This window comes from Ctenopharyngodon idella, chromosome 2 (assembly GCF_019924925.1).
Source record: "Ctenopharyngodon idella isolate HZGC_01 chromosome 2, HZGC01, whole genome shotgun sequence".
In the NCBI taxonomy this organism is placed as follows: Eukaryota; Metazoa; Chordata; class Actinopteri; order Cypriniformes; family Xenocyprididae; genus Ctenopharyngodon; species Ctenopharyngodon idella.
The window spans coordinates 16,311,424-16,382,914 of NC_067221.1; the positions used below are offsets into that span (position 1 = coordinate 16,311,424).

Below are 71,491 nucleotides of genomic sequence, written 5' to 3' on the forward strand. Positions count from 1 at the left end.
CCAAATTATACATTGCAGTCTCTTAAATTAAAATGAAAACTCCTTGATTATGATTGTCCATTATTTCAATGCCCTTACAGTGTGACGTGTCAGAGACTATCCAGTTTTCTAGACCATGGTGAACAGCTCTACAATTCGGTCAACGTCTCCTATCAACACTCCATCTACAACAAGACTCACTGTGATTCTACTTGCACTAACATTTACTATGATCAATGTTTGGTCAGTATAAACAATTTTATAGAAAAACACTCTGTTTTATATTAAATGTAATAAAACTTGATGATAAAAGTTTTTAGTATTTATAGAATATAACCATGCAGTAAAAAGTACTTTAAACATGTAATAAAATAAATAGCTGACAACAAAAATGTCTGAGCTTTCTGAATTAAAAACAGTTATAAAGTTATAAAAAATAATATTTTCCAGATACTCAGTCTTTAAACCTTTTTATTTCACATTTATCCCTGTTTTTAGTTTTCCTAATTATTCAGTCATTTCGAACATGCAAACAAAAACATTTTGTGAGTGCATCCTAACCTTACAGCAGTGTGAAAGATGTTTGTGTGCAAAAAAGGACAAACACTAAACATCAACTTACTAACAATGGGTTAATTACAGGATACACTAGACAAGTTCTGAATATTCTGACAGAATAACAACATTTTAACTATGCACCTCAAATCAGTTACACGAAGGGCAAATTCAGTCTCTAGTGGTCTAATAGAAGCTGGATGGACAAGGAAACAAGGGACAAGGAAATATCCTATTAAAAATACTGGAAGTACGGTATGTTGTGTTGTACTTTACACTGTAGCTCAGGGTGTTAACGTGCTCTCAGACCTGTTCAAGTAAAAAGCGCACAAACAAGATTGCACAGGAACACTTGTGAAAGACGAGGAGGCGTGGTCTCTGCTTATAGGTCATGAAGAACTTCAAGCACAGCGGCAAGAGACCAGGCCTGAGTTTCACAGCTAAAAGGGCAGAACTGTCCGTTCTCATTAGTGAGCTCTGGCAGTCCCTTCCAGGATGACCTGAGGAACAAAAGACAGATATATCAGATCCAGATGACATGTTTCTGCAGATTTGATCTCCAAATACAGCATAAGATATAATCATTTATTGTTCCATTCACATTTAAAAACGTTCAGCATAGTTTCTCAGTTGTTGGAGACGCATTCTGATGACTATAGTGGTATTGAAATTACACACTTTAAATTGGATTATTGAACATAAAAAGTGTTGAAAATAGGTGTTTGTTTTTTACAAATTTGTGTACTGTACATTTCATTTGCCAAGTTTCAATTTTTTGAAGCAATATTTGCATTATACCAGCCATTAGTGATGGCATTAGTGATTTAAAGGGGACCTATAATGCCCCTTTTACAAGATGTAATGTAAGTCTCTGGTGTCCTCAGAATGTGTCTGTGAAGTTTTAGTTCAAAATACCCCACAGATCATATATTTTAGCTTGTCAAATTTGCCCCTATTTGGGTGTGAGCAAAAACACGCCGTTTTTGTGTGTGTACTTTTAAATGCAAATGAGCTGCTGTTCCTGGCCTGCTTTCCAAAAGAGGGTGGAGCTTTAACAGCTCGCGCTTTGATTGATTTGATTGATTTGATTTTGATTTGATTTGAACAACAACAAAGCTGGAGAATCTCACACAGTCAAAATGACAATTGTCAGTAATGGTGTTCAGCCTTATATTGTTCAAACACGAGTCGGACACTGATGGAGAGACTTTTAGCATGCATCTGGACATTTCTGAATGGTTAGTGGATAAATTTATGTAGTTGCTGTGGAGTTGATTCAGCTCATCGACTAGCATGTGCCGTCATGTTAATCTTTTGTGCAAATCCAGTGTTGAATTGACCCTTGTTTGTAAAGCAGTCTGGCGTAAAATGACGGCATGGCAACAACACTCTACTACAGCAACTCCTCTTCTCTAAAGCAGCCCAACATGGGCTGGGTTATGTAAATTTTAGGGTTAGTGATGTCACTAACCAAGGAAAAAGCTGGTTGTAGTCCCTACCAGCCGTTTGTTGTAGTTCTTAAACAGAATTCTTTAAAAGAAAAAAATCTCCCTTTGCATTGAGCTTTGAGTGTCAGATGCTATGTTCTAACAGCAACATTACACATTAACTAAAGTTAAAAAAGTGAAATCATAATCAACCACTCCTTTAAAAGTCAATTTTGGTCAACAAAATAATTAAGAGATGAGCATTTACCGTTCCATATGGACATAATGGCGAGAGAGGGCATTCTTCACCAAATACACTGTTTTGTCATAAGTGTCTTTGCCCAACTTCTTAGCAAAGTAGATCTTTGCACGGAGGAAGTAACCGATAGGCCAGAGCCACTCCTGATGAGGGTAAATAAATGGAAAGGTAAGTAATCTCTAAGACTAATAAGCTGAAACTGTGCTGATGAAGCAGTGCGTGTGGATCTTACAGGGCCTTGGTGGTAGTTGAAGCCCCTGGCAAGGTTGTAGTTGTCATTGTCCAGAGAATTGTCATAAACGCCACAGTAAACCATGTCACTATTCAAACAAATGATCTTGAGTCATATACACAGGAAGAGGTAATAAAGTATAATTAATGTAAGGCGTGGACTCTCACTCTGGGTCTAAGGTCTTCATCCCAAGAGGTCCAAGCAGTTTCTCTTCTGTAACATTCAGTGCTTCCCAAGCGCGCTCCACAGTAAACAGCTCTGGAGCCTGGAAAGGGAAACCATTAGAAAAATACAAACTACAAATCTTTTAGTAACTAACTAATAATTTGCTGCATATAACTGATTTTCACTGGCACTTTTGAGTATTTTTTCTTACCCATATAAAAAATCAGCATGTCACCCTTTCAAATCAAATACTTAACTTGAATGATGTAATTTAAATTATAGATCTGAGTATTTATTGATGTCAAATGAACATAAAACACAAAAATAGCTGTAAATAATTCTAAATGCTCTAAAATAATGCTAAAGATCAGGATAAAACATTATGAAATATATCAAATGTTAAAAAAATCTAATAAATAAATAAGAAAACAAGCACATAAATTACAGCACCCCTGCTCATGATAATTGAAGTCTGGAGATCTGATTATCTCTAGTGTGTGCTACTTTTAGAATGAATACTCACCACCACCATGGCAATTGTAAAGTTGGGTCTGAGCTGGTAGTCACACCAGGGGCTGGAGGCTCCATAGCTGTCTTTGTAAATCCCCCGCTTATGGACCAACTCAGGATGCTTCTCGTTGGGGTCATTCGGGTCATGGGACACATAGAACATCTTTTCAAAGTTCCCTTGGATTTTTCTGTCCCACTCTTCATAGGACACAGAGAGCTGTTTGCCTGTAGGTATAACAAACATGGACACTTTTTATGATTTGAAATAGAATCTCACTGAGTTATTTGAAATGTTCACAAACAATATACAAACACAAATGATTGGGGAAAATTATAAATGATTAATTTCATAGATTATTTATACATTTTTTGTACTGAATTACATATATTTTTAGTTGCCATTACTCTCAACTTGTCTGCCATTATGGATTCATTTGTTCACTGAACTTGTTGAAAGGTATCTTAAAAGTAGCATCACTTCACTTTCCACCTTTTGAAACAGTCTGTGCATTGGGAGCGTGCCTGATGATGCCTTAAAATGCTGTCTAGGTAGGCAGCTGACTATGTTTTGGGACAAAGCTAATGTTATGAGCACTGTCAGGGCCATCTGAGCTCACCATCTTTGTGTATGGTCACAGTATTGTAAGGAAACAGCCCTTGCTTATGTAGCTCCACCAGCCAGCGCAACGTAGATTTGCACAGACCCACTATTTCCACCGCTGAGCCATCTCTGCATTAGGAACAAAAGAGTCATATTTAATCATGGGAACAGACATAGAATGTGAGACAGAGAAAAGAGATCCACTTATAAATGGAGTCTTATAAATAGATTATATGAGGCTTTAAAAGATTTCAGTGCATGCCTGGGTGTAGCCGGAATCCCTTTATTGCGGGCCTTCTCGCTCTCTCCCATTTTGTCCATCCAGGTCCCACAGTTAAACCGATTTCCACCATACACAAAGCCAGTGTCGGGGTTCACCTTGGCCACTATATTGAAGCCTGAGAAAGTTCATAAAAAAAAAATGGATTCATCAGTTTTTTCAAAGAAATAAAAAAACAAACAAACAAAAAAACAATTATTTTAAAAGGCTTTACCTTCATCTCTCATGTTGCGGTCAATCTGTGGTCCGGCGTTCCTCTCTCTGAACTCTATACCCTGCATGTGGCGCTCCATGGCTTCATGAATGACCTCATACAACAGCTGATCCTGTGGCATCACCAAAACAAAACAATACTGGTGACATTTGGATAACAGTAAAGCCAAAATTCACAATGCATGAAATAGTCTATTTTCTTAAAAGAAATGAATACTTTTATTCAGCAACCAAACTGTATCGAATTGTAATGGGCAACATTGTGACTATAATGAGGAAAAACGGTTATGCTTGAGCATTCTGTCCTTTTTTAGGGTTGCATCTCGTGACATCATGTCCTGTTTATGGTTCGTTTATATGTCTTTGGTCCGTATTGTGTTCATATTTCATTTGAACTGCATCAGAGTTCATTGGAAGCGGACCGAGATCTATCTTTTCAGCGGCCTCGGTCCGTTTGTTTGGTGCACACCAGGGTTAGGATGGTAGCATTCACACTTATTCAAATGAACCGCACTAACAGAGCAATTGCATCAGGGTTCGATTTAATCAAACCAAACATACCAAGTGTGAACACACTCCTTTCTTAAGCAGCTTTGCATATCTGCAGCAAAAATTTTATTTACCTTGTTTTAAGGATAAATATATACATTTAAAATATATTTTAGTGGAAATCAAAACAAAAATACTGGTAAAAAAAAAAAATGATTTTTTGGTGGTGTGCTCACCACAGTGCCAGGTGTCAGGGGTTTTGAGTCGTCTGTGGGGTACATCCTGGACACGGGACATTGGAGGATGTCATTGCCATTGGGCACCATAGTACAGTAGTCCTGAATGCACTGCAACCACCACCACACTGCATCACGGCAATTAAAACGGGCCCCTACTCCCTCTCCCAGCAGGTTAGGGATCAAGCCATGTCTCAGTGTGCCTGCAAAGGCCAGGATGATGTTCCTGTAAAGCAGGATGAAGACAAACAGAAAGAACTAAGAGGGAGAAATCTCATCTCTACTTGTCACTCAACAATAAAATAATTTTTCTTTTTCTCAGTCTGAGGTCATCAATATTAGCAGAAGGGGAAAATAATCCATTAACAGTTACACAACAAATCTTTCTCAAAGGATTCTGGATGGTTCGATAATTAAAATTTTATAATGAATACATTTAGCATATGCATATGCTGAATTTAAACCTAAACTTGCCAAAAATGTGTACTCCTGCACTGTTGCTGAAAACCTCCCTGAGTCCTTAAATCAATAGTGAGGTGCCTAAAGATTCTTATGCCTATTTTACATTGCTCTCAGTCGACTGCTGTAGAAATTACTGAAGTACCTGGCTTCTAGGTGACGGCCAGTGACCAGCATCAGTCCTCTCAGGGCGATGAACGTGTCCCTTCCCCAGCAACGAAAAATTCCAGCAGAGAAATGTGGCAGACCTATGGAATGTGGAAATCAAGGCCAAGAATAATGACAAAGAGCTTAAACATTGTACCTGGTCATGGTTCAAGGGATAGTTCACCCAAAAATGAAAATTCTGTTATCATTTGCTCACCCTTATGTTGTTCTAAATCTGTATGAGTTTCTTTCTTCTGCTGAACACAGAAGAAGATATTTTAAAGAATGTTGGTAACCAGACAGTTGAGGGTAGCCACTGACTTCCATAGTATTTTTTTTTCCTACTATGAAAGTCAATGGCTATCGTCAACTGTCTGGTTACCAATATTCTTCAAAATATCTTCTTTTGTGTTCAACAGAAGAAAGAAACTCATACAGGTTTGGAACAACATAAGGGTGAGTAAATGATGACAGAATTTTCATTTTTGGGTGAACTATCCCTTTAAGTTTAAATCTACAATCCTAAGTTAGCAGCCCAGACACTTTGGCTATTCAGCTAGCAACACTCAAAAAGTAATATACTCTGGTGATCTGTGCAACTTGTGACATATTTATGATTGTCTATAGAGTCACCTGCAGCCAAGGAGACACAGCACTGCTCCTTTTGCTTAGTGATTTCATTGACACGGTAAGGCACATCGGTCAGGGCTGGTGAGAGAGGTGGAAGAGCTGGAACTCGTCCCACGCCACACATTTGGACCGATCCTAGAGCCAACAGCTTCACAAAAGATGAGCCATTCTGCACAAAACTAACACACACGTACACGATAATAACAATCTTATAACAGCCCAAAGAAAACAACCCCATGACAAAAACAGAAACAGATTTAAAGTGTAGGTAGGATTGATCTTGGTGGACTGGAATTACAGGCATTAGGATACATTCTGTTTCTGCGAAGTAAAGTAAGAACACCATAGCAGATCTAGACAAGTGGTGCAGGGGAGGAAGAGGACGGCTAAAGAAAATTCTCATGTCACACAGTATTAAGCTGGACCAGGATGCGATGGGAATAAATAAGGTTGCTAAATAAGATAGGAGATAGATATCAACTGATTGCCTGTTTGGAAGAATCAATCAGCTACTCAAAAGAGTTTCATGAATGATTTATTTGTTTGTTTAATTAGTGATGAACACACCCTGTAATTCTTTTTTGTAAGTTGTTTTAAAGGTGGAATCATAATAATAATAATCATACAGCCCAAGAAGTTGAGGATGGGCTAACACCAGGATGATCATTCTCATTTTTGTTTAGAGACTGACCTTGACATCTGTTTGAAGGTCGCATCAAGTGCAGTTGTGTAGGCCCCAACCAGGATGGCATCAAAGTAACAGGGGATGAGATAGCGAGGGATGTGCTTCAGGTAAGTAAACATAGCCTGGAACCACTGTCCCACCTAAGCACACATTAGTTACAAATTTACCTACTGGATTTACAAAGTAAGAGCAGCAGTTTTTAACTCTGGCTTATATACAGCATTTATTTTTATCGCTTGACTCATTTACCTCGGCCAGTGTGCCCCCGCGTGACATCAGTCTATTGCTCACGTAGTCGATCATCCAATCCCCTTGCCTTAGGTTGTCACAGAACGGGTGGCCAAGATCGTTTTTGGGTCGAATGTCTGCCATCACCGACAACAGACCTGTGTGGGTGAAATCATAACAGTTATTGCCAGTTACTAGGATTTATTTAAGACATCTGGAAAGCATTTAATCACACAAAATACAAACCTAGAGTATACTGTTCTTTTGAATACAAGTTTAAATACAAGTCCTTTTAAAAACAATCTGTACCTTGCAGACCACCATATTTGAGTGCCGTCCAGCCGGGGATGTTGTAGCAGCCCCCTCCTTCTTCTTTCTCCTCTTCGTCACAACGAAACAGCAGAATGTTCATATCAGCCAGAGTCATCTTAGACATAATCCTGGAGTGTAGAAGAAACACGAAAAAGCTTCTTCAGAACTCCTCAACAATGAACAAAACATACATGTTCAGTCCTCTGTGCACAGAAAGAAAATCTATGTGGGATAGAAAGACTATATGGCTGCACAACAAAAAGAGGAACGGTATGTCCATTAGCGTCATTGGGAATGTACGGAACGGATCTAGACTGGGTACCAAATGATGGCGGTGGTAAATGTGGATGTGTCTTGAATATATTAGAAAGAAAAACAGTTACAACACATTAAAAACTCAAAAGTTGAAATGTGTTAGTGTGAACTCACTGTGTCAGGGTGCTCTTCAGTATGTCGGGTGTGTTTGGATCAGACAGACTTCCTGCTTTATACAGCGGATTGAACTGAATGAGATGGTTCCTCAACACACCAACCAGCTCCTGGGATTTGGGGTCCAGACTTACCCTGAGAAACAAAGACATATCACCACTTAAACATACTATTAAATAAACTTTAATTAGATACTAAAAGTCAAAACTTTTGGTTCACAGCGGTGGGTTCATGAGTCTGTACTGTATCAGCCGAGTGTGGATAGCAGGAAAAAACAATTATAAATGCAAGTAATAAAATCAAACTTACCTTATAATTGTACAAATAATATATACACTACCATTCAAAAGTGTGGGGTCAGTAAGATTTTTATTTTTTGAAAATAATAATAACTTGTTCAGCAAGGACGCATTAAAATTGATCAAAAGTGGCATTTATAATGTTACAAAAGATTTCTATTTCAAATAAATTTTGTATTTTGAACTTTATTTTCTTTAAAGAATCCTGAATGTTTCCCCAGAAATATTTTTTCTGTAACTGTTTTCAACATTGATAATAATGAGAAATGTTTCTTGAGCAGCAAATCAGCATATTACAATGATTTCTGAAGGATCATGTGACACTGAAGACTGGAGTAATGATGCTGAAAATTCAGCTTTGCCACTACAGGAATAAATTACATTTTCCAATATATTAATATAAAAATAGAAAACAGTTATTTTGAATTGTAATAATATTTCACAATATTACTGTACTTTTTTTTTCAATTTTTTTTTTTTAAATGCAGCCAGGGTGAGCATTAGAGACTTCTTTCAAATACACTAATCTTACCAAACCCAAACTTTTCAAAACAAATTGTTTGTTGTTGACATTGAATATTGCGTGTCCAATAAAACTCCATTTGGCCATTTTAAAGTGCTTTTAAGATTATTTTAAATGGAGTTTAGGAAGGCAACTTCGCAAAAGTATTTCATGTCAATACCAGTGTATAAATATTGTCCTATTTTGCCTATTACATGTTTACTTTGTATTATAAACCATTTTGGTACAATGTTGGATCACCACTTCATGTCCAGTGCAAAATCTAGGTAAAATCCTGATGTAAAACCATTTGAAATCCACTGTCATAGGTCGGTTTAGGTCTAACCTGAAAGCAATAATGCTTCCAGGCGTCAGCTGCTCAAACACGATCTCCTGCACATATTCACTGCGCCCTCGAGACGTCACCCCAGCCTGCCGCACCACCTTGCTGTCCTTCAGCTGAGCAGACAGAGACGCAAACAAAGGAACATCTGAGACCAAAAGATAAGATTGACTGGTGCAGTGTTGACAGTACAGCAAATCAAAAGGCCATGCAAGTCCAGGTGGCAGACATTTACAACCAGGCAGGAAAGGGGAGGTTTACCAAAACAATTTGTTGAGATGAAACAAGAGCTCTTTGAGGGCTGTAGGGATTGAGCTTTTGCTGTTTTGTGAATGAGTGTTCTCTGCTGAGGCCATTGTGTCGGCTTAGAATGGTTATAATTAGAGTGGTCTCACAGCACTCAAGTTACCTGGATGTGCTCTTTAATTTCCACTGTGTACTCAGGCATGCCATTAATGCTCCTCTCATCTTTTTTGTAGGAGCCCGCCTGCCTCTCCACAGTACGCGCCTCCAGCACCACCTCTTCAATCTTACCTGTGAGAGAGGATTTGTTCCAAGAGATTTCAGGGATTGGCTTCCAGTCAGGCGTTAAGTACAACTGACACATAATAAAGACTGAATAAAACCAGATACCAGAACCAAATCTCAGTAGCTGCGTTTACATGGATCCTAATAATCCGATAGTAATCGGACTAGTAGCACAGTCAGAATAGAAAAAGTCACATGTAACCACGTCAATCGGAATGAATTGGCCAAATCTGATTAAAATTTCATTCGGATTGTAAGGGGTGGTTTAAACCTTTTCTAATCCGACCGAGAGGACATGTGAACATTGAATTCAGGATTAAAACTCGAAACTGAAAAGCACCGTGCATATGCAATGACGTAGTAATGGCGTATGGTGTAGAAATGAATTAATTTCCGACTGAAACAATAAGTGTAAACGTAGCTAGTGAGAGCGAGTGAGAGAGGATATCTCATCTAGTTAAACAAACAGAAGGTTTAGCATCTCTGATAAGGAGCAGTGAGCCTGTGACACACCTGGGATGCACATCGGTGGAACCTCGTCTGCATAGCGATGGTGTTTGGGGTTCTTGAATGCAGTGCGGCACACAGCCACCACTGACTGGTGCGTGCTGGGACAATGACGGGTGACTGCCACAATGTCCTCATCCACTTGGTCCACAAACACCTACGAAAACCAAAGACATTGATAAAGCTTGTCAAAGGTTATTATAGTTTTGAATTTCAGTTTGATTTTTATTTTAATACCGTTTATAAATTTATCCTAATCTTTTCAGGTTATTTCTTTCAGGTTTATAATTTTATATATAGCATTTAGCATTTAATATATATAACATATTATAAATATATTTAAATATTTAACATTTATTTAATTAGTTAGTTAGTTTAAGCAATGGTTTTAATTACAGTTGAATTAATTAAACTTGTCCAAGTTTATTATAGTTCTGCATTTTTTATTTCATTTTTATTTTAACACAATTTATTTATTTGTAATTCTATTTACTCCTAATTCTTTTCAGGTTATTTTAAGTTTATAATATAGTGTTTAATACATATAGCTAGTAATTTCTATTTTTATAATCTTTAAAAATGCAGGTTATTTTTAGTTTCTATTTAAAATGTAATATTTAAATGTATATTTTAACATAATACTTTAATGTGTTGGCAAAACTTTCTAGATGAACTTTAAAAAAGTGCTGGCAACTTTACTTGCATCACATGTCATATCGCTTTCTGCAGATGTGATGTCTTCTCTATTAACAGACTTACAGATCAGACTACTCCACCATGTGTTCATTACACGAAACGATTATATCTATTTTGGTTGTTTATTAACTTTTTTGTTAATTTTCAACCATTTTTTCTAATTTCAGCTTTTCATATTAGCTTTTTATATTTTTGTTTACTTGATTTCTATTTAAAATAATAGTTTTTGGGGTTTTTGTCACTTATTTTCATTCATTTGCACACAAGTTCCCGCTTTGTGGCCATGATCCGCCCTTCTACCAAACCTGCATTTGTACAGACTTCACAGTGGACTACTACTCAACAGTTGGTAGTAGTTATAAGAACTAGCTACCAGGACGGTCCCCCAAGAACTACATTTTCCCCTAGGGCCATTTTCCAGTAGGAACTCTGAAGTGACATAAGCCGGCTGACAGCGACTTAATTTAAGCGGTGGCATTCAACAACGTCAACAACTCGAGGATTGTGGATGCCGTGATCAGAACTATGTTTTTGTTGTGTGTCGTGAGCTTCGTGATAATGGAGATGGAATGTAGACATATAAGTTAAGCAACTGATAAGAGCAAAAAGGAGGGCTAAGAGACAAAATCTCCTATGACAACTTGCTACATATTATTGAGGCTGAGAAAATAACAAAGCCACATACAAAAGTGACAGGTAGTAAGTATATGTAAACCTTGTGTTTACACTGCTTTTCAAAAATGGCGGGTGCTGGTGTTTCGTATGGCATGCATTCGACCAATCAACGTAAACTTACGCCACTGGTAGTGTTGGGTTAGACTCTACTCTGAAGTAGGAGCCAATTTAGTCCCCCCAAAAGGCGTTCCCTTAACTAAAATCATTCCCAGTTCCTCCGGTGCAAAAAAGCCAAAAAGCGGGTACTTCCACCAATAGTTATAGGAACTATGAAAATGTTCTTTATGTGGCATGACCATCACTGTGGACCCCCAGGGTTGAAGGTGTCGTTTGGGATGGGGCTTAAATTCCAAAGGCTGCAGTTACCTGGTTAAAACCTTTTGCAGCCAGTTCCTGGTGTAGCCGATTGATGGCCAGCTTTCCGGCGATGATTCCTGACTGCAGGTTGACCTCACCAGGGGATGACGGCTTAGCCTGAGGATTCCATTTGCTATAAAAGCGCTCCTCTGACACCACTGAGATCTGATGGTAGAGACAAAAAAGAAGGACTTTCAATATGTATTAAAAAAAGGAACTCAATCCATGTTTTGTGAGGCTGTGTGAAGTTAATATCTTGCCTGGTGGGGTACCAACTCATCATAGCCTCTGGTGCTACCAGTGGCACAGCAGGCCATAGAAACAATAGCAGAGCTGGGCAGTGAATCATATACAGAGCGGATCTACAACACAGAACATCAATATAAAAACTCATTCAAGAAGCTCCACCAACATTAATGTATAATGTAATTCAATGTTTTGAAATGCTATACCTGAATAGGGCACTCATTATCATGTGTGACATCCAGGAACATGGCGTGGGCAATGCTGGGCACCAGAGGCCTGAGACTGGGCTGAAGAAAAGCCCCCACCGGTTCCCCTCCGTACCGGTACACCAGCCTGCCCTCCTCATGACTGTCTCCTGCGCTCATCGCCTCTACAACAGCACAAAGAATGACAAGTAACACAATGCAAAATATCAATACTCCATCTGTTTAAAGTGCCCCTATTATGCTATATAAAATGCTCCTAATTTTATCAGGTTTATATTCATCCATAGTCAAAAAAACCCTTTGATTTTCTCATAATATACATGGCACATCACCTCAGTTCTCAAAGAGTTTGAAGTTGAGATTCTGTCTCTCTAAACCCCTCCTTAATGAGAGCCTATTCTGATCTGATTGGTCAGATGGCCCAGTCTGTGGTGACTGGTTAAATCACAAACAAAACGCCAATAACATATCTGAATTTCAGCTGCAAAAGCTTCCTCAGCACTTTTATACACAGTAATATGAACAGTAACAATGAATTGAGTCCTCATCCTTTGGAAAGTGTAGGCAAAGTGGCTAAGCTTTTCACAGTGCAGAAAATAGAGATTTCTCATCTCGACATGTCCAACACTAACCAAACTCTTTCAGGCCTCAGCTACTTTCTCTTTTGGGAGAAAATAAATTTTACAGCTATATTAATACATACTACATGAAAGGTAATATCTGAGAAAGCATAATAGGGGCACTTTAATACGTGCTGCTTCACTTAAAAATAGAAACTTCATCATCATCATTCACTCATATTTAGGTCATTGCAAACCTGTACAGTAATTTTCAAAATTGTACGCAAACAAATTATTCGTACCAGTTTTGCTAACCAGATTAAATTATTCATTGCTACCTCTCGTGAACTTGCCAAGGAGAGCTAGAGGTCAAGATTTTCAGTAAACGACTTCAAATCCAGTTTGTTTCTTAGCCAAATATATTGTACATTTACATTCATATTTAATCATTTAGCAAATGCTTTTATCTAAAGCAACTTACAAATGAGGAGAGCAATAGAAGCAATCAAACCAACAATATTGTATGACATCAGAAAACTTGGAATGTAGTGCACAATTCATGCGAACTACTTTTAGGGTAGTTTTAGTTCGTTTAGTATGTCCTTTTTAACGTTTGAAAGCTCTAGTGCAGAAGGAAAGTCATACAGGTTTGGCACAACATGAGGCAAGTAAATGATGAAAAGCTAAAGAACAATGATGTCAATCATTGTGTGGTTAAGCTGTCAAGCTGTGTAGAATCAGAATGATATTTTCTATCCACACACACTACCATTCAAAGGTTTGGGGTCAGTAAGATTTTTATTTTGAAAGAAATTACTATTTTTATTCTTCAGCAAGGATGCATTAAACTGATCAAAAGTGACAGTAAAGACATTTATAATGTTACAAAAGATTTGTTTTAAATAAATGCTTTAAACCCATCAATGAATCACAGTTTGACAGAAGTTTTAAGCAGCACAACTGTTTTCAACATTGATAATAATAATAAGAAATGTTTCTTGAGTAGCAAATCAGCATATTAAAATGATTTCTGAAGGATCATGTGACACTGAAGACTGGAGTAATGATGCTGGAAATTCATCACAGGAATAAATTACATTTTAAAATGTATTCAAATAAAAAAAAAACACTTATTTTGATTGAATAAATTTCTTTCAAAAACAATAAAATCCTTACTGACCCTAAACTTTTGAATAGTAGCAATACAGGATGTTTGATAATGGAGTTAGACTTAACATTATATACTAATTTAAGAAAAATATAACAAAACAGCTACAATTCAATTTTGTCAAAGACCTGGGTTATTAGAAGGCCATACCTCTGATGAGTGACGAGATTCCTAATCTAGTCACAAAGACATTATCCAGCTCCTCGCTGCCTGTGAAGAGCTCGGCTGCCACGTACAGGTCAGGCCTCAGTGTGCGCGCAGCATCCAGCATGAACTGCAGCAAGCGGGGTTAGTGCAAGACGTACAGCCAAGAGGAAACCAAACCACGGGTGTTAGTGTGTCAGGTGAGGTGCAAAAAAAATGGGTTCAGAAAGGGGGAGAGTCATGCCTCAAATGAAGCCAAAATGAGTGAAAACAGAAAACAAAATCCATGAGAGTTTTGGGATGTAAATATTCAGGAAAGATAGTTCAGATAAGGAAATGACAGGTGATGCAGTGCAAAAAAAGAGAGAAAACAGATAAGACATTGTTAGTGTCATGCTTAGAGACTCTCCAGTACCTCTGATGAGACTGGTTATTCCGAGCCGGTTTACAAACACATTGTCAATCAGCTCGCTGCCTGTAAAGAGCTCGGCTATCACATAGAGGTTGGGTCTGACTGCTCTGGCTGCTGCCAACATGGTCTGCAGGACACAACATGTGTTAAAAGTGAGAAGTGTTGCAGGTTAGAGAACTGTCAACTGATGCTAAATTTTGTTGGGTTTCATTCATGTCCCTTATATACATATGTGTTAAAATAACTTTAACCCTAGAAAGCATGAACCAAAAAACCTACACGAATGCATAAAGGGGGTCAAAATGACCCGTATTGGAATTAATGGTTTTCTTCAAAAAATAGGTGCCCTATTAATGAAAAAAGTAAAATAATTGATGATACACAAATGTTTTAATATATCCAACTTTTTCATTACTAAAGATTTTTTTTTTTTTTTTAATGCAATTGTACTTTTTTTAAACTCTAAACTAATTTAGATCTACTGTAGAGTATATTCAAGGCTGAACCTTCACTCCCCACATTTTTCACAGACCATGTAAAAATTATCTTTTCAGACAGAGACAGAACCGTGGCATAAGTAGTAGGCCACCCGGATACTTTTTTTGCCTACTGTTTTCTGAATACCGTGAATTCAGACATACTACTCGTTTCACTGGTTTTCACCTACTATAAAGTAGGGAAATATGCGTATTGAGACAATTCTTGGTTCAGAGCAAAAAAGTAATCCATAAAGTTAAGAAAATAAATATTATTGATGAAAAATCTATACAAAAATACTGTGTTGAGTCAAAATTCCACAGGAAATGAATACAGGCCAATTTAACCCCCTTTATGCATTCTTGGGGTAGTAATACAAAAATGTATTTTTTCCCATCTTTTGACCAAGAAATATGAACATTTCATTGATTAGAGTCATGGAATATCAAATAAATATTTTTTTCACTGATAAAATATTTCAAAAATCACAACATGCTAGGTCAATTTGACTTAAGCCCCTGCTCCTTTAAGTGAAAGTGCCCTTTGCAGTCGCATCGCGGTGCCCCCGCGTTCCCATTTCTCGCCCCGGAACACGATTTCTACCGCGGGAGAACAGTTTCTGCCAATCTCATGTTAATCTTGAGTACATATAGAGTAACAATGCATCCTTCATATCTCCGAAAAGTCTTTAGTTTTGTCATATTTATAAAAGATAGATACGCTAAACCGAGTCTTTCCGGAAAAAGCCGAGATCCTGGAGGCCTGTCTGCCTTCAGTGCCGTGGGCGGAGCTAAAGAGCGCGCGCAGCTTCTGCGATGTCTGTTAGCTGCGATATCATTATAAATAAAAAGGGAACAAAACCGTTCGTGTTGTTTACATTTATGCACTTGCGCGCCGATTGCCAACAAAACACAGACATCTGATGCAGCTTTACTCACCACCCGCGATCTGCAAATCCAGCGGCGAACTGGGACTTGTTTACAAAGTATTCATCACCGAAATCCCGGGAACAAATAAACATACGTTCACAACGCCGTTGCTGCCCTGGAAAAACAAACTTCACCCACTGTTCCCTTAACGCTGGGTTCTTTGGGAAGCTGAAAAATGTAATCTTTCCCTCACAACCAAAAACACACTCCTTTGGTGACAGGAGCTACGTCTCATTTCGGAGGCTTCGTCCTTCGGAGATCGCATTTAAAGGCTGAATACTTCACGATGTCATATTTAAGAAAAGTAACCGTAATAAAATTGACTGATATTCATTGTGAGGTGTAAAATACTGTAATTTCTTTCTTACGTTGCAATCTAACGCTTATTTTTCTTAAATGAGACCGATGATGTATGCAGCCTTCAAAGGGTGCAGCCCCTGAATTGGGACACAACCATTGTTGAAAAATCTCTCGGCTTCCGTATCCCGAACGAATACACATTTAATACACATTTTGAAAGCTATCAATTTGTCTTTATTCCTTCTATATTTTTAAATTTTAGTAAAATCATAAAGTTGTCTTCAGTTGTCTTAGGAAGGGTAGACTTAAAGGGTTATGAATCAGCGTATCGAGTCATGATTCGGATCGCGTGTCAAACCGCCAAACTGCTGAAATCACGTGACTTTGGCGCTCCGAACCGCTGATTCATAACGCTCAGAAGCTTCCTGACTCAGTGTTTTGAAATCGGCCATCACTATATAAGTCCTTATTTTGTTTTTTTTGGCGCACCAAAAATATTCTCGTCGCTTTATAATATTAATATTGAACCACTGTACTCACATGAACTGATTTAAATATGTTTTTAGTACATTAATGGATCTTGGGAGAGGAAATGTCATTGCTGGCTATGGAGGCCTCACTGAGCCATCGAATTTCAACAAAAATATCTTAATTTGTGTTCCAAAGATTAACGAAGGTCTTACGGGTGTGGAACGGCATGAGGGTGAGTAATAAATGACATTATTTTCATTTTTGGGTGAACTAACCCTTTAAAGTTGTTTTAATGACAGAATCACTTTAAAAAGTGAACTCTTCAAGGAAAAGTCAGTCTCTTTTTTAACATTGTATAAGCGACAATCTGTTACTATGATTTTGTGTAGTAAACTGAAAACATCATGACTTAAGATGGTACAATGCAATTTATTAAGATTCAAACATATTAATTTGTCTAATAAAAGATTTCAAATCTTATGAAACCTTTTGGGACCCAGTTTATTAAGTGTCTTTAACTACTATGTACTACCATTTAAATTAATAATTTGTTACAATGCACTTCTTGTTTTGTAAAATCACCATGTTATATATCACTGATTTATCAATAAGCATAGGACGGAGAATAAGCCACACTTAATATTTCTTAGTGTGAAGTACAGCAAATGACGGAGCTATCGGTGGATGGGGAACAATCAGCAGCCAAAACGTACTAACCAAGACAGTAACTAACGAGCTCGCCATATAAAAATGTGTAGGGGAAAAAAACATTCCGCCCCCCATGTCTAATATTCATCTTTACACATAGTTAATCTCAAACAGGTTATTTATCTGCGATCTAGCCAAAAGTAATAATCTATATTTTGACACTGCCGCGGTACCTCAGCCACATGCAGTGGAGTTGAATGGCAGTTGTCCAGACGCACTCCCACAAAGTGCTTGGCCGTGATCTCGGTGTATTTCTGCATGTGGGCCCACAGGTAGGGGCAATCCTCGGGCCCGTTTCCATACCGCAGTTTAACACTGTCACCCCAGCAGATCAGCTCCCTCCTGATGTAGACATTGGACCCTGACCAGAATGAGGAGAAGAAGAAAAAGCAACTTTGATGGACCTTACTGCCAAAAAGGCTTGGAAAGTGTTGCCAATGATTAGGATTTAGGAATGTGTTGATATTGCCACCTTGTGTTCAAAGTCAGAATGACACCACTGCCCTCTTACAAATACACTATGGCAGAATTTTTACAAGTACACTTTAAATCTGCACAACTATTTTTTTTTTTTTTTAGTAATTGTGGGGGGAAATTTCTGAGGAGTGGATTTAACTATGGTTAAAGGAGTTAAACTTTAGAACTGAGAATATTACAATCTTAATGGTAGAAGAAAACTTTTTTAATTTTAATTCACATAATTAAAGAAAAAATGTTACAAAATTCTGTTAGTCAAGGTAGACTGCTAAACCTGGCTCTGCGAAGTTCCTCAGGGGATCGTCCGCCATGACCCAGCCATTGTGGGCCAGGAAGTGACATGACTTTTCTGGTTGATTCATTAGCTCCAGATCTTGCTCCAAAGTTGCCTCCTTGAATGGGAAAGTAAAATATCTGCATACAGACAAAAGTTTTGCCATAATTACATATATTGTACTGTATACAGAGCCATTGCTAGAGGGGTGAAAGTTGGTGATGATTCTAGATTTCAACTGAGGGGGACCCACAGCAACAACCTGCAATGGGGCCCTGGATACCTAAGCTACGGCCCTGATTGTATACATTAATTTTATTACACAAAGGAATATGATGCTAAAACTTGAGCAGAGGCTGATGAGTGAATGAACTGTGCTACCTGGTAACCAGAGGATGCTTCCTGGTGACAGGGCCCAGCTTGGGTCCATGGTCAGCCAGTCTTTCATAGCTTACAGTTCCATCAATGCAGTTAGTAGCCTGAAAGTAAAGAAATGACATTACTGCACTGGACTACATTGAAATTAGAGGTGAAGGTACAGAGAGAGAGAGAGACTCACCTGCTCCTGATGGTGCTTAATTTCATGAAACTGTTCATTATTGAGTTCATCTAGTCTCCTCCTCAGCCAGTTACAGCAATCTTCAATGGCACCAGGACTGCTCCTGCAACAACATAAATGTATAATTCATCTGTAGAATATCATATAAAGCATAATAAACAGTCTACAGCCCAGCAGAGTTTAGCTTCAACACGAATTAAACACACCTAATCCAGCTCTTCAAGTCCTTCAGGGTTATTTGAAAACTACAAGCATGTGTGTTAGTGCATGGTTGGAACTAAACTGTGCAGGTCTGTGGCCCTCCATGAACTGAGTTTTGCACCCCTGGTCTACACTGAACAAAGGCTCAAACATGCAGCAGCATACTGACCCATGGGGCACAAAGGTTTCTAGAGCGGAGTCCATGTCCACTGTGTTACCAAAGCGCCTGTACTGAGGGTCCTGAATGATCTTCAGTTGCTGTTTGCCATTAGTCTTGCTCCTATCAGGTTTGGCTCCTGTATAGACAATTTAGAACAAACCATTAAACACATTAAAGGGTTAGTTCACAAGACTGGTCAATGTTTATATGTGAATAAAAGCCTAAATTAAAAGCACAGTATGTAAGTTTCACCACTAGAGGTCGCTTATTCAAAACAATAACAGGCGTAGCTTGATGACGCTGTGAATGAGCGTGGAATCATGGGAATTGTCGTCTCTACGTCCATAGCCAACGTAAAGCAATCCGACGGGACTCAGGCAGAAATCACGTTCATGGGTGAGCTAATGTATTAAAGTTTTATTAACGTTACTGTGGTATGAAGCAGGGCGGGTCCGAGAGCCTGAGACATTTTAAGTTGCTGTTTTTATTATGCTCATATGCTGCAGTTGGCCGCTGCCGTTCCTTTTGTTTTGTAGTTTTTTTTTAATATTTATGCATATTATACGATTAAATGCATATTGAACTTGAACTTTGTTACAGTTGTGTTTGATCACTTAATTTCACATTATTTTATTTCATTCTAATAAACATCTGCAAGTGCTGAATTACTACTCATACATTTACTTGATGAATTACAATTGTGGGGTAACGCAGCGCTGTTTTACTTGGTCAAAACAATCATACTAAAAATACATTTGAGTGTGTTGAAAGTTATGTTATAACATTACTCTGTGCATTCGCTCGGTGGCTGGTATGAGACACTTGTTACACACTGCAGTAAGCTAGATTGATATTAGAATATCATATTAATAAAAGCTGGATGACTTGCGTTGCTGCAATTCATTTTAAAATATTTTGTATGGTGGAGAAAATGCTGTATTACTGTTACTACAGATAAAGCTCTTTTATTATGCTATGTTAGCCACTTGGCAAAATAGTGTTGTCTCTGAGGCATAGTACAAACATGTTATTCACGGTAAATCAAAAAACAAGAGATTCCAACAATAAGACTACCCGTGTTGAGCTATATAACAATAATTAGTTTTCTGTTGATAAAAGTATCCAAACAGTTGCTCACCTGTCTTTAATATATTATGTCTAAAACGCATAATATATTAAAGCATCTTTGGTGTTTTCATGGTTTCTACAGAAGTAAAACTGGAAATTGAGGGTAATGTGGATGTGACGTCATTGACAGGAGACACAATGACACAGGCCATTACACTAGTTAAAATAGCTGATTTCTCTGGATTTAAACATTGGAAACATTTGGGATAATGTAAGTACACAAGTCAACAAAATATATAACATTGTTTTTGTGGTTTTTGGATATTTTTATCCAAAAATCTTACATATTGTGCCTTTAAATCTGTTCATCATATAAAGCCATTGTGTCTCTACAGAAGACTTTAAACTACTCGATTCATATTAATTGTGAAGTGTCAGAGTTTTGGGTGAATAGATTTAAAATGGAGAGACAGATATCTCTCAGACTTCATTTAAAATGTTATAAATTTTAAAATTAAAATATTTTAATTTGTGTTCCGAAGATGAATAAAAGTATTATGGGTTTGGAACGACATGAGGGTGAGTGATTGAATGCATAATTTTTATTTTTGGGTGAACAAAACCTTTAAAGTCACCATGAAATCAAAATATGACTATTTTTATGGAATATTGAAGTATTTATTATAAATAATTTATCTGTGCACATCATTATTTTTTTATTTAAATTCATGTGCCCTTGAATTCATGTGTTCGAGAAGCCATTTCACTCAGCTATACGTCACAATACAGAAGAAATGACTATTGCAACTTCCGTTTTATGCTGACTTTAACATTTTCATTTCTCTTAACGTAAGTGTCTGAGAACCATCCAGTAACTCACCGCTTTGTAGTAAAGCTCTGAACTGATCCACTGCCGGTTCCACTTTGACTTGGAAGAACTCCCACAGTTTAATTTTGGGAAACACATCCTGCCAGAGAACTCCACGAATGGCCTAGTGAAAACACATTACAGTTAGTATTGAAGGAATTGAATTCCATTCTATGGCTTCCACAGACCGCGATTCGCTCACATGGAGGTGCTGGTGATCCTCGATTAGGGCAGGGAGACCCCTGTCTTTGTATTTGCCATCAGCTATAGCACAGGTGACGTGCCACAGGGCCCTGTCCAGTACCCAGGCTGGCTTCAAATGAGGAGAGTTCACCAGGTTATAACCACACTCAGGATGTTTCTCAATCCATTTGCTGTTAGCAGCTGAGAAAGGCAGAAAAACACAGCAGTTATCATGACATTGTAATACAAATAAATAAAAAAGGACATAGAAGATGAAACAGGCATCACATAAAAGTCAATGAATTGGTGATTCTACTTTTGCTGAAACAAACAAAACAAAGACATGGACTTTTTTGTATTTAAATTACACAACTGATGTATTTTAAGAATAAGTTGTTGGTCCTAAAGAGACAGAATAAACAATGTATGTACAGATTACAAGCAATATACAATAAGGTCCATAAGTCTGAGACTTCTAATGAAAATGTGCCTATTTTGCATTTTCCTAATTTAATGCAATAATAATAATTCCATTAGTGACCTCAAAATAATGCAGAACCTTAAACATATATTATTTTATTTTATTATTTATTTATTATTTACAATACCGTTCAAAGGTTTGAGGTCAGTAAGACATTTATAATGTTACAAAACATTTCTATTTCAAATAAATGCTGTTCTTTTGAATGTTCTAATAATCAAAAGAACAAGATATAATTTTTCAATTGTTATATCATCATATTAGTATGATTTCTGAAGGATCATGTGCAACTGAAGACTGGGGTAATGATGCTGAAAATTCAGCTTTGCCATCACAGGAATAAATTACATTTTAAAATGTATTAATAAAAAACAACTAGTTTAAACTAAATAAAGTTTTTACTATATTTTTATCACATAAATGCAGCCTTGATGAGCATAAGAGACTTATTTAAAAATAAATAAATAAATAAAAATCTTACCAACCAACATTTGAACTAAAGTTTATATTTATTTCTTTATAGTGTTTTTTATTAAGAGTTTTAAATTTGACTTTGATTCCCGGATTCATAATGTGGCCTCAGACTTTTGGACCCCACTGTATATATGTAACCTGCACAAATATACATGCACCATGCCGCACTGAACTTCCCCTTGTTTAAATTTGTGGCATTTGTACACATCTCTAGATAAGGTATCACACACCCCCTGACCTTTAGCTGTGCTGAGTTCTGGTAGACACTATGAACTATGAACTTTGCTTTCTATTAAGCCTGACTACTTTAACACATCCAGGCACAGCAAGAAGTGACATGCTTAGAAATGTCAAACAGACACTGTAACAAGACTACGCAAAGCAAGTTCAAATTCCCCTGCAGATATTCATCTGTAAACACGTTAGCCTTCTCTAAACCTTCACAGTCAGTCAGCTTGTCTGAAAGAAAGTTTTAAAGTGTTTCTCTTTAGTATTCGGCTCACATATTGGGCCTTGCTAGCAGCACCATACAACAGCTGAACCCCAGCACAGTATATCAGACAGGCCAAACGTTGCACCAATAGCTCCTTTCCTCTGTAAATAAACTATTTTTAGAATTGAAGTCAATGCAAAGGCTTTTAGTGGGGGCTTACAGAAGATTACAGTCAATCACTTTGGAGCTTTGGCCTTTTCCATTGGAATAAGAGAACCCACTAAAGTTGGACCCTGCAAAGGGATAACTGACATGCAATACTTTTGGGTGTCCTGTAGGTGTGACATGTTATTCTTAATATAAAATTATTTAACAGCACTTTTAACAGCCAATTCTTTTATAACAATTATGCATGTAGCTTTTATGATTTATCTGGATAATTAAACAATTAAAAAGTTAAAAAGTTGTGCTCGAACTACCAAAAATGCATGATGCATTGTTGAAACATGTCTAGAAACTAGATAATAAAAAAATGGAAAAATGTGCACCTGTATGATTGTAAACCACATCTGTGATGCAAAGCATATTCCACTCATTTTTCATTTTCTCCACCAGGTTGCCAACATCTGTCCAGTTGTAGGCTTGTCCAGGAGGGGAGAAGTCTGGGTTAAGCTCCAGCTGATCGGCCAGAGAGTAACAGGAGCGAGACTCACCCAGCGTCTGCAGCGGTGTGAAGTGAATCATATTATACCCTAAAAAAGATGCATATGAAATCAGTTAATTTGAAACAGAATACTAACTGAATATTATGAGATACAGTATTTCAGTTAATGTACCAATGTAATAAAACCACAAAAATGCAATCCATAGCAGACTAACTAAAAATAACTTGGCCTAATTAACTTTGACTAACTTCACCTCTTTAAATATCTTTGTTCAGTGTCTGCATAGTTATTTAATGGTTATTGGTTTATTCATGTAATTAAATAGACTGCAAAGAAGGAGACAAGAGAAGTTCAAATGCAGTTAAAGTTGAATTTTTGGTAAACAATTGGGTAAAAGTGTAAGTGTAACTAATATAATAGCACCAGCTGTCTTCTTACCTGCCTCTTTGGTGACTCTTAGCCTGTCCAGCCACTCATCCAGGGGCCCGAGGCATTTGGACAGGTATGTCTGGATACTGATGCAGTCTAGGGGCAAGATGTGGTTGTCTGCCCCTACCCGGAGCACTGGGTCCACCACGATATATCCACCACCAGACTTCTCCTTATCTCTGAAGAATAAAAAATAAATGAACAAGGATGTGTTGTACAGTTTTTAACAATATGTAAATATAGAACTGACAGTATACTCTAAATTTTCAACTAACTCACCCATGGCCAAAATAATACTGGTATGAGCCTGAAATCTTGAGGTCAAGGGTGCAGAACTTGTCCGAATCATCCTGTCTTCCAGTAGGGTTAATCCAGTCTAAGGCATGGAACTTGTGGCGCTCAAAGAGCTCCCCTTCCGCAGGGTAGTTGGTGTAAACGTGAACGTGTTTCCCCTGAAGAGTGGGACCCAGGCGAAACTGGAGCTCAAACCCTGAGCAGAAACACAACATAAGCTTCATGACATTTTGACCTACAATAAATAAATAATGAATGGATAAAAACACTGGTGGAACTTGGCCCAAAACTGTTCATGACATATGTATTTATTAAACAATTTTTATTTTTTCAAATAATTTTTAAAAACTATTATATATTTTTCAATGTCTTGTGGTAACATAGTAACAGTATAAGATGGCAATATGATGATTCCATATAATTTACATGGTACTTCAAAGTTCCTTAAAGTGTACCATGGTTTTACCATCATAGTAGTGTCTAAAGTAAGCAAGTAAGCATTATCATTATACAATCCCAAAAAGAAAAAAAAAAGTTATCATAAAAAAGAAAAAAAGAACAGTAAAACCATATTATACACTTATGAAGGATCTATCTATCTATCTATCTATCTATATATATATATATATATATATATGTGTGTGTGTGTGTGTGTATTATTAATATATAGAGGCAAATAAAAGCATATTCCATATAAGATCCAAGTTTTTTCCTCATCTCACGGTTTTAATATACGTAGATCTAGTTAAAACGATTCTAACTGTATTCAAATGTTTTGAATTTTTTTATTAACAGTACCTGAGGATAATCATGAATATGAATTTGACCATATACACTGAGTCAAACTACAACCTTTTCAAAAGAGTATCCATGGGATTAAAAGAGAAAAGTTCTGAACAAGATTTGTTTACTGGATTCTTCGTATAATGACTGGATTACATTTCTCAAATTTATTACATAGTCATAGTGCCAAATTCCTCTGTTATATTTACTGTCTATTAGTGCATTAATTAATAGGTACTCAGCCATAAAGTAAAGAACACCACAGCGTCTATAAATAACCACAAACGTTCCGCACGTAACACAGACTACTGGCCATTATCACACTACAATATAATAGTACTGTCATGCCTCAGTGCGATGCAAAGCGTTAAACGTGAGCTGAAACTTGCCTTGTTCCAGACGGAAGAGGGTCCTGTCTAGTTTCTCCATGTCATTGAGGACCATCACTCTTATTTGTTTTGGTGTCATGATTGCCCTCCTTATTTTAGAACGTCCTTAACACAATGATGAACAGGAATTCAGCAGGACCCCATTCACTGAAAAGTGAACCAAAAGATATGCGAAACATCACTGTATTACAATAGATGACATTTAATTAAACTTAATTAAAATGAAGCCCGTAGTGTGGCTTCCGAATAACCACAGAATTGCAACAGTTTCCTTTATAATACAAATTATTGCAACATTACCATTAACCATGACTGAACGTAAGAGCCACATAACATGATGAGTGAGCACTACAACAACTCAAACTGCCAAAGAGCTCTACCGGAACACATACATATGGAATATACCTCAATATTGTCAAGATTTGTATCCGTACGTTAGTATCTACGCTCTATGCACCATCACCACCTCTGACAGTTTAACATTAGCGCTGATTCGTGAACGAATCGTTCATATGAGTCGGAACTATTCAATAGGTTGAACCGGTTCACTGGCTATTTAGAACATGTCCGATTCGTAATGCGCATATAGTAACACTTGAAGTGACCAGAGAATCTAACTAATGGGGAAAAAAGTAAGTTTGCAGAGCCGAATTGCAGAAATGACTACACCCAAGAGATTAATTTTAGTTTTGTGTAATGTAAATGCAAACTAGATTAGCTCGTAAAATACTTGCTCGTAAAATATCAGCCGACTGAAACTGAAATTTAATAACACATGAAATTAGAATAAACATTGTTAAAAATTATTCTAATCATCCATAATAACCGCCAATATGTGTACGTATTTACTAGAATATTTTCGCTTTAGTCGAATGCAACGCCAAAATGAATCACTGAATCATTTTTGAACCGGTTCTTTGACACAAACTGTTCGAAAGAACCGACTAGCAGAAATGAATCGTACTTCCCATCACTACAGTAAATATGACTGGTATTTACAAGGCACGGCCAAAAAAGTATCCTCTATCTCAGACTGGTCGAGGTTAAGAATCTAGCAGATAAAGGCCAAGCAAGTCTATTTTAAATGAGTAATCGGGGCAACAGTAACATTTGCCAAGCAAAGCCAGTATACATTACAACATACATACTGTCCTCTTCTGATGCACGACAGTCTAAAATCTAAACTGATATAAACATTTAGATCAATTTTGCACGACAATACAGTGTTAAAGAGCAGTAAGTTTAAAAGACACACCAGTGTATTTTCCTGTTTTCGGCTTAAGGACGTTCCATTCGCTGGTGAAGGAGGCGTGTGCACGGCTGTAATTCTCCGCTTCCTTCTACCGTAAATACACTTATATAAGACACACTGCCATTTAAGTGAAATGTTTTCAGACACAGTGTACAATATGCTTATGCAAATGATTAGAGAGACACGTATTGGCATTATGTGTTATAATAAATAAAAAATAGCCTAAATAATGAATGAATAAATAAATAAATAAATAACAGACAACCTGCAGGGGGATGTTTCAGATTTTGTCTCCATCGTGTGGTTGTAGGCCTACAGAGTCTTAAAATGCGACATGACCCGCCCATTCATGTTCAAACCATAAAACTATTATCTGACACCATTACCTGGTCCTGAGCAGACAGGTTGCTGACAAGGTAAGAGCAGTGCTTACTTTTGAACCTCTAAAACCTTCATTAACTTTGTATTAACATTTATTTACACACATTGTTAAGTGGTTTGGAAAAGTCATGGAAAATTAAATGAATTGGGCAAATTACTAATAACTTTTTCATAAGAAAAAGTGAGTTCAGGACATTTTTTCATAATGGGAAAAAACATTTTACATAGGCTAACCTTTATATATTAATTCTAATGTAACTGACATAGCCTACAAATAGAAATTCACCCAAGCAATCTCTATGATGAATTAAAAATCAATTTCCAGAAATCACAAATGACTGGAAAAGTAAGAAAAAAAAAAAAAAAAAATCTTGAAAATTCATTTGGCAACAAATGTAGGAACCCTGTAATGTAATGTAATATGAATCCTAAGGAGCAAGGTATAAACTATAACATAAGGACTAATGGCCATAATTGTGCTCCTCTCAGGATCTTTCCAGAGAAGAGGATCACTTTGCCTCTGCAGGAATGTGGAATCTACAAACTTCTCTGGCAATCTTTGGAACATTGTGTTTGACAGCTGTAAGTGGATATAAAAATGGAAAGGTGGAGAAATCGTGTGAGAGCATGATGCCAGAACATCACAGCCAACCCAACACTACTGCCAGTCCATACACACTGACTGTGAATGCCAGTAAATTCAGCCCAGGCATGGACATCAGAGGTGAGGGGGGGAAACAAAACACATATGAATTAAACAATTATCATTTTTGCCAATTTAGATGTTTTAAGTTGAACAATTAGTTGCCTTTATTTATTGATACTTCCACTATCCATAGTCACTCTCTCTGGAAGTGAGCACTTTGAAGGATTTCTAATTCAGGCCAGAGATGCCACAAACACTGATGGATCAGCTGTTGGCTCATTCGCATTGGTAGATCCCAAGATTTCTCAGCGTTTGACATGCAACAGCATAGAGGTACTGTATAGTGGAGTCTACAGTTTCCACAAAAATATTAATCAGCACAATTCTTTTAAAGATTGATAATAATAAGAAATGTTTCTTGAGCACCAAATCAGCATATTAGAATGATTTCTGATGGATTACGTGACATGAAGACTGGAGTAGCCTATGATTCTGAAAATGCAACCCTGCTGTTGTATAAATCACACTTACCATAAATATTTTGGTATTATAAAGTATGTAGTAAGGGAAATGTGTCTCAAAATCTGCTTTTATTCTTAAAGAGTTTGATGAAAGTATGATGTCTTTTAAAGGGTTCTGCCGTTAGTCACACCAGTAATGCCAAACAGACCGAAATTCAGGTGATCTGGAAAGCCCCATCGAATGCTCCACCCACTGTACACTTTCTGTGAGTGTTTCTGATCTGACTTTGTCATTCAGCATTGAAAATATTGTATTGGATCTTTTCAAACCAATATTTGTGATTACATTCAAATTTATTATGTTCAACCTCTTTGTTTTTTCACATCAAGCGCCACAGTTCTTGCCCACTACAATACATTCTGGCTCAAACTTCCTAGTCCGGTCATTTCTCAGGGTGACGCGACTCCCGCTCCACCTCAATCTACCACCGTTATGTCTACAAACTCTGCAAGCACTTCTATTCTACCTCATCCAGTACGTGCCAAAATACTAAATATAATCTGCTCTTAGAAACTGCTTTACATAGCCTTTTTTTGTGAAAAAAAAAAAAAAAAAATGTGATGCCATTTCTTCTACAGTTCACTTCAGAGGGATGTGGCAAGTGGAAGTCTTGTCTCATTGACCCTGTCGGCTGTAACTCTTCTATAGACACAAACTGCTTCTTCCTTTCTTATTCTACTTTGGGTCAGACAGTTTCGTTTGAGCTCAGCGGCCCTGCACAAGGATACGTCTCCTTTGCCCTCTCCATGGATGAATGGATGGTGAGCATGATCAAATGCATTTCACATTCTTGTCCTACATTATAATGAACTAACTTTAGATATATATTATATTTATGTCCATAGAAAGCAACGAAATTACATTCAAGCTCCATAAAAGTAGTAAATACATCATTAAATTAGTCAACGTGACTACAGTGGTTCAACCTTAATGTTATGAAGCGACAAGAATACTTTTTGTGCACTGTCATTCTCTTACGCAGTTTACGTTAAAGACACATTGCAGAGCTTCCGTGTTCTACATCAGAACGTCGACTCTGTATTGGCCGGCTCCTGCGTCAGCATCACACGTATGCGTCGCGGTGCCCACGTGAACAGCGTCGGCCAATACTGAGCCAGCGTTCGGGTGTAAACTGCGTCAACTGCGTAGGAGACTGACAAGGTAGAGAAGAAATTGTTGAATAAAATCATTATTTTTGTTTTGTTTTTGTGCTCAAAAACTTTTCTCGTCACTTCATAACATTAAGGTTAAACCACTGTAGTCACGTTGACTATTTTAACGACGTTTTTACTACCTTTCTGGACCTTGAATGTGGTAATTTCATTGCTTTCTATTGAGGATAAAAAAACTCTTGGATTTCATCAAAAATATCTTAATTGTGTTCCGAAGATGAACAAAGGTCTTGCGGGTTTGGAGCGACATGAGGGTGAGTAATTAATGACAGAAATTTCATTTTTGGGTGAACTAACCCTTTAATGTTTGCTAGGGCAATGATGATGCGTACTTGTGTGTAAATGACGGGGGTCGTGTAAGTGTTGAGGCTGCACACACAACAGGCAGGACATATCCAGAGTTGGCATCCAAGGTGAGAGAGTACTTTAAGATCTTAATGCTGCTTTTTTGGCAGTTTTTAGTAATGCAGTATGTTACAATTTAATTTTAAAGCCATAAAAACATTATAGTCCAAAAAGATGGCCTCTGAACTTTATACAGTGTCACTCATACAGTAAATGTAATCAGCATGATTTTCATTTCCTCTGCAGTCTGTGCTGACTGATGTAGGCTGGAGACTTTCTGATGGGGTTATTCAGTGCAAGTTCTCAAGATCCATACACACCCCTCAGGATCCGGTCCGATTCAGTCTTAACAACAGTTACTACCTGTTCTTAGCACACGGCACTGCAGAAAATGGTGAGTGTTGTTGCATCAATGACACAGAGTGTTGTTATTGTCAAATAAAGCTATTAAAAATGATTTTCACTAATTGAAATAAAGCTTTATATATATATATATATATATATACAGTAGTGTGAAAAAGTCTTAGGCCACCACCAGCTTTGTTGTTTTAGCAATGTTTTAATGACCATCCATATTTATTTTTCAGTCACTTTATTACGATACAAACAGAAAATACAGGAAATATGTACAAAATTGTTTCTTTAAGCAAAAATCAGTATTTAGTGTGACCTCCTGGACTTCTTCCATTTCTCAAAAAAGTTTCTCAGAAACTTTTCATCATATTTTGAAAGTTTTCTTGGCCTTCCAGTCCTTCTCCATTCCATTTAGGTTTAAGCCTGGTTCCTACTATTGCTCAAGTGTAAGGGGAGGTCACTAAATACTTGCCAATTTAGTCTATAAAAGTGTTTTTTTTTTTGTTTTTTTGTTTTTTCAGATTTTTTTCTGTTTATTAATACTGCATACACATTTACTGTATTTTCTGGTTATATTCTAATAAAGAGACTAATAAAACTAATAAAAATGACAAAAGCACATAACAAAAGTACTAAAACTTAAACTAAAAGTAAAATGAAAGCTAAATTCAAATATATATATATATATATATATATATATATATATATATATATATAAATTATACTAAAATAACATTGATGAATAGATATAACACTGGAATAGATAAGCTACTGTAGATTGAATGTTCTGTTTTGTGTTATCGCTCTTTTTTTAACTTCTAGATTTACAGCATGATAAAATAGCAGTCTTTCCGGTCTTCACGTCCTTCAGCATTTTCCAAAGGGCTGTATTTCTCCTTTTAGCAAATTATTATGCGTCTCATCAGATACAGTGTCACATTTAACTTTGTTTTTATGGCCTCCGCACTGCATGTTACTCCACAGATCCGGATTTCTGACCTTACTGGTTAACAAGTGCCTGTGATGGGCTGAGCAATCAGTACTTGTTTCCTGTCATTTATTTTATGGCAGGGTCACGGGGTGCACAGGGAATAAAATAGTTACTGCTGGCTTGCTAAAGTCAGAATTCAACTTTTACAAGGAAACAAGCACAAGTAGGCCTACATATCTTAAAACAATTTGATCAGGTGATGTTCTGAAAGATTTACACCAATTGTTTCACTTTTATTTTTTATATCCCATCGTTATGGTATGATAAATCACTATTTTTATTGATAGAAATGGTGTGTGAGATAATGCTTTGTTCAAGTTATCTCAGCAGTTTTACTGTTGTTGTGTTGTGCTGCAGGTATGATCCACAGACACACGTGGCAGCCACTGATATCGTCCCATCATCAGATCATTACCGGCCCTCCCCAGATACTGACAGGTTCTCGATCTCCACTGCTCATGAAATGTCATGGTAAGTGTTCTGCTGTAATTAAGTTTACTGCAGGAAACTTAGAATTCCACAAATGGTTAAATATATGGTCAAGAAAAGGAAATGTTACTTGTGCAAGTGCAATTATCATCATTGTGCCCTTGAAAAGTAGTTGCTGTGGAATAAAAGCATCAGTTAAATGACAAATGGTAATTAAATAAACCACTACATGTTATGAATAAATTGGTGTAAATTGCAAAATGCTTTCATTTTCAAAGATAATTTCCCAATTTAAATGCAGGAGCTTTAATGCTGATTGCCTGGATGCTAGCAGGAAGCTCTGGAACATTAATCGCTGGCTATTTTAAACCTGACTGGCCAGAACGAACATTGTTTGGGCAAAAAATATGGTTTCAGGTATGGAGTATGTTTTTGTGGTTGCTGCTTAATACTTATTCATGCTTTAATACTTTCAGTTTTCTGCACATTTCATGTGTAATCAGCTTTTCATAACTGCATATATTTTTCACTGTAGTTTAAATATTTTCTCTGTTTACAGGTGCATCGCATGTTGATGTCCCTTACAGTTTTGCTCACAGCTGTGGGTTTCGTTTTTCCTTTTATCTACCGAGGAAAATGGAGCACAGTGAGTAAAGCCTGTGTTCTCTGCCTTGACAATGATTTGCAAATAAAATGCAATACATCCTTAAAACAACAACAAACTTAAATGTATTAAATGCCACAGTTTCACTCCTTGCCAGTAGGGGGCCCTATTTAATTTAAGACCAATTTCAGCATCAGAGAGAGTGTGGTGTTATATTGCATAGCTAATATATGTTTATACATTGGTTCTGTACAGTATTTATTAATTATAGTATTTATTAATATTTTGAATTAGCTTTTATTTTTGTTTTCAGATTTTATTTTAATTTAATTTAAGAGTAACACTTTACAATAAGGTTTGTTGTTTACATTAGTTAACTACAATAGTTAACATGAACAATGAGCAATACTTCTGCAGAATTTATTAATCCTAGTCAATGTTAATCACAACATTTATTAATACATTACGTTTTTAAGATCAAAAGCTGTATCACTTAACATTAGTGCACTGTGAACTAACATGAATGTGAACATTTTTATTAACTAACATTAACAAAGGTTAAAATATGCTGTAGATATATTGTTCATTGTTAGTTGATGTTATGTAATGCATTAACTAATGTCAACAAAATGAAACTATTGTAAAGTGTTACTAATTAAGGTTTTTTATTTAAATTTTAGTAATTTTGTTATGTGCTTTCTCTCTCTCTCTCTCTCTCTCTCTCTCTCTCTCTCTCTCTCTATAGTTTACATAAACATTTCTAATTTTCGGTTAAGTATTTTCATCAAATAGACTTTACTTTATTTCAGATTCATTTCAATTTGTGAAAATATTTTAATAGTTTTGGTTTTAGTTAACAATACTATTACCAAATGTCTTTGCAGAGAGCAGGTGCTCATCCATACCTAGGCTGCACTGTTATGATTGTCTCTTTCTGTCAGCCTATAATGGCTGCATTCAGACCAGCTCCAGACTCCTCAAGGTAGGCTAATGTCTCCTCATTTAACTCAAATTTTCAACTTGGTAGTTGTGTAAACCCCTTTTGCTTACATATCTGGATTGAAAAACATAATGAAGCAAGTAGAATAACAGCAGGATAATCATTTCATTTTCCCAGGAGGTGGATATTCAATTGGTTGCACTGGGGCGTTGGAAATGCTGCTGAAATTATTGCCGGTGAATTTCGCTCTTTGGATTTTTGTTGTTTAGAAATGTTTACCTCAAATAAATCAATTTCTATGAGTAATAATCCAGTCAAAACATTTAAAAATGTTACTTTTTTTTAATTATTGCAGTGGTTTCCATATTTTTTGGAATAAGGCAGCAGTCTCTTTTGTTACCTTACCCATGGACCACAGGGATTCTCTTTGCTTTTGTGGTTTGGAACATTGTATTAAAGCTTGTGTTACAACTTCATAAGCACAATGTAATCAGAAAAGGTTTGTATAACTCATTTTCACATTATATAACTTTGAAAGACTGTGCAAAAGCCAAAGTCTGATTCATTTGGAAGTACATAGTGCCTGTTCAGTTTTGTTCCCTCTTCCTGTCGTTCAGGCATAAATTGCAAAATGATTCAAACTGAGAGTGAAATGAAGCGAAATATGTTTTCAAGGATAATGTAACTACATATTTAGTCATTTCTCTTGTTTCAACAGGAAGTGACAATGAAGATGAACTTCCAGTTCTCTCAGACTTCTCGGGGAATGTAAACTGGGTAAGTTCACTTTACTCAGACTTAAAGGTGGAGATTTACCACCCTTAATCATTGAAATCAGTGTGTAGTGCAATAGGCACAACAAAAACTTACCATCAAATTATAAGGCTCAAAAATAACCATGTACATAATGTTCATCTAAGCATCCAAATGCCCTTCTTTCTACTTCCACAGGATACTAAGTTTAGAGTGGCTGTCCTTGCTGTGTTTGTGCTTGGAAACTCAGCTTTCTGTTTCTCACTTCTCAGCTCCATAGGGAACGTATAGCCAACGAATGAATCATATGGCAGCTTTTCAGGACATAAATTGGGATGAAGGCCTAGAATTATTTATACAGCAGAACAAATCATTACCAATTATCATTTCATTTTATTGCAAGGTTTGAACAGAACAGTATTTTGCATTGAAAACATCCTGCAAGGAAGAAACATATCTATTAAGATGCCATTTCAAACATGAATATTATGAAGTGAAATTCACACATTTTTTAAATTATTATTTTCACACAAGAATAAATGTTCACATTATACGCAGGCAATCGAAGCATAAAATATTTAAAAGGCTCACAATGTAATTATGGTACAGAAGCCAGCTACTTATCTGTAACAACTCTGGAAGCTACATCCATTATATACTCTATAATAGACATTCCAAGAAGTGGTCTTCTCTTGTCTTAAATTGCACTTTTGATCAGATTAAATCAATGATAAATCGTCGCCTTGGAATTATAAGGTTCTATCTGCATTCTGAGCAGTTTTAAGATATTAAGCTTCAAAGTTTTTGAATTCCATAGACCTCTGTAGATAGAATCCTTTTTGTTTTCTAAAAAAAAAGTCCCAAAATGTTCACAACTTACAAAAGAAGAATATGTGAATAACTCAGTTTTGACAAAAATGTCAGATAGAACCTTATAATTCCAAGGTAATGAAATGTATTATTATTTACTTCTGCTCTTCACTGTATGGTTAAAGTGACAAAATATCTTATAAACAATAAACTGATTTGTTAATATAAGACTCAAAATTAGTATCTTTTTTAAACAATGTACTGTATGTAATGTGAAATCAGAATAATATATTTCTCAGTGTTTGGCATTATTTTTGTACATAGTGCAATTTAGGAATGCATTACTTTATAAATTTGTCATCTGCAATAATATAAAAGTGTACTCAAGATAATGAAAATACTATTCGCATCCAAAAAAAAATGAAAAAGGGTATGACATCAGTTATGAATATATTTACTCACCTATTAAGTTCCAGGTTTGTACTAATGAATGTTTTAATCTGAATCTATTTCTACATGCTTATACTGTAATGGAAACTTGATTTGTGCTTCGGTGCTTCATTTAGGCAAATCATTCAGTCTTGTTGCTGATGATTGGCAAAGATACCTGCCTCCCACCTCTGGGCCAGGGCACTTTTTCGTCTGACTCGAGGGTAAGGAGCCTCAGGGAACTAAAGGAGAAAGCTTCACCTGTAAAACTGCATGCAGTTTCCAGTTTCAAGGTGAAATGGGCACAGATCAATGAGATGTCAAAGATGTGAAACAGATGAAAAACAGATGCTTTGCAATGGAATTCAGAACAGTTATATATGATACATGGGAGGACCAACAGAAAAATATGTAGTTTAAAATCTGCAACTTTGAATCAGCATGCCTAAATTTAATGTACCTTCTGGTCGCAGGACAAAGCGGAGCGATCCATTTTGCGTGTCTTCGATGGAGATGAGGGGGATGACTTAGATTTTGCTGGTACCTCTCCTGTAAAGTGTCCAAATAAAAGAAAGGACATTTGCTGAACTGCATCTTTATGTAATAACATCAGTGAAGTAAATACTCTACTGGTTGCTAAATGTGCTACCTGGTCTCTCGTAATTGAAATTCTGCAGTTGGCTGGGGGACACGAGGACCGTGTCATATCTCTCCTTTACATATAGTTGTGCTCTCTGCCTCCTAAGCTCCTCTTCTCTTTGCCTCACCAACTTTATCTCCTGATCCACCAGAGACTGCGTGCTGTGAGAGCGCAGTTTGAAGAAGGGATTGTTCTGAAACGTGCTCTCTTGTGTCTCTTGACATGCAGTGCTCAGGCAGAATTCCGAGGCACTTCGAATGATGAGATTCGATGTCTCCAGGATGATCACGTTGTTCATGTCTGATGACCATTCTTGGAAACCGCTCGTGCCTGGAGAGAGCAGCCCACCTTTCCCTCGATTCCGTGGACTGGTGGGGTACGAATCCGGCTCGAGTATAATGACATTATTGGCGGTCATTTCATGGTATGTGGGACTTTTTCCAGAAGAAGCAGTGATAGACAAAGTTGGAGTTCTTGTACTAGGGGACCTCTGAGACCTGCATCTGTCCTCCGGTGTGTCAAACATCCGTCCTTTCTCCCCAGGCTCTGATCTGCTTTGGTGAAGAACACTAGGCCTGGGTTGAACTTGTGTAGCGTCACCAGCAGTCATCTTTGCCATTGCCCTCTCTCGTCTGAAATTCTCCTCTCGTTCGAGAGCTTCACGGATCTCCCGCTCCACTGGAGTCTCCGGCTCATCGTAAGGGGACCTGTAGCTTGTGTCGTCCAGACCAGAGTCCTCCGAACAGGGGCTGAATTGAGTGTACTGGTAATCCCCCAGACCGAGACTTTCTATGTCAGGGTCTCTTCTGGGGCGATCAATGTTGCGGACAGGCGTATACATGAAGCTGTGCCCACCTTGGCAAGATCCCTGCTTCATCACTGGCCGGTGCACCAGACCCTTGGTTTGCTCTTCCATCTTCTGCCATTGCTTGCGAGCCACCCTGAAATCCAGATGCTCTGTGCTGACGTTCTCGCTCTTTATTTCCTGAACCACGCAGAAGTCCTGCGGCAACTTCTTGTCGAGCTCTGAAGTTGAACAAGACAGGCGCTGGAGGTTGTGCTTTGAAGTTTTCCCAAGCTCATCTTCGTCCTCTGCAATCTTTGTTAAGCTGCAGTAATGGACAGAGGAGTCCAAAGAAATATCTTGCAGCTCACATTCAGTGGGACACTCTGGTTGTTCTAGAATCTCACTTTCAATAATGTTCAAAGCCAGGGCTTCATCTTCAGGTTCAGCATTGCTATCTATCACTTCAGTGTCTTCCTGCCTTGATTGGTCTTCCGGGTTTACCTCTGCTTCATCCATACCCAGGAGATCACCGTTCTCTTCAATCTCTTCTTTGTCAACAGCTGGTGGAACTAAAGATCTCCATGGCTCCTCAGCATCACTGTCTGATGAAATGATAGCCATTTCCACAAGCAGACAGTCACTCAGGTCATCTCGATCCATATCCGGACAAGTTTCAGTCTGGATTTCAGAAATCACTAGCTCATTCATTTGTTGCTCCAGCACAGATTCTTCTTCTGCCTCCACCCTCTCCTCATGTTCATTGTGTTCTTCCTCCTGGGCCTCATCAGAATTGATGATTTCCATTTCCTCTTCTGGTTGGTCATTCAGGTTAGGGTCTTCATGAGACTCAGAGGTCAAAGATTCTGTACCATTTGGCTGTTCTTCTTCATTGACCTTGACCATAATGCTTTCTTGAGATTCTTTGCTCCCATCAGATTCACCTGAGCTATCACTTTCATTGGTTATGCCTGTGTTGCCTTGCCCATCGAGGTCTTCATGGGGGTTGCTCTTTCTGGTATCCAGGCACTCTGGGAAATATGTGACAAAACATTCATTTACCTCCTCAGTGTCCTCTGTACACCCAGGATCCATTTTACAGTCTGTTAGATCAGCCATTTCTGAAAGCTGGCTGGTCTCCATGGTGACTGTTTCAGAGAGGTATTTCTGCTCTTTTTGTTGCTGATTTACAGAGGTGCTTATGCCTTCATTTAGTTCACTTCCATATAACCTTCGCACACCAGCTGTGGCTCTCTGTGAAAGTTACATTGAAAAAGATCTGTTTAGAATTAAAGGAACCAAGCTTAGGAAGACTCAAAACATCAAACATGACAAAATGCTAAAAAATGTTTTCTCTTAGTCTTGCTCCTTGGATAATTAATATAGACAACCTTGATCTAGAAGAACCAGCCTTGTGCTGTTTTCAGCAGAATTGCACAGTGTTGCTTTAGTTTCATCGAGCTATTCTAGCATTCATGCTGTGAGATATAAGTGGCTGGACCTTTTTGATACCAAACACAAGCATGAGAAGTGGTTTCTAAGAAAGCATGCAATCTTAAAATGGGCTGAAAATCTACATTATAGGATGTTTTAGTAGCCTCAATGAAAATGTTACCCCTAATTTTAAGTAGGTCATTTGAAATAAAAACTCTAAACAGCTTCTAAGCTTAAATAAAGAGAAGGGTAACACTTCTGAGAAAGTACACTGTAAAAAGTAATACGCTCTATCTACTCAATAAAATTGTGGCAACAGATTACAAGCAATATTATTAATTAAATTCAACATATAAGAATTGAGTTAGAATGAATCTAATTAATTCCTTAAAAGCCAACCATTTAAAATGTGTAAAATTAGCAAACACCATTACAAAAAACACAAACTGACATAAAAAGCAAAGAGTCAAGCTGCCCAACTAAATGAAACACTGATCACTGTAATGGTGACCAAACATTTTCAATAAAATCAACATCAACATCTAAACCTCTGTTACTTCTTGTGTTTCTCTTTCCTTCAGTGATTCTGCTTGTTATCATCAGGTGTCTTCAATGTTGGCAATAAAAAATAAAGAGTTCTTAATTAATCTTTGACGTCTGTCTGTTATTCAGATATTTTTGTTTAAATTTTCCTCTTTTTAAATGGTTGACATTTAAGGAATTTGATTAATTCTAACTCAGTTCTATTTGTTGAATTTAATTAATAATATTGCTTGTAATCTGTTGCCAAAATCTTATGAAGTAGATATAGCGTATTACTTTTAACAGTGTACACTACTTTCTTGAAAGTACTATCAATCGAAAAGCTAACTGGATGTACTCAGAACTAGCTACAATAATTCCTTTTTCCTTATTTATCACTTAATAGTTTATCATTCCTCTTCTTTGTACTTCTTCAGTGCTCACACTCATAAAACAAAAACTCAGAGCTTACAGTATGTGGGTGATAATAATGCAGTATGTGGATGATCATAAAGTCTGTTTTGTGTTTTTTCCCCCAGAAACGTAGTGGTTGCCTGGCAACATGCTCTATCTGAGAAGGCAGTCTTGTTTATTATAGGCTGTCTTGTTTATTATACAGTAAGATCCATGTAGAAGCAGCTCACTAGTCAGAGACAACCTTATCAAAGTGCCATGCAGTGTGTTTATTAGAGCTATCAGCCTGAGTTTATCCAGTAAGAGAGACAGAGAAACAAATCTATTGCTCATATCGAGCGGATGGGATGTACTTTTATGCATGCCTGCTGGTGCTGTGACCACCATTAACCCCAGATCCACCCTTTCTGTTTTGGAAAATACATTTCCGATGTCTGAACATCACATCCACATTGCCAGAGGTGGAATTCTGCAGATAGCAAAATGATGTCATCAGCTATTATCCAATAAGTGTGACTGTTGCATTAAAGGGTTCGATCACCCCAAAATTAAGATGTGTTGGGGATTAACAGCCTTAGTCACCATTTACTTTCACTGCATTTTGTTTCCATTCAATGAAAGTGAATGGGGACTGGTCATTTTTCCTAACATCTAATTTTGTTTTACACAGAACACTACGGGTTTGCTTTTTGGGATGAAGGTTATTTATCCCTTTAAGTCAAACATACCGATCAATCATGGAGATTTCGGATACAGACAATGAAGCATAACTCTTTTTAAATACATTAGGCACTCTGCCAAGCACGACAGTACAAATGCAGCACACATAATTCCTGCATCATTCGCTCTTCGTGCCTTGCGCATGCAGATGTTCGCCAAAGCAGATACGGATGCAACAGATGCACAAAGCGTCAGTATTTTGATACCTACCAGCAGCTTTAAAAAGAGGAGCCAAACGGATATCATCTCCAATCTACCGCAATACGCACATGCCTGAATAATTTGCACAGATAACGCGAATAACCAAATGGCGACGCGTCGCGAGTAATTCATATGGTTGAACTCGAAGAGGGAAAATCAAGCTCGCGACAAATTCCTGTTCAGACCTATCGATCCGTCAGCAATTGTCAAATGTGAAATAGAGCACATAAAGATATTGACAGAAACGACAGCAACTGAATGCCTGAGCCAGCACTGGTTGCACTGATACGGAGCCGCTCTGTCCCTCTAGGCGCCCACACTTTCTCAACCAACTATTGAACGCTTGGCTTTGCCCACGCGATTTTTGAACATGCAGTCCATAATATTCTGACCAAGGTCACTCTTGGACTCTTCTTATATATACAAGTTTTTAATCTATTTTTTATTTTCACATTGAATCTCCAAAATAATGTAGCAACAACATGAAGACAGTAGACTATATTTTAAATATTTGTTTAATGGCATCTTTACAGTAAAGCACTAAAGGTCAGTAGGGTATAACTGATACTGATGTCTCTAATAGATTGATTTTTCTCTCTCTCAATTTTAGCTATTAATTATAGCCATTCAACATTACATAATTGAAAGCTATGAATTTTAACTTTTAATTAGCTTTAAAAAAGACCAACTTTTAATTTAAGTGAACTTAAACGATCTTCACATAAACTCATTGTAATAAATGTCACATTTATATCAGGGCTCAGTGCTAAGGTTTTTGTTTCTACTGGCCCAGTCAGGCCATTTCCGATTTTTACCTGCCCTGCTAAAATGCACAAAAAAAAGTATTGTTTTTGCTGTTTTTGATATTTCTGTAAATATACAGAAATTGAATAATCAAACACTGCACAGTCTTCACTGCATAAATTATAAAGATTACAGATTAATCCTTATTAAAGCTACAAAAGTTATTCAGTCAAGAGCAGTGAGTGATTTTCCCTGTCTTTTGTTCTTTGATTAACAGTAATGACACAGACAAGTTAAAGGGATAGTTCACCCAAAAATGAAAATTATCCCATGATTTACTCATGATCTTCTTTCAAATGAACACAATCAGAGATATATTTAAAAATATCCTTATTCCTCCAAGGTTTATAATGGCAATGAATGGGGGGCTGCGTTTTGAATAAAAAATAATGCATCCATTCATAAAAAAAAGTAGTCAACTCAAGTCACCTTCATTTATATAGCGCTTTTCACAATAAAGATTGTTTCAAAGCAGCAAAAAAGTGAAAGTAATCCATACGTCTCCAGTCGGTTAATAAAGGCCTTCTGAAGCGAAGTGATGCATTTTTGTAAGAAAAATATCCATATTTAAAATGTTATAAATTCAAATAACTAGCTTCCAGCGGATGACCATACGCAGAATGTGCAAGTTGATTTGCGGCGGAAGAGTATCCTTTGACCTGACGCACAATGTAATGATGAACACGGAGGCGCAGAGGATAGAGCAAAACAAATCACCGGTCACAGATTATAAGTCTAAAATGATCATTTTTAAAGAGAAATTTCGGAGGATTTCGATATAAGAGAAGAGGAGCTTAAATTTGTTGCACAGCCCTATTTGTTTGAACCGCAAGAGGCTTTAAAGCTTACAATACAATACAATACTAGATCCTGCGTCATACATCGCGTCAGGGGGGTTACTCATTTGGCGCAACTCGACTTGCGCATTCTGTGTACGGTCCTCCACCGGAAGCTAGTTATTTGAATTTATAAAGTTTTAAATATGGATATTTTTCTTACAAAAATGCATTGCTTCGCTTCAGAAGGCCTTTATTAACCCACTGGAGTCGTATGGATTACTTTTTTTTATGGATGGATGCATTATTTTTGACTTCAAAATGCGGCCCCCCATTCACAACCATTATAAACCTTGGAGGACTAATGATATTTTTAAATATATATCTGATTGTGTTCATCTGAAGAAGATAGTCATATACACCTAGGATGGCTTGAGGGTGAGTAAATCATGGGATAATTTTCATTTTTGAATGAACTATCCCTTTAACAGCAGGTATATTAGGCTGCTGTCACTTTAAGACCTGACGCATGACGTGATCTGACACACATCCTATTTTCTCACAACTCTTTACGTTCATTTAACCATTTTTAAAAACTCATTTTAGACTGTGCTTATACGTGGATACTGGACAAAACATGATTTTGTGTGTTTTCGTCTGTTCAAGTGCGAAAAAAGAACTCAATGCAGGCGTGCTATCAAAGCGGCATTCTGTTCGCGTGATTTGGGTGTTTGTTCACAGAGAGCTGCTTTAGAGCAAAGTCCCTTTAAGACAAGTCATTTCACTCGGCGGCCATCTTTGAAACGCCTCTCGGGCATTAAAGTGCAGTTCCTATCTCTTTGAATGGGGAAACATCAAATTCTCCAAAGCTGTTTGCCAAGCTTTCGTTTAAATTTCATATTTGAAATCACCAATGAAATCTGACAACAACTGTTTCATAAATTTTGTTTCTAAACGCTCGAATCATGACAAAAAAAACCTGTATTTTTCTGGCTGGATCAAGCTAAAGCGCATGCGCAGTCCTAAAGCGCGCGTCTCTTGTGTCTCATTTCGGAGGCGTGCGTCTGACTGTTTCTATAGGAACCGGAGCTTCTAACGGCCGCTGCAGTGACGCGATGACTTTACTAATCGGCGATTGGCTCTTATGTAGAAGGCGGGACTTATTCTGCTATATTGCGCGTTGCACTTTCTCCCATTCAAAACAATACGAGTGACGCGTCTTGTGTTATTCTGTTTAGAGACAGTGTGCCAGTACAGATTAGGGATAGTTCACTCAAAAATGAAAATCATTTACACACCCTCAAGTTGTTCCAAACCTATATGAATGTCTTTCTCCTGCTAAACACAAAAGAAAATATTTTGAAGAATGTAGCCAAACAGTTGATGGGCCCCATTGACTTCTATAGTATATGGGGGTAAAAATGCTATGGAAGTCAATGGGGCCCATCAACTGTTTGGTTACCCATATTCAGCAGAACAAAGAAAATCATACAGGTTTGGAACAACTTGAGGGTGAGTAAATGATGACAGAATTTTCATTTTGGTTGAACTATCTCTTTAATTGTATCAATGTAAAGAATGCAAAAAGAAGTGGTGCACGGGTTGTAAATTCCTTATTTCAGTGCTCTTTGGGTGTAAGGGAAAGTACTTAATTGTGTTAAGTATTTTTATATTACATTGGGGCAAAGGGAACTTTTGCACTATGGAGGACGAAAAACCTATGTACTCTGTACTTTACATTTATTGCTTTTTATTTATTGATTTGGATTGGTTAATATCGGCATTTAGCGCCACATACATGCAGTTTGGGAAACCTAATGAGCGATCAGTTCATGTGGGCCTACATATATTTATTTATTTGATGAGTAGCTGTGTAATAATGTACCCCAGCTGGTCATTATCACTAATTAAAAATTTTATGAGCGGTACAAGAGCTTGATCACGCTGCACAGGTTCATTTTGAGATGGTGACCAGCTGAATGTATTTATCTATGAATGTATTTATCTCTATCTATCTATCTATGGACAAAACTCATCCTCTCATCCTCCACTTAGACTCTAAGCCAAACCAATCCTCATGTATCAACATGTTTTTCCAGGAATAATCCAGAATTTATTATTACTCACCTGCCACATCCTGTTCTATTGTAGTGATGTCACATGTGATGCAAACTCTATTCTCAAATTCCACACTCTAACTTCATATCCAAATGTTTGCATATGACTTTTTGTAAAACAACAATTGCAATGAAATTAGAAAGCATGTTTACAACACCCATTTTGGGTGATCTGATTGCAAATTGACAAATGCAAAGATCCAATGCATCTTGTAGATAAATGGAGATTATCTTTGGATGTGTCAGGGAATGAGGCAAAGCGTCTTTTTTTTCAATATAAGCAGTTCAATTCTGCTAGCAGAGCATCATAAATAACGACAATAAGTTTGGTGGAGGATATTCTGTCTGTTTGCTGCCTGTGTTACTGGCTTAGTCTCTGCATGTTTTTCCCCCCCATCCTCTCTGTTTTTGTAGCTACCATCCCACACACTTGATGGAAAAGCAGCATGAGTACACTCCAACAAATTGCAAATGTAACACCAAAAAAGGCATCTTCTCTCTCTCCTCCGTCTTTTCCTCTTAAGACCTTCCCACTACAATTCACAAATTCACCAAAAAGTGTACATCTGAGCTCTTTTTAAACTCTGAAGATGCATAAAAATGTTTCTCACCTAACACAAGTGCACAATGACTCTCCCCATCCAGACAGATGTGTCACACTACAGTAATGTGTATTCCATATCAATACAAAAGTTTGGAATGTGAATACTTACTGTCATGAAGCTTTGAGGTCGGCTGGTTTAACAGTGAAGGTCTCGTTTCTTCCTCTGAGTGCATGTGTGTGTGTGTGTTAGTGTGTGTGAATGTGTGTGACAGAAGCCACAGCTCTGATTGAATGCGTGGGAATCGACCAATGGCAGCACAGTAACTCCACTGACAGACATGAAAAGCTCAAGCTCAAATAAACACAGACACATATAGGGAAAGGAGAATATATGTAAAAAATATTTGCACACAATCCTCACTGCTCTGGAAAAAAAACACCAGACGTCTGTTATCAGACAGTTTGCTGTGAGTCGCCAGTGAACAGAATCAAATACAGAGGCTCAGTGTATTAAAGGATCAGCTTTAATCTGATTTAGTATTTTATTATTTATTTGTACCATCACTTTTGCAAAACTACAGAGTGACCAAAAAAACTAAAATATTTGTCAAATAGTTCATGAAAGGGACAGTTCACCCAAAATATGTAAATTCTGTCATCATTTACTCATCCTCATGTTGTTACAAAAACCCTGCATGACTCATAAAACACAAAAGTCGATATTTAGATATTTAGCAGATTGTCCAAGCTGCTCTTTTCCATATAATAAGAACGAATAGAGACTACGATATCCCTGGTTCCCATTCACTTTCACTGTATGACAACAGTTTCAAAAATATCAGAAATGTCAAATATAATTAACAATGAAAAATATCTAATAAAAAATGAAAAAATAACAACTTAGAATATCAGGAGAGAAAGTCTTACAAGTTTTAAAAATGAGGTTGAAATAATGTTGACAAATTATTTATTTTTGGGTGAGTTATACCTTTAATGTTTGTTAGTTGTTTTAATAAAGGCAACACTTACTATTTTATCTAAATATAAAGAAAAAAGCAATGAGCCCTTATTAATAATAAATAAGGGCTCACTAAGATGACCTTGACATGGACATCTGAATAATAAAAAAAACAACACCACAAAAACACATGACAGACTCATTCATTAGCACAGATAAACCGATAATGAAGGTGTCCTAAACAGCTGTCAGCCACACACACACACACACATCATGAGGTTTGACAGTCACTCAGGTTTTGCTCTACAACAAGAGCACATCTGAAAGGAAGCTTCAGTGTTTCTTGTCTCGCTGGCCACTTTGGACAATCTCAGAGTTCCACAAAATGTGCGTGTTGGGCACTATGCGGTTTGACCCAGTTTCTCCATCTGTATCTGTAATGCTGTAGGGAACATGAGAGAAAAGACATTGATTCAGCTGCTCAATTCTATCCTCCCAACCAAACAGAAGTTAATGGACAGCTGATGCACACCCTCTCGGGCACCAGTACCTCTCAGCAGTGTTCCACCTCCTCACTGACTAATCTTTTGTGTGTGCAAAGGCAGTTTAAGTTAAAGGGTAATCTTAATAACTCAAGCTATAAAGACATTTGTCCTCATGAAACAAGCTATCCCCATTTATATAATCCCCAAGATTGATTATATAAGAGTGTTTCAAGCACACCACCCAGCCTCCTTAAAAGCCTCTTAAGGTTGGAATACATGCGCTGCAAATTATCTGCCCACCACTGGAGCGTTTAGAGTATGTGTTTCTGAAGAAGATTGACAGGGCTGGATTGCTTATTTTACAATGAGATGACAGAGAGGGCGTCATGTGTGGGAGTGTCCACTATTTATTTTATTTTTATTTTTTTTGTAGATAAAGCATACTGTTATATGACATAATTCATATTGAATCTATAACAGCAAGATATTGCCATAATGGCTTTAAGTTAGTGTGGCATCAAAAGTTGTGAGTCACTTATCTTTTCATGCAACATTTGTGTGGGTGGGAATGTCGTAATCAGCTTGTTTTTCAGCATTAAAGGAATAGATCAGTCAAAAATGAATATTCTGTCATTTACTCATGACTTTCAATATGTGTGTGCTGTTACAGTTGTGGTGGAACACAAAAGGAGAACTTTTCAAAAAACCTTCACGCAGTTCTTACAATATAATAATAGTTAATAGTGACAGCTGCTGCCATGGAAAAAAAAAACTATGTATTAATTGCAAAGTTGCTATTGTTAACTAAGGGGCCATTTACACAACACCGTTTTCAACAGAAAACAAAACTTTTTGTGTTTTGGCTGTTCATTTACACGACAGCAGCATTTTGGGGGGCATGAAAATGCAAACTTTTGAAAATGGGTTTCAAAGTGCATGTTTTTGAAAATTATACCATGAAAATTATACTCTGTGTAAACTACAAAAACATGAATTTGTGAAAACTGTGAAGTAGTGTTTCTTTACAAAGTGACATCGCCAACTACTGGCCTGGCATGCATAATACAGCGCGTACGTCCTGATTTTTCCGAGTTATACACATTTCTGGGTGAACATATTTTGGTGATCCTGGAACAACATTCCTGTCTGAAAATTTAGTCCTAACCATATCCCTAAACCTAACCCTATACCCATAAGTTATCCCTATAATATCAGGGAAATGATAGGTGAATAACACTGATGTAGAAGCACCAAACCCTGATTGTAAGCCTAAACTTGACAAACTGTAAACTTTAGCAGAATCTGACTGCTTGAATGGAATGTTGTTCCAGGATCAACAAAGATGTTGATCCAGGAACATATTGTAATTGGCGAAAGATCCGTTTTCGCAGATCCGTTTGAACAGGGATCGTTTTGATAACATTGTCGTCTGTACATGAAAAATGCAAAGGATAAACGTTTCTGTTTTTAGTTACATCTGTTTTACGTTTACATTGTTGTCGTGTAAACGTGCCCTAAAACTAAAAATATTAAAATCGTTATTGTTAATTAAAGCTGAAATAAAATCAAATAGAAATATTAGATTAAAAAAACGTAAATAATAAATGTTACCTTGCTGGCAATAAACAAACAAAATGAGTCTTGTGGAGTACTAAAATGAGTAAAAGTGAAATAAAAATAAATTAAAGCTAAATATTAAAAAAAAAAAAAAACTTAAGGCAACATAACAGAATTACTAAAACTAAAATGAAAACTGAAAATATATATATATAAAAAATTAGCATTAATTAACATTTTTGGGTGAACTTAAACATAACTTATTAGGATATTAAAAAGACAAAAAAACAACACGCATTCAATCAGTTTTATTACAAAGATTCATCTCTCACTCTTTTCATACAACGCTCTCATACACACAATGTCAAAGCAAAAGAAAAGATGCATGACAGAAAAGAAACAATCCATGACAGCAAGCATGACTGTTCATATGTCACAGCAGATGGCATGCTGCCATGCTTATTATTGCAAGTGGCAAAAGCACAGTGAGGAAATTATATGCAAAGTGTGAAAAAAAGAAATATAGTTTAGAAAGTTTGGCAGTTGAAAAAGGACAGATTGCATATGTCATGCATTCATTTGAAAGAGATTTCTGCCCTTTCACCACTAGAGGGAGGTAAAGCTTGAAATCAGGGGTCTTCAACCTTTTTTTCAATGAGCCCTTGGTGGATAGAGACACATTTTGTATAAAATTTAATTTCAAAAAGGTATGTTAAGCTTGACCATTAATAACAGAGCCTGTATGCATTTACATACTTATGTTTACATTGAAAATTCATTAAAATAATCTGTATTTATTTTCAGAATCACATATTAAGTGTATTAAGTGAAATTAAAATGTAATTTGGGAGGTACAATGACATACCATACACTTTGGAGTCAGAAAGATATTTATTACTTTAAAAAAAAAAAAAAAAAATAGAATGATTTTATTCAGCAAAGATGCATTTACTCTATCAAAAGTGACAGTAAAGACTGTTTTTCTTACAAAAATGTCTATTTCAAATAAATGCTGTTCCTCAGAACTTTCTATTCATCAGAGAATAAATGCATCCCAGTTTCCAAAAAAAAAAAAAAAAAAAAAAAAAATTAAGCAGCACAACTGTTTTCACCACTGATAATACGAAATGTTTCTTGAGCAGCAAATCAGCATATCAGAATAATTTCTGAAGGATCATGTGACACTGAAGACTGGAGTAATGATGCTGAAAATTCAGCTTTGCCACCATAGAAATAAATTACATTTTAAAAGATAGAAAAACAGTTATTTTAAATTGAAAAAATATTTCACAATATTACTGATTTTACTGTATTTTTGATCAAATAAATGCAGCCTTGGTAAGCATAAGGACTTCCGTAAAAGCATTAAAAACTTGTACTTAACCAAAACTTTTAAACTGTAGTGTATTTAGAAGATCTTAGATTTGTTTTTAGTTAACTTAGATTTTTTTTTGCAAAAAAATCATTTGAGATATGATAATTGTTGGACCCCTGCAGTTGAAGACCCCTGCTCTAAAGCTATACATATATGACAATGTGTTTCTACAAACATTGTCAGACAATAAGCAAAAGTCAACATGAAGGACAGAAAGCGGTTTAAGACACTGAAAAACTGAAAACCACAGCAGTGTCCAGCATGCAGAGTGAGGGAAGCCAGTCTGGTGAGAAGCTGCACCATAGAAGAGCTGATAGAGTGTTAGTGAAACTACATCAGGGCACAGCAAGGCTTGTGTCTCCCCTTGACTTTTTTAATCTTTCGGGTACCTGCAGTTGACGGGTCCTCCGCGCCGTCTCTTTTGCCCTTCCGTCCAGCAGAGTAGGAAAAGGCATTGTTGACATTGGAGCTCTGATCAGGGTGGATGTTCCTGCTTGCATCATCTTCACCATCTCCAATGATCACCAGCTCTGCCCGAACTGAGCCCTCATAGCTCTGGCTGTTGTCTTCGGCATTCTGGTAGCCCATGAAGATCATGGTGACGGGCTCGTCCGATGGCATGGTGTTCAGGATGCTGACTTTGGAGTCCTCAGAGTAGGCCGAACACGGGCTGTGGTTTCTGATGTCACAATCCAAATGCTGCGTTCCCAGGTTGTTCTCTCTTTTATTGTAATATTGTCCATGCGCGTGTCTTTCCCCTCTATGTAACTCACGACTGTAGTTGTTCCCATTGCCGTTGTGATAGTATTCGTCTGGTCTGTCATTATAATCAGGCATTGGAAGGAGTGGAAGTCTATGACCCGCGTCCTCCGGATAGCGAACACCATCATTGTACACAAGCTCAGGCCATGCAGATAAGTCGATGCTGTAGGGATCTTGGTATCCGTTGGATTTGTGGCTCTCCCTGTTATTGGGGTCTGATTGTAGTTCATGGGGGATGTTGTAGGGATATGAAGGGTCCATTTGAACCTGATTGGACCTCTTCTTTTTCTCAGAGGCCTGTCTCAACAGCTCCTCAACCTCCACTGGACTGAGTTCATCCACTCCGTTCGCACCAGGCTGGTGGCCGTCCGTGCGTAAGGCATAGACGGACTTCCGGCCATCGTCGTAGACTTTGATGCCTCTCTGCTGGAGCTCTTGGGGAGAAATGGCGGAGGTGGACAGCACTTGGCTTTCACCTGTGCGCAAGTCCTTCTGAACGTTAATTTCCATAGCAAACAAAGCTGTAAGGGACAAATGGAATGTGTGTAATATATTAGAATTTTTAAGATTGCTTTAAGATGTTTAAATATTTACTGTTATCATTGCACATTAAACTTGGATACCATGAAGTAAGACATTCGTGTGTCCATATCCATGAAAGTGTAGCGACTGTGGCTGTAGCTCTATCAAAACGTTGCTCTATATCACAACATTAAAACATTAGCTCAACCAATGGTGTGATTTTGGAGGCGGGACTCTGTTTGACCAACCAATGACACCTGGGTTGCATTTTTCAAAAGCATCGTAAGCCTAAGTAGATCGTAGAACCATTGGCACCAATAGTCATATGTGGCCTGTTGCATGAAGCTAGTTGAACAAACTCTGAGTTTCAGAGTAGGTTTGCAGTTGACAAATCCAGATAAATCCAACCTGGTTTAGATCAATTTCAACTGTTACACAACGCTCGGTATAAACTTCTGTCAACTCAGGTTTAATCCAGGGTTTGCAAAGCGCATGCACCTGAAAGTCTGACACGTGCGGCTAACAGCCAATCACACGGAACAAGGAGAACGTCAGTTTGATTCACTTCTCGCGAGAGAGCCGCGCAATTCATGTCGCTTCCGAAGATTAAGAGATCGTTATGAAAAATATGAAATAAAACGCATTTTCAAAGCAGGAATAAACACAGATGCAGTGAAAGTTTGAGAAGGCAGCTGAAAGAAAATATCTGACTATATCAATGCATGTGAATCAAACAAATAGACCAAATAATTAATATAGTTTCACAAAGAGCTCAAAAGAACACATGTAAGCTTAATCTGTTTAAAAGCTTTATATATTATGCATGTATTATATTTATTTTAATTTAAAAGCAAAGTTTAATATTGTTAATTAATATAATCGGCCTAATTATATGAATATGTCATGAATTAGCCTATTCATAATTTTAATTTATTTAATATAAATATAATGAATAATTAACAGCAAATGTTGAGAAATTTTGTCTCTAAAATGTTTTCACTATAAACTGATTTAATTTGGAGCGAGAGATACAGGGGGAGTGGCTTTATTGCATCAGATACATGTCACTTTACTCACAGCTGATTGGTCCAGTTTGGGTTTGCGATCTCTAACCCAGAATAAAACCTGCTTCAGAGCAGGTTAGCCGTGTAGTGTCAGTTACCATAGCAACAAACCCCGCTAAAAACCAATCCACCTTCATGAGCCCGAAAAACCAGAGTTTGCTCAAACTAATCTTGAACTTACCTGGGTAGAAACTGAAACCGGCTTTGTGCAACAGGCCAATGATCAACTTTGTTTGCCCTGTTTGTTTGAAGTGAAACCTGTTTGAAAACAATCCTAATTTTTTTTTTCTCCATTTGTTGGCACAAAAATGACACACTTCAGACACACTTTTAAAGCATGAATTCAGCAGAACCCGTTTGACCCAAAATATTAACATGAAGTACACCCTGAGATTTTAAGTGAATATTTGAATAATTAAAAAAAATATATTTGCCTGTTCACAGTTCTCTGCTTTTGATTAATGGTCACATGACAAGCAGGCAAACAAATACAATTGTTGATCTTGGTTTCATTTTGATTGTTTATATTTAAACTTTTTTTTAAAAATTATGATTTAATTATTTAGCTTTAATTAATTAATTAATTAATAAACTCACAAACCCCCTGCTATTCCCCAGGGATTTGTGAAACCCAGTTTGGGAAACCTTTTTTTTTTTTTTTTTGCTGTTCTACATTATATACAGAAATATACTGAAGATGGTTTGAAGTCTTCTTTCAGTTTACCAGGTTTGGCTTGGTCATTTTTTTCTTTAGTTTCCAGGTCTTGTTTCTTCCTCTGATTTAATAGAGGTGTGCTGGGCTTTGGCATATTTGGAATTGTTGAATGAATATAGATTGGGTCTGAAAAAAAAAAAAAAAAGAAGTTATGATATTCATAAATAATCTGCAATTTGTTTTATGGTCCATAGAACATTGTGATTGTGATGTAGTTTTACAGCATTTACCTGAAATGAAATCTGCATTCACTGCCTGTGAAGATATAAACAGAATCATCTTCTACAATAAAGTGTATAAAGCCTACTTTTTAAAAAAATATATAGTTCATTAAAGCAAAAGGCACAGTTTCTATTCATTTTAAATGAACCATAACAAAAGCACTGTACCTTAATAATGTCCTCTGGAGATTTTTCAATGGCTTTTAGCCTCTTTAGAATCAGCCCCTCATTTGTTGAGATGTTCATTTCCTCTCTCTCCAACGCTTCAATTTCTTTCTCTATCCTACAGAGAATTTGTTACAATAATTGTTTAAATAAGAGTCCTCTAGAGTTCTCGTCACACACACGCACACGCACACACTCTCTCACACACACACACACGCACACACTCACACACACTGAGATTGACCTCTGTTACCGGGTCAAGTCACACAAGAGACAAAGCACCTGTCACTCTGTACTTTTTGTTGCATAGACATGCTAGAAGACACAAAGAGCTGTTAAAAGGGTATGAAAGCATTTTAAACAAATATTAAATAACAGACGTTAGAATTTATTCTCTCATTCGACTGAGGTTCAGTCAGAATCACCATAAGTCCGAATCATTTAACAAACTCGCAAAGAATGACGCAGACAGCAATATTTGTACAGGGTGTGACCTGCATGCAGCAGCTTTTTAAGGACATGGAAAAAGCTTTTTTTAACATCCTTCTCTGACTTCATTGCTATACTACAATGCAATGCGATTACAAAGCATTGCACACCTCTTGCCTCATACTTCACTCTAAGATTTCATTAGGGCACCACAGGGCAAATGACATTAGCTGAGAAACATCAGGCTAACCCCTGAAGCTAAATACAAAAGACCTTTCAGTTCAGATTGTTTGAACTGTATTCAGAAGATGCCAGTATGCCATGATAATCTCAATAAACTAACTGACATTTTTTATGGAAAAATCTTAAATAGCAAAATGATGTTTGGATCAACAGCCACTCTCTTGTGGTACAGTAAATATGGCATAAATGATACTACAGTAATTAAACCATTGAAATGAAAAATAAGATAAGACACAATACAATAATTTGTCTTACCGATGTATATTACTCTTGAGGTGTTTCGTTTGTTGTGCATCTTCAAGAGCTTTTTGTGTTTCCTGTGCATTACTGCTGTTCATCCCATCCATGAGCCACAGATCTCTCATGGACCTTTTCTGTAAAAGACACATAGAGATACTTCAAATTCCAGTCCCTTACAATTCAAACCATAAAATTCAGAAAAACGCTGATGAAAATGAAACTATTCTTCTAACATCAAGAAGGTACCTTAACATGTTGAAGCTTCAGTTTCTCTCTGTCGATCTCAAGCCTTTTGTGGGCAATTTCCTCTTGGATTTTTTTCTTATTCTGTAGACAAATGGACAAGTGTCCAAATAGAGACACGAACTATACAGTAGCACAACTTTTTGATAGGAAAGCGGTTGTCACTATACAGCTATTGTTAACTATTAAAAATGGTTTATGTTAAATATAAATGAATGAAAATTAGAAATGTTGTCAGTTAGTTGTCTCAAAGGATTAGTTCACTTTAAAATGAAAATTACCCTATGATTTACTCACCCGCCTTCCGTATTCAACTTACAGAAAAAGCGTAACTGACGTCGCATCAGTTACGCTTGTTTCGTAAGTTGAATACAGAAGGCGTAGGACGTAGTGTAAGCATTTTGAACTGCAAGAGTTTTACACTTTCTTCATAAGTTGAATACGGACTGGCGGAAGCTAGATATTTTACTTTATAAGGTGTTAAATATGGATATTTTTCTTACACACACGCATTGCTTCACTTCAGAAGGCCTTTATTAAACCCCCCTTTATTAAAGCCATGTGGAGTATGTTTATGATGGATGGATGCACCTTTTTGAGCTTCAAGCAGGTGGTTTCCGTGCACTGCCATTATAAAGCTTGGGAGCATCAGGGTGATTATTAATATAACTCTGATTGTATTCGCCTGAAAGAAGAAAGTCATATACACCAAGGATGGCTTGAGGGTGAGTAAATCATGGGGTAATTTTCATTTTAAAGTGAACTAATCCTTTAACAACTAACAGAAATAAAATAAACTACTAAAATTACTAAAACTGAAATAAATATAAAGCTAAATAGGAATTTAAAAAAGCATGTAAAAAATATTTAAAGGGATAGTTCACCCAAAAATGAAAATAATGTCATTTATTACTCACCCTCATGTCATTCTACAGCTGTAAGACCTTTGTTCATCTTCCGAACACAAATTAAGATATTGTTGATGAAATCTGATAGCTCAGTGAGGCCTCTATTGAGAGCAAAGCCATTGAAACTCTCTAGGTCCATAAAGGTACTAAAAACATATTTAAAACAGTTCATGTGAGTACAGTGGTTCTACCTTAATATAATAAAGTGACAAGAATACTTTTTGTGTGCCAAAAAAAACAAATTAAAGACTTTTCAAAAATATCTATATGGGCCGATTTCAAAACACTAATTCAGAGCTATATGAATCGAATTAGTGAATCGGAGCGCCAAAGTCATGTGATTTCAGCAGTTTAGCCGTTTGATAGGAAATCCGAATCACTAATTTGAAACAAAAGATTCATAAAGCTCAGAAGCTTCATGAAGCAGTGTTTTGAAATCACCCCATATAGATATTGCTGAAAAGTCGTTATTTTGTTTTTTTGCTGCACAAAAAGTATTCTTGTCGCTTTATTATATTAAGGTAGAACCACTGAACTCACATGAACGGTTTCGAATATGTTTTTAGTACCTTTATGGACCTAGAGAGTTTGAATGGCTTTGCTCTCAATAGAGGCCTCACTGAGCCATCGGATATCATCAAAAACATCTTAATTTGTGTTCGGAAGATGAACTAAGGTCTTACGGCTGTAGAACATGTACATTTACATTTAGTCATTTAGCAGACGCTTTTCTCCAAGGCGACTTACAAATAAGAATAGTAGAAGCAATCAAATCAACATGAGTGCAACAGTATGCAGGTACCCAGTTTCACCAGCAAAGTGCTCATAGCAAAGTTTTTTTTTTAACAAATAGATGGAGAAAGAATATAGAAATCAAAAAAAGAAAAGTAAAAATATAAATAAAGAGTAAGTGCTAATATTACTGGGTCAAGTGACGCCGAAAAAGATATGTCTTTAGCAGTTTTTTGAAGATGGTTAAAGACTCAGCTGCTCGGATAGAGCGTGGCAGGCCATTCCACCAGCAGGGAACAGACCAGGAGAAGGCTTCAAGAATGACATGAGGGTGAGTAATAAATTACATTATTTTCATTTTTGGGTGAACTAACCCTTTAAGTGAAGCGATGGGTTTTTGTAAGAAAAATATCCATATTTAAAACATTATAATCTAAAATAACTAGCTTCTGGCAAACGACCGTACGCATACTGCGCAAGTCGACTTGCGCCACAAGAGTAACCCCTGATGCACTTTTTTGGCTTCAAAATCAGGTCCCCCATTCACTGCCATTATAAAGCTTGGAAGAGCCAGGATATTTTTAAATATATCTCCGATTGTGTTTGTGTGAAAGAAGGTAGTCATATACTCCTAGGTTAGCTTGAGGGTCAGTAATTCATAAATTTCATTTTTGGGTGAACTAAACCTTTAAGCACAGATTGAAGCATTTGACCAACCACAATCAGTATTTCAGAGAGCTTTGAAATAATTAGACAAACCGTAATAGCTTGAAGCCGCTCCTTTAACAGTTCTGCTTCCTCCATCCTGCCTCTAGAAAAAAAAAACATTAACCTTTATATGACACTATAAAATCATCATCCATACTAGTGGGGCCTCAAAAGGGTGTTGGCCGATATGTAGGTCAACCTCCACACAGTGACACTGATATTTTGATACATAAGTTAATGTCCATTTATCACCACTTGCTTTCTAAAGATCACTGTGCTTCCACGAATAGCAGCAGTGGTAAAACAGTCTCTGCAATGCACCATAAATAATCTGCCTGACAGGATTTGGTTGCCCGTGTCTGAGTGGGTGACCCCTTGTAGATATTGTCGGTTTTAATAGACATCCAAGTAAGGCCTTAGGCTAGAACTTGCCCCTCTAAGTAGCTTTATGCTTCATTCAGTTAAATATCTCTTACAACTGGCCAGATGTGATCTGCTGTGATTGCCACATCAGTGCAATGCAAGAGTATGAAACAATATTGCAAAGATAAGCAAAAGATAGACAGAATTCTGATATATTAGCAAGTGTATTTTTTATTAGGTTCACAGTTATGAAAGTTATGCTGACTTTTTGACCTCATAAATCTATAATGGTTGTCCTGCATGTTTGAAATCGCATGCAGCCACAAAGACAACGCAATTGAAAGACATGCCGTCTTTATTTTGCAGTACTTTTAACTAGGGTAAGCAGTGGAAAAGTACAGAAAAACACTGCAGTTCGACCATTACTTACTATAGAGAATGAATTTCAATTCACATTCTGATACCCTGTCAGTCATATCTTTGCTAAAAATACTTCAGTTGCAAGTTTTTGACCAACACAAGTATTTGAACTTTTAAAATGTAACACTGTCATGTTATAGTGACAGCAAGGCCTGTGTCTGTGGGTCCCCAGGCTGCTCTTTCTTTTCCCAGGAAATGTGAGACCGACTCCAGACTTCCTGTCTCTGTCCATGTTTCATACATAGACAGTATCCAGCGCTGACTCAACACAACCCTGCTCATCTGCTTTAGATATAAGGCCTCTCACTGCCCTGGACTCAACCTGCACAGTTCAATGTTACATTTTAATTTCAGTAACATATTCTAAAAGCTCCTATAATCACAAGAGAAACTGCATTATGAAAATGCAATCAATATTAACGCACAAAAACATTACTCAGTATATACAATACCATTCAAAAGTTTATGGTCAATATGATTTATTAAAGGGATAGTTCACCCAAATATAAAAATTCTGTCATCCTTAATTCACCCTCAAGTTGTTCCTAACCTGTATGAATTTCTTTGTTCTGCTGAAAGAAGATATTTGGAAGAATGTCAGTAACCAAACAGATCTCGACCCCCATTTACTACCATAATAGGAAAAATAAATACTATGGTAGTCAATGGGGAGTGAGATCTGTTTGGTTACTGACATCCTTCCAAATATCTTCTTTTGTGTTCGGCAGAACAAATAAATTCATACAGGTTTGGAACAACTTGAGGGTGAGTAAATGATGACAGAATTTCCATTTTTGGGTGAACTATCCCTTTAATGTTTTAAAAGAGGTCTCTTATGCTCACAAAGGCTGTATTTAGTTGATCAAAATACAGTAAAAACAGTATTGTGATATATTACTATTTAGAATAACTGCTTTCTTCAGTCTTCAGTATCATATGATACTTCAGATTTCATTATAATATGGGGATTTCATGCTCAATAAGCATTTCTTATTATCAACGCTGAAAACGTGCTGCTTACAGTAAATTTTTTCAGAAACAGTGATAGAAACAGTGTTAGTGATAGAAACAGAAACAGTGATACATACCTTCAGTATTCTGAATAGAAAGTTCAAAAGTTCAATGTAAAAGTCTTTGCTGTCACTTTTTACAACCTATCTATCTATCTATCTATCTATCTATCGACCCCTATTGAACCCCTTATGCTCCAGAATTCCACTAGACTCAGGCGCAATCTAAAAATAGCAAGGCCACCCAGGGGTACATTGCCTATAATGAGTCTTAGATGGTGGCACACCAAAGCACTAGGTCTCTGTTCTCCCTGCCACAAAAACCCACCAATTGTTCTGAAATGGATCAAAGTGATAATACAATTGTGAAGCTTATATGAAGACAGGATAACACGAGCAATAAATTAGACTATTAACAAACACCCTAATGCCTATCTGTTTTTGAATTGACCCTTGAGTGAGGTCAGGGTTTCAAACTTGAAAGAAATGCAAAGATAACCAGATACATTTGCAGTTGCCCATTTACTGTATGAAAACTATGCATTAAGAGTGACAATAACAGTGTATATATATATAAAACAGTTTGGGTTACAGCTGACAGCTTTATGGCATATAGAAATATTTCAGCACAGATCCAAAGCAAACTGAACAAGCTGATTGGCAGATACAATCACATGAATATGATAGCCTACTATTCTTTGCAGGCCTTTCCTGCACATGGTCAGTTTCCCTGTCAGTTTTATCCGAGAGGAAGTTTCTCTCTAATCTCCTCTAATCTGATCACCAGCCAGTTAAGATGTAAATCTCCTGTGGCATCTGCTCCCATAACAATATCCTGACTGGACAAACATCCAGGAACTGTAAAGTTATTGTATATTAACAATTATTGTATATTAATAAAGACAAAGAACATCTTAAACTTTATAAAACTACTTAAAAAACAGCTAGGCTAACTTTTTGTTTCGTTTTTATGAGCAAGCAAGTGTGTTTATATGTGTAAAAATATAGAAAACGGACTTTGTTCAAAATAATAAATTAGTTTCCATATGTCACAGAATATTTTAATGACTTTGGCTACTCTTTTCAATGACTTGTGAGGGTTTAAACTTTCACCTTAAATTAACTTCTTCCAAACTAAATGTCACCCAATTTACAGGATCCGTGGAAGTGACGGCAGAATTCTGCCGCCTTAATGACATTTGAGATGATATGAGACCCTCGATTCATTTACAAATTAATGAATTAATTCTACACAACTTTAGACAAATCCTAGGCACATTATGGCGTCAGTTAATTGACTTTCACATTATGTTGTATGTGAATCCCCTAAGAGAAGTAAAATAGCAGAGAACACACTTACCGGGCCAAGAAGACGAACGGATATCCAGAAGGGTTTTCTGAGTTCACGCGAAGTCGTCACGCAGAGCTCATTTAATGGCTACAGCGCTCGCAGGTGCTGTAGGAATGATTGACAGTCCTCCCCTCAGCCAATGAAATGCCAGTGAGCTTGTTCAGTTGTTCAGTCTCATCAGTTTCATCAGTGAATGTTTGAAGTGAATGACGACAGCCCACACCCATGTAGGCTTGTCAATTCATACTCTTGTGTTTGATATCTGGAGGTTAACAGACCTTTGGATACTGCATTTTCTTGGAGGAGCACAGTAATAAAATGCTGTAAAATTTGAGTATTTTTCACTTAAAGTCACCATGAAATCAAAATTGACACTTGTTATTTTTTATGGTATAATGCAGTGTTTATTATAAATGATTTGTCCGTGCATATCATTATTTTTTGGTAAATTCATTTCAAAATGACTTCAAAATAAATAACTCTTCCACATCTCTTCTCTGGTGATGTGTGTGTGTTTACTGAAGCGAGGGCGGGACAACCTGTCAATCACATGAGATCGACCAATAGCAAACCACAATGATCCAACAACACAATCAATTGCCGATAGACAAAATCAAGTCGCGCCCTATTTGTTCTTACTCCCTGTTTCACTCGGATATGTGCAGTTATTGATTTTGACTTTGTAGGGAAGAATATAGTACTGTATGATACAATATATGGTATATGGCTTCACTGGAAAGCTGTTATTTTAATCTTTTTTTTAATTATTACTCCCTTTAGGGTGTATACAGCAATGTCTCTTCACTTCAAATCACCATTAGGCTATACATTTCAGAGCTTCTTTCGGAGCCGAAAAACAGTGTCACAAATCATTTTGACGTGGGGCGACTCACAAGCTGCAGTCAAGTGTCAGACATTCCTACATGCAATCTCCTGTTTATTCACACTAGCTGTAGAAAATGAGACCCACAGCAAGATGGGACATTCCTACTGTTGCATCTAATGAACAGAATGAAGAATGCTGAGATCTTTTATGAACTTGCAGCTCAAACTGATGTGTTTATGGTCCTTGCATTTCAAGCAATAACATGCATATTTTATTTGAATGTAGTTATTTTTTCTGTCATAAAATCTATATTACAGTTTTACCAATTCACCAAAAGAGTCAAAGTAAAAATATTTAAGATTCAAAATATCAAAGATTTGAAGATTCTGAAAAAAAACTTTGTGGCATAATTTTCCTGTCATCACTGTAAAGCTGCTTTGAAACAATATGTATTGTAAAAAGCGCTATACAAATAAAGGTGGCTTGAGTTGACTTGACACTGCAAATGTAAAGCAAAACTATTCAAAGGATAGTGCACAAGCCTCCCTGCAGTAGCATCTGTCATACTTTCTGCTTCCTGATCAAATGACACGTGCTTTTAGACATTTAGGGTATGTGTGAGGTGGGGCATTCACAGGCTCTTGCCCTACTGACAGCTGAGGTCACCCAATGCTTTTACAGAGACCTCCGGAAAAAAAGCAACAATCATCAGACTGTAAGCCTGCTTCAAATAGCATATTGATAACATATGCTACCATTGTATTAGTTGTAATAATGAAGACAGAGAGACTTTTCACTCTACACATTGATTAATTTGATTACTTGTCATTTAACTGATTATTTTTTATGAAAACCAACTTGCATTACACTAAAAGTAAAGCGTTTGAGTTGACCTATGCATCAAATACAGCTACATCTAAGATTCTGCCAATGTTGCTTTTAAAACTGGATACATGAACAAGATTCACATTTTCAAAATAAGAGAATTTTATCGCTATCAAAGCATTGTGTTTCCAATTAGCTAATGCTATTTAAGCATTGTGTTACCAATTAACAAGTTAGTTTTTTCTGAATTAGTTAGAAAAAGCTAGCTAAGTTTCCTGAAAAAAAAAAAGATTTTTGGTGCTTGTTCAAATTTCTTAATTAAAATGAGCTAAAGAAACACAATTCCTACACATTATGTCCTAACTTAATTTCATTGTGTTTAATCCACTTAAATATATCTAATATTAAACTTTACTTAATCCGTTTGGTTTGGGATTACATGAATTAATTTTGTTCAATTAACTGAAAATGGGCAGTGCTTGTTAGTCCCCATTGCATATGGCTGGCTCAAGAGACAAAATGTTTAAAAATTAGATGTTATTTTATGTGTTTTGCAGTAAGATTAAAACTGGGGATGCTTGATAGTGTTTAATAGTGTTCAGTGTTTACTTATATTGGAATTATTAGAATGTTGTAAATTTCACTGGGTTACCATTGTGGAGAAGAGCGTTTGCTAGGCTGTGGACTGGTGCATATTCAATTTCCGCTTTGCGCTGAAAGTTAACATTTAACATGCTAGTGTGTGCACTATTATACCTAATAGGTTGTTGACTAGTACAGTCTAATGATTCAGTCACATAACACATATATGAAGTTAAATTGAATGAAAGAACATATTGGATGGATATGTACCATCACAGGAAACTGCACATTTTTACTTTCTCAAAAAAACTCATTCTGTATGATTTATAAGCCTTTTGAAAAATGGAGACATGGGGTAATGTCCTCATAAGTCACCCTCTCCTTGTAATACCTATGTCATACCCATGTCATTATACAAATTTGTGTCCTGATATGTCACAAAAACGCACACACACACACGCACGCATGCACGCACACACACACACACACACACACACACACACACACATTATATTATGATTCAGTGTAATTGCAGTGTGATTATTTTATTCAGTTCTTTATACAGTATAAAGTATGTTTAAAACATGTTCTTGTCAACAATTCTTGTCTTATATGAATGAAATTTCAGTACTTGTATATTTATTTAATTAGTGTGAATTTGATGTTCTAATATTGACTGATCAGATTAGCTGTGTCAAACTCATATTCTTTACTGACCTCTAGAAATGAGACCTCTAATTTGTCTCAATCACTTTTAACTCTTCTAAATTTCTACAGAATTCAAGGCCCTTTTTTCCTGTTTAGGAAGTGACAGAATGCACCTTTACGTCTGATATATTTGTGGCATCCAAGAAGATGCTTAACCCACTTTTCTGTTCTAATCCAATAAGGCTGTGACTCTTTCCACAGAGTATTGATCAGACAAGTGGAGTGTATTAGAGTGTGTGTGTTCAAAGGTCAAATGATCCTCATACTCAATTTAAATTGCTTTTTAAATGTAAAGTTTTTTAAAGAAAAAAAACTTTTTTTTTTTTTCAAAATGAACAAATTTAAATAACAATACATCATCAATCCTTCTTCCAAAACATGTTTTTGTCTTACCCTGATTCATAAGCCTATTATAAGTGTTTAGATTTTAGACCTGTCGGGATAGTTTTCGTGAGAAATTGCGTACGTACGTCACTCACCCACAACGAGTGAGAAAAGTTGTAATGGAACACGAACCCGTAATAAAATCTTGAACCCGTTTTTTTATTTTTTTATTTTTTAAAAAGCACTGAACAGAGGAGAGTCTGCTGGCAAAAAGACAATGCCACAGAGCTTGTAATAAAACAAGAATCAACATTTGGCTTTTGAGCTGACGAGAACTGAGGGATTTGAAACGTTGTAAAAGCGACATGGAGATGGCATTTTTATTACTCAACAGGTGAGTAAGGTATTTTATTGAACAGATAACTTGCCATATGTAGCTCTCTAACAGAGTTCATTGTAAAGCATTATCTATTGTGAAGGGTCATATTTATCCGCACAGTCACGCAGAGCCAAAGCACAACCAAAATAATGTTCTTCCACAAAATGCTTGCAGTTTTGTTTTTTAACTCCTAGATGGCCAAATTAAAAGTTACATAATGTACCTCTAAAAGTTATAGAGTTTCAGAGTTCCATTTACTTTCTGTTCTGTTCTACTCTTACATTAATATAATGTTTTAATATGTTATTATTTTTCATGACCAGATCATATTTTCCCACGTCCTGTCATTTTTAACTCATAAATTTGTGGGTGCTACATGTTACACAGCAGAAAGGAATTTGTAGGGTTCTTGTGAGACAACCAAGGTCTGGTCATCCCCATAAAAATGGATACCTGAGAAATGCACTAATTTTCGAGTTCTGTTGCCAAGTCATACAAAATGACATCAGTGAGACCTTCCTTCTCAAGAACATTCAGTGCTGTAACTCTTAGAAGGAACAGAAAAGTGACAGGAATGTAATAAGGTGAGAATGCGCTTTTTATATAGTTTAAGTGAATATTCTGGGGCTGAACTAATTTTTTGTGATGAGTCACATACTGTAAAAATATATCTCACACAGGGTACATGTGGTTTAATAAAAGGGGGAAAAAATCAGATTATTCTGAGGTGTAACCCATATTAAACAGCAAATGAGAATAAAGCAAGCCCAAAAGGGGTTATAAGTCACTCACAGTGAGCTGTCATTGACAGTAGAAAATAAATGTAAATTTAATATCTAAACCCTGCACAAGAAAAAGGATTTCTGTCTAGAGAAGCTCACTAGACATAATGATAATGTTTCTCTGTATTAGATTTTGTGACCTTTAATGTATTTGTCATGATTGTCTCTTGTTATGATGTTTAGGACAACAGTGTCATTTCTTGTTTTTATATTGCAAAACATACAGTATCCACGGCAAAAAAAGTTCAGTCATACAATTTTGAATTCAAAGACCTTAAAACTAGACAGCAGGAAAAAAAAAAAGGACAACAAAAAATATTTGTTTATCTCAGCACTGATTTATAAATTGTGCTTTATTCAAAGTTCCAGTAGATGGCATTGTTCTGCATCAGATGCTCAAACCAGGTGGATTGTTCAAAAGATAAAGAAAAATCAGTAGCATATCTATATACAGTAGCTTGACACTGACAGTGTTGCTCATGAAGGCACTATGATAACTCAGTTGTGCAATAGCATCATAGAAATAAATAGCATCCCACATAATGAAAGTGTGTTGACCTTGCAAAATTCGATAAGAGCTTTTCATGTTGAATAGCTGCTTCACTCCAGTGATGTATCAAGGGCTATTCTTCGAAACATTTTCATACCGTGGCCTGTGGATAAAGGAAAACAGACTGCCAGCATGACTACAATACAATCGTGTGAATTATTCTATTACATTATGGTACCTTCAAAAAAAAAGGTCCTCACCTTGTCCTCATTCAGTCCGTCCAGACTCATTTGAGCTTAAAAATAACAATGGATTTGCTCCAGCACCGGTACAGACTGTTTTAATATGCTAATGCACCTGATGTAGCCTTAATCACACACTTCAGTTTGCTTTAACAAAGGTTTTGGGGCAGCGCCAAATAACACTTCAATGTTCTTTGATAGGGGTTGTGATAACAGCACACCTACCTTCACATTTACACACTTGAACACACTTACACACTCAGACACACAGCAAAAAGCATGCCTACTGACATTTGGTACATTAGGAAGCACAAATAACACATGCCAGAATGTACATACTAATTTGTATGCATGAATTAAATGCATAATTGATTGCTTTATTAATAATAGATAGATGAATACTGTACATATTAAAAGATTAATCTGCAATATGCAAGGATGTGACAGTATTCGGGCTGTGCTGTGTCAAGCTGAGTCGTCTATTGCAGTGAATGACGCTCTAGTTGCTTCAGTGGCATGGTTGCTATGGTGAATTTTCACATGGGCAACGGTGGATTGCACGTTCTCTAGTGCCCTCCACAGTATGTCATGCAGCTAACTATGAAAATGCTTTGGAAAAAAAAAACGTAGGTCTTTTATGCCTCTCTCTGCTCGTGAATCTCAATTATAAAGACAGTTTTCTTAGATTATATGAACATTATTCATAATCAAACCAGGTTAGAGGGATGTAATTGCAAAAGGAAATGTAGCTGATTTATTTTAATGGATATTGTATCACTAACTGGTAAGTATGGGATGTATTGATTGAAAACAGGTGTGCAGTCACCCCTGAAATGTCACATCTGTAAAGTCACTTTTCTTTAATCAGTGTGTCAAAATAAGATTTCAGATCATTTTGATATGAATCATTGATCGTCACAAACTGTTTAGATTTCCATTTTCCATTGGTTTTACATTGATGCTATCTTCATGGTGGATAGAGAAATGTAGCAGAGGGGAGTCTGTTGTATAAAACTGGGTAACACTTTATTTTGATGGTCCCCTTTAGACAGGGTTGCCAGGTTTTCACAAAACAACCCACCCAATTGCTACTCAAAACGAACCCCCTCCATGTTTTTGCTGGGGTTCCCCTGGTAAAATTTGCATTCCAGGGACAAAATATGATGTTATTTGAGGTTGCTTCAACCCGTGGACATGATAACCCGCAGCAGCAGTGTTAAAGTAGCCCAATTCCACAGGAAAACTGCAGACTTGGCAACACTGCCTTTAGACATTTTGTTAACTATCTAACATTGTACCTACATGTCAACTAACTCATACTAGATTATCAGTAGACTGTCTGCTTAATATCCGCTAACACTTTATAGTAATGGTCCCCCAACAGACATTCGATAAGTAACTTTGCAAGTACTGTACAGGTCAACTTATTCTACTAACCCAAACTCCTTTTTCTACTAACCCTAAACCTACCCCATAGTCTACTAATACTCTAATGCAGATTGGTTCCCAATTTTTTTCTGCCAGGCCCCCCTTTTATAGAGAAAAATATTTCTGTCGTAACAACTCTCTGAGTGTTTGGCATGGTATGACAATGTTGATATGTTTGGTCTTGGCAGAATACATCTACAATGCTGCTGCTGCTATTGTTGCTGCTGCTGTTGGTTTTTGCTGCTGCAGAGCAAATACAGGACTTGCTACTGCCAATAAATACACAATACGCTGCTGCTAACAAGTAAGACATGCTGCTGCCGTACGAAATAGCATACAAGAATTACCCGTAGCAGATCTACACAGGTGGCGCTGGGGAAGGTGGAGGGTTTCTGAAAGTGCACTGCAACTGCAACGGAAAATTCTGACAAGTATTTGAAAGTTGAGCAGCAAGATCATTGGCTACTGATACAGCAGGAACCAATCAGCTGTGCCCTCTAGAGAACGATGTGATTGCAAGCAGATTGAGTTAAGGGCCTATCAGCCTGCGCCATCTAAAGTTTCATGACAGAACTTAGTATTTTCAAGCCCCCCACCTAGATGCACCCAATTAAACATAACCTCTCTCAGACATGACCTTCCTTGCAGAATCCTTTAGGTGAAACATTGTACAAACAAACAAAAAGTTGGGACACTGTACAAATTGTGAATAAAAAAGGAATGCAATGATGTGGAAGTTTCAAATTTCAATATTTTATTCAGAATACAACATAGATGACATATCAAATGTTTAAACTGAGAAAATTTATCATTTTAAGGGAAAAATAAGTTGATTTTAAATTTCATGGCATCAACACATCTCAAAAAAGTTGGGACAAGGCCATGTTTACCACTGTGTGGCATCCCCTCTTCTTTTTATAACAGTCTGCAAACATCTGGGGACTGAGGAGACAAGTTGCTCAAGTTTAGGAATAGGAATGTTGTCCCATTCTTGTCTAATACAGGCTTCTAGTTGCTCAACTGTCTTAGGTCTTCTTTGTCGCATCTTCCTCTTTATGATGCGCCAAATGTTTTCTATGGGTGAAAGATCTGGACTGCAGGCTGGCCATTTCAGTACCCGGATCCTTCTTCTACGCAGCCATGATGTTGTAACTGATGCAGTATGTGGTCTGGCATTGTCATGTTGGAAAATGCAAGGTCTTCCCTGAAAGAGACGACGTCTGGACGGGAGCATATGTTGTTCTAGAACTTGGATATACCTTTCAGCATTGATGGTGCCTTTCCAGATGTGTAAGCTGCCCATGCCACACGCACTCATGCAACCCCATACCATCAGAGATGCAGGCTTCTGAACTGAGCGCTGATAACAACTTGGGTTGTCCTTGTCCTCTTTAGTCCGGATGACATGGCGTCCCAGTTTTCCAAAAAGAACTTCAAATTTTGATTCGTCTGACCACAGAACAGTTTTCCACTTTGCCACAGTCCATTTTAAATGAGCCTTGGCCCAGAGAAAACGCCTGCACTTCTGGATCATGTTTAGATATGGCTTCTTTTTTGACCTATAGAGTTTTAGCCATCAACGGCGAATGGCACGGTGGATTATGTTCACCGACAATGTTTTCTGGAAGTATTCCTGAGCCCATGTTGTGATTTCCATTACAGTAGCATTCCTGTATGTGATGCAGTGCCGTCTAAGGGCCCGAAGATCACGGGCATCCAGTATGGTTTTCCGGCCTTGACCCTTACGCACAGAGATTGTTCCAGATTCTCTGAATCTTTGGATGATATTATGCACTGTAGATGATGATAACTTCAAACTCTTTGCAATTTTTCTCTGAGAAACTCCTTTCTGATATTGCTCCACTATTTTTCGCTGCAGCATTGGGGGAATTGGTGATCCTCTGCCTATCTTGACTTCTGAGAGACACTGCCACTCTGAGAGGCTTTTTTTATACCCAATCATGTTGCCAATTGACCTAATAAGTTGCAAATTGGTCCTCCAGCTGTTCCTTATATGTACATTTAATTTTTCCGGCCTCTTATTGCTACCTGTTCCAACTTTTTTGGAATGTGTAGCTCTCATGAAATCCAAAATGAGCCAATATTTGGCATGACATTTCAAAATCTCACTTTCAACATTTGATATGTTATCTATATTCTATTGTGAATAAAATATAAGTTTATGAGATTTGTAAATTATTGCATTCCTTTTTTATTCACAATTTGTACAGTGTCCCAACTTTTTTGGAATCGGGTTTGTAGTTAATACAGTACTACAACTTCTCAACTTCAACGGGTTTCTCTTTGTGTTCGTGATGTGAAGTTTCTAAGTGGCGTCTTAGCTTGTTCAGCTTCATACTATTTTGAGGCACGCAACATGCTGTGGTTTTCTGTTTCAGTTTCTTCACTAGGTCTGCACGGCATGCAGTACACCACCTTTTTAATAAAGACACCCCATTTAATAAAGACACCCCCATGGTCTTGGGCACAAAAGCCTCAGGACTTTTTCTTAGTGGAGATGACGGCCCTCAAATCCGGTCTCCTTTTAGACTGCTGAACGTGGCGAGCCGGTCCCCAGTCTCTACGAGTGGGTGCCCGACAGCCCCTCCTCTTGAGTACGGTGGGGGAAAAATTTAACGAAGGCCTCCTCATATACGGAAATCTTTCAGCAGGTCAGCCTGCAACACCTCCATGGTGTGCAGAGCAGCACCAGCCTGATTAAAACGCTTTCCCCACCAACCTGGATGTTGTGTTCTGCACAGCTTGGTGGGGAGTGCAGCCGTTTTTAATGAGGATGAGCTCCCAGGGGAGAGATAGCCCACAAGCGTCTCTTCTACCTTAGGCATAATCATATAATCATATGCCCTTGCACCCACGATAGTTGAATAGGTCGACATCGAGAGCACAAAGACATGAAATGAATATGGTTTCCCCCATGAACAAGTTAACTCATCATGGAGGTCCTCGAAGCAGGGGAGAGACCGTCGCTCAGGCCCCTCCACTTGGCCACCAGAGAGAAATCTGTCCTCTAACTTTGAGCGTTTGGGGGTTTCTTGTTCCTGTGGTCAGTCTAGCTGCAACCTGGCCACTGCATGAGTCACCACCTCGAGTAACTCCTCATGTACTTTATCATTGTGGGAGGAGTGCTCGGAGGCGGCACTCACGAAATCCATCTAGCTAAAAACAAGAGATGCAGCATCCTCTGCCCGATCCGCACTCAGGGATGGGCCGCGAACACGAAGGTACGCATCTCTTGATTGCTTGCGACATGATGTTCTTTTACTCTTTTTACTCTTCAATGCGGTCCTGTTTCACGTGTATTTATAGCCATTCTTCAACTTACTGTAATGCATTTTGTCCACAGTGAAACATTCATCTGCACTTTAGCTGAACTTTAGTTAACTTTTTTATTTTACTTTTGTTACATTTTTGTTTATGCATATTTTCATTTTTCACAAAACTTAGTTCGAGATCAAACAATAATTGGGGGACCCCCTGCAGTACCACCACAGGCCCCCTGTGAAGACCTCTAGTTTACAGTGCATTCAGCCACACAACCATGCATGCTTGTAAAAGCACAGACTGATTTAGCCAAGTAGACACAAGTTCTTCAAAGATGCTGTCCCTGTCAGAACGATGCCTAATGAGTGCCATCCAAGGATGAGCTGAAGATGATTCACCCATTTCCTGTCTATTATACAGGAGGGACATCATTGAGTTTGCAAAGGCAGAAAAAAAATTCTGAGTGTACTTAGATTAACTCATATTTCATGAATATTGTCTGTCCCTACGTTTATTTATAATAGTGATGCATGTGATAAATCATATACTGTGACTTGTAAATGAATTACAAGATAATTCTGTCATCATTTACTCACTCTCATCTCACTCCAACTGTATATTATTTTAATTATTTGCTGAATAAATGTATTCCTTTCTACAAACAAACACTTTTGAACGGTAGTGTAAATCCTATTTTCCTCAAATGAACAACAGAAGCCAAGGTATTCTACCTAACATCTCCTATTGTGTTTCACCGAAGAAAAAATAATTATACAGGACTGAAAAGACATGGAGATGAGTAAATAATGAAAAGTGTTTTTTGCAGAAAACAAATGCTTTATATCCATTTTGCCTTGGGTATTTCAGCCCTTGTGGGTTTGAGCTTTTCTATCACTGCTTGTAACAGCACATTTACTTTACCACTCAATTCAAACTCTTCTGACTCTCATCCAGGCCAAGGCGTAACTTCCTACATACAGGCTGAGCTTCTGCCAGTTCTGCGCAGTTCTGTGTGTGCTGCCCAGCAGGGGGGAGGCTAACAATTTTTTTGTTTTTTTTTAAAAAAGGCTGCTGCACGTTCACATGCATGAGAACAGTTTCTTCCCCTGCAGGCAATGAAACCGCCTGCTGATCACTCCAATCCACAAGCAAACACTATACACATTTCTCTTTAATATTACAGTGGGGTCCAAGCAGAAACAAAACATGACATTTACAGCATCTCACAGAAGTGAGTACACCCCTCACATTTTTGTAAATATTTTATTATATTTTTCATGTGATAACACTGAAGAAATTACACTTTGCTACAATATAAAGTAGTGAGTGTACAGCTTGTATAACAGTGTAAATTTGCTGTCCCCTCAAAATAACTCAACACACAGCCATTAATGTCTAAACTGCTGAAAGTGAAATTGTCCAAATTGGGCCCAAAGTGTCAATATTTTGTGTGGCCACCATTATTTTCCAGCACTTCCTTAACCCTCTTGGGCATGGAGTTCACCAGAGCACTCATGCAGCCCCAGATCATGACACTCCCACCATCATGCTTGACTGTTGGCAAGACACACTTGTCTTTATACTCCTCACCTGGTTGCTGCCACACACGCTTGACACCATCTGAACCAAATAAGTTTATCTTGGTCTCATCAGACCACAGGACATGGCTCCAGTAATCCATGTCCTTAGTCTGCTTGTCTTCAACAAACTGTTTGCGGGCTTTCTTGTGCATCATTTTTAGAAGAGGCTTCCTTCTGGGACGGCAGCCATGCAGACCAATCTGATGCAGTGTGCGGCGTATGTTCTGAGCACTGACAGGCTGACCCCACACCCCTTCAACCTCTGCAGCAATGCTGGCAGCACTCATACGTCTATTTCCCAAACACAACCTCTGGATATGACGCTGAGCACGTGCACTCAACTTCTTTGGTCAACCATGGCGAGGCCTGTTCTGAGTGGAACCTGTCCTGTTAAACCGCTGTATGGTCTTGGCAACCGTGCTGCAGCTCAGTTTCAGGGTCTTGGCAATCTTCTTATAGCCTATGCCATCTTTATGTAGAGCAACAATTCTTTTTTTCAGATCCTCAGAGAGTTCTTTGCCATGAGGTGCCATGTTGAACTTCCAGTGACCAGTATGAGAGAGTGAGAGCGATAACACCAAATTTAACACACCTGCTCCCCATTCACACCTGAGACCTTGTAACACTAACGAGTCACGTGACACCGGGGAGAGAAAATGGCTAATTGGGCACAATTTGGACATTTTTACTTAGGGGTGTACTCACTTTTGTGGCCAGCGGTTTAGACATTAATGGCTGTATGTTGAGTTATTTTGAAGGGACAGCAAATTTACACTGTTATACAAGCTGTACACTCACTACTTTACATTGTAGCAAAGTGTCATTTCTTCAGTGTTGTCCCATGAAAAGATATAATAAAATATTTACAAAAATGTGAGGGGTGTACTCACTTCTGTGAGATACTGTAAGCCTCACAATAACTACCCAGCTAACAAAAATATGCTCTAAGAATGTTCCCAGTAGGTTATGAAAAGTTTTTTTTTTTTTTTTTTTCTGAATGTTCTCAGAACGTTCAAAACTTCCAATTTATGAAATGTTTTTAAATGGTTTCATTGGTTATATGAACGTTAACATTCCATTTTATCATTTTGCAAACATTATGGGAATGTTACTTTTGAATGTTCTCTGAACATGTTACTGAACAAGTAATAACATTTAAAAACAGTAAATTAATTGGATTTGTCAATACAAGTACAGAAACTTCTACATTAAAATGTAAGCAATAGTTCATTACTGTCATTATCTAACAATAAGTGTATATTACTCTCAGATCTTTTTAACACATTTACCATGTTTAAATTCACAGAATTTTCCTCAAAATCAGTGCAGAAATGCAAAAACAATCCACATATTCCAACATAGCCTATAATAAGCCAGATTTTAAAAAATATGGATTAGCATATTTTAGTAAACAGCAAGATTTTTTATCAGAAGTGTTTCTGTTACATCAATACTTCAGTTTATTTGCATTTCCAAAGCCTCTGTGTGGATCCTTGTAACAGGATTTGGGGGTCTCACACGGCATGACCTACATTTTCCACCATCACCATTTTCAGGTGTTTCAGCCCAAAGGACACACTGCTATGACCTTTCAGCTAAAGTTACAAATAAAAGCCTGAGAAAAATGCGAAACAGAAACAACAACAAAAAGAATAAATGGACTGTTGATCCTACAAAAAAGGTGAAAAGCAGACAAAACTCAGTGACGTGCACGAACTTGTGTCTGTTCTGAGAACATGGTGCTCACTACACGCTGCACACTGAGGTGAGAAGCATATAAAACAGCAGGATTGATCTATCTACTGAGGGAGGCGAGGAAAACAACCCTGCAGCAGAATGAATGAGACTGAATGATGATGTCCTCTACTTCATTACCAACACATTTG

At 37.2% G+C, this 71,491-nt stretch overlaps 4 protein-coding genes across 9 annotated transcripts; 1 reads left to right on the forward strand and 3 right to left on the reverse strand.

The window, feature by feature from the left end:
• Positions 1-433: 433 nt before the first annotated feature.
• LOC127497175 (glycogen debranching enzyme-like) lies at positions 434-26,466 on the reverse strand. Of its 3 annotated transcripts, none has more exons than XM_051865472.1 (34): positions 26,358-26,466; positions 25,103-25,249; positions 23,916-24,126; positions 23,646-23,815; positions 23,091-23,294; positions 21,174-21,355; positions 20,984-21,095; positions 19,045-19,171; positions 18,675-18,777; positions 18,497-18,594; positions 18,116-18,255; positions 17,538-17,725; positions 14,074-14,197; positions 12,196-12,359; positions 12,004-12,105; positions 11,753-11,908; positions 10,022-10,172; positions 9,390-9,514; positions 8,984-9,096; positions 7,837-7,971; positions 7,405-7,535; positions 7,117-7,253; positions 6,874-7,007; positions 6,186-6,361; positions 5,551-5,653; positions 4,947-5,172; positions 4,223-4,334; positions 3,991-4,126; positions 3,745-3,857; positions 3,141-3,352; positions 2,620-2,717; positions 2,453-2,540; positions 2,230-2,363; positions 434-1,034 (listed from the first exon to the last, which is right to left on the reverse strand). In XM_051865472.1, exons 2-34 carry the CDS (start codon positions 25,179-25,181, stop codon positions 917-919), a joined length of 4,602 nt encoding a protein of 1,533 aa, XP_051721432.1. In that variant the 5' UTR covers positions 25,182-25,249; positions 26,358-26,466; the 3' UTR covers positions 434-916. The 3 variants fall into 3 exon arrangements, with proteins under 3 accessions (XP_051721432.1, XP_051721441.1, XP_051721447.1); XM_051865481.1 differs by lacking the exon at positions 14,074-14,197 and adding an exon at positions 14,483-14,606; XM_051865487.1 differs by lacking the exon at positions 26,358-26,466 and adding an exon at positions 25,508-25,626.
• A 162-nt stretch (positions 26,467-26,628) lies between these two features.
• On the forward strand, positions 26,629-34,307 carry LOC127497204 (putative ferric-chelate reductase 1). 2 transcript variants are annotated; one of them, XM_051865529.1, is made up of 16 exons: positions 26,629-26,770; positions 27,225-27,459; positions 27,575-27,714; positions 28,014-28,108; positions 28,233-28,377; positions 28,482-28,664; positions 29,390-29,488; positions 29,667-29,814; positions 31,123-31,236; positions 31,496-31,611; positions 31,754-31,840; positions 32,683-32,780; positions 32,916-32,974; positions 33,094-33,237; positions 33,457-33,515; positions 33,690-34,307. In XM_051865529.1, exons 2-16 carry the CDS (start codon positions 27,264-27,266, stop codon positions 33,780-33,782), a joined length of 1,776 nt encoding a protein of 591 aa, XP_051721489.1. In that variant the 5' UTR covers positions 26,629-26,770; positions 27,225-27,263; the 3' UTR covers positions 33,783-34,307. The 2 variants fall into 2 exon arrangements, with proteins under 2 accessions (XP_051721489.1, XP_051721498.1); XM_051865538.1 differs by lacking the exons at positions 31,754-31,840; positions 32,683-32,780; positions 32,916-32,974; ... (1 more) ...; positions 33,457-33,515; positions 33,690-34,307 and having other exon boundaries at positions 30,597-31,236; positions 31,496-31,530.
• LOC127497192 (uncharacterized) lies at positions 33,865-43,993 on the reverse strand. Of its 3 annotated transcripts, none has more exons than XM_051865516.1 (4): positions 43,856-43,993; positions 35,380-37,408; positions 35,191-35,279; positions 33,865-34,972 (listed from the first exon to the last, which is right to left on the reverse strand). In XM_051865516.1, the coding sequence occupies exons 1-4, from the start codon at positions 43,859-43,861 to the stop codon at positions 34,877-34,879; spliced, it is 2,220 nt and encodes a 739-aa protein (XP_051721476.1). In that variant the 5' UTR covers positions 43,862-43,993; the 3' UTR covers positions 33,865-34,876. The 3 variants fall into 3 exon arrangements, with proteins under 3 accessions (XP_051721476.1, XP_051721466.1, XP_051721457.1); XM_051865506.1 differs by lacking the exon at positions 43,856-43,993 and adding an exon at positions 39,455-39,773 and having other exon boundaries at positions 33,865-34,999; XM_051865497.1 differs by lacking the exon at positions 43,856-43,993 and adding an exon at positions 39,455-39,772.
• Positions 43,994-44,192: 199 nt separating this feature from the next.
• On the reverse strand, positions 44,193-58,307 carry LOC127505777 (palmdelphin-like). The gene is made up of 9 exons (XM_051881596.1): positions 58,167-58,307; positions 55,065-55,116; positions 52,669-52,749; positions 52,438-52,556; positions 51,514-51,628; positions 51,355-51,379; positions 51,134-51,250; positions 48,451-49,344; positions 44,193-45,086 (listed from the first exon to the last, which is right to left on the reverse strand). The coding sequence occupies exons 2-9, from the start codon at positions 55,107-55,109 to the stop codon at positions 45,046-45,048; spliced, it is 1,437 nt and encodes a 478-aa protein (XP_051737556.1). The 5' UTR covers positions 55,110-55,116; positions 58,167-58,307; the 3' UTR covers positions 44,193-45,045.
• Positions 58,308-71,491: the final 13,184 nt, after the last annotated feature.

Excerpts from the sequence above, each read along its gene's own strand:
- LOC127497204 (XM_051865529.1), top strand. The coding sequence starts at position 27,264 with ATGTGGAATCTACAAACTTCTCTGGCAATCTTTGGAACATTGTGTTTG. Across the intron at positions 27,460-27,574 it reads CCCAGGCATGGACATCAGAG|TCACTCTCTCTGGAAGTGAG; the intron begins GTGAGGGGGGGA and ends CACTATCCATAG. Across the intron at positions 29,815-31,122 it reads ACACGGCACTGCAGAAAATG|GTATGATCCACAGACACACG; the intron begins GTGAGTGTTGTT and ends GTTGTGCTGCAG.
- LOC127505777 (XM_051881596.1), bottom strand. The coding sequence starts at position 55,109 with ATGGAGGAAGCAGAACTGTTAAAGGAGCGGCTTCAAGCTATTACG. Across the intron at positions 51,629-52,437 it reads CTCAAGAGTAATATACATCG|GATAGAGAAAGAAATTGAAG; the intron begins GTAAGACAAATT and ends AATTCTCTGTAG. Across the intron at positions 51,380-51,513 it reads CTCCAGAGGACATTATTAAG|GCAGTGAATGCAGATTTCAT; the intron begins GTACAGTGCTTT and ends ATATCTTCACAG.
- LOC127497175 (XM_051865472.1), bottom strand. The coding sequence starts at position 25,181 with ATGACACCAAAACAAATAAGAGTGATGGTCCTCAATGACATGGAGAAA. Across the intron at positions 7,536-7,836 it reads CTGAAGAGCACCCTGACACA|GATTATGTCTAAGATGACTC; the intron begins GTGAGTTCACAC and ends TCTACACTCCAG. Across the intron at positions 1,035-2,229 it reads CATTATGTCCATATGGAACG|GTCATCCTGGAAGGGACTGC; the intron begins GTAAATGCTCAT and ends TTTGTTCCTCAG.
- LOC127497192 (XM_051865497.1), bottom strand. The coding sequence starts at position 39,577 with ATGAATTACTCGCGACGCGTCGCCATTTGGTTATTCGCGTTATCTGTG. Across the intron at positions 35,280-35,379 it reads TTTCAATTACGAGAGACCAG|GAGAGGTACCAGCAAAATCT; the intron begins GTAGCACATTTA and ends GACACTTTACAG. Across the intron at positions 34,973-35,190 it reads CTTTGTCCTGCGACCAGAAG|TTCCCTGAGGCTCCTTACCC; the intron begins GTACATTAAATT and ends TTTCTCCTTTAG.